A 61,149-nucleotide genomic window follows, 5' to 3' on the forward strand; every position below is an offset into this window, starting at 1 on the left:
TTATATCACTTACCATCATAATGATATACCGACCACTCGAATTAATTTAACAAAATAGACCCCTCGTTGCCTTTATTAGCTATCTATTTGGGATTCAACTATTGAATAAAAATTGAAGATAAATAAACAATTCCATCCTTGTCACGCGACCTAATATAAAATTATCGGTAGTTTAAAAAAAAGGCAAACATTTTTTCGCTGAGATCCTAATTTACCCGGTTAATAACATTACTTCCTACTCATCGTCGGGCGTCGAAACATAGCAACTTTCATTCTAAGTAAAAACGACCTCACATCATCTCTTAATTAATGTTGACGCCACCTACCTAATGTAGTCATAGATATCGCAGCGTCGGCTGATTGCCCTAAGGTTGTGGGATGTACTTTAACTGTCAGGGAACTGGCGCCGAACTGAAAAGGAACTTCCACCAAAACGCATTTTAAATCCAAACCGTTTGGATATGAGCTGTCTGGAACAAAGTAGAAAGCTCTAACTGTCATTGGTGGTGATCCAACATATATTCATGATTGTGCGATTAGATCCCATCCTGTCTAAAGGCAGGTGTTCAATCCAATTTGCATTTTTTTTTTCTTTCTATTTTCGCTCAACAAATTTTAAAGGCTACGGGTTGGTGGATAAATTTACGTGTCCAAAGATGTCCAGTACAAATTTGTCGTTCATTTTTTGATGTTTTCTCCAAAACACTGAACAAATCAAACAAATTGGTGAAGCTATTGGTACCGCTTGTATATTTATTAATGGCGTGTGAGAAAAATATGAATGCAATACCTGATAATAGTTTAGATATAGAAAATTGACTGCTAAAAAAGCGACATCTCCCTTCGGCGTTTTGGTGCAAATTTAAAGAGCCGGTGTTATCAGTACACGCAAAATTTCGTACAATTTCAGTTCATTATGGAACGCGATTTTGAAAAGTCGCTTTGTCTGGGTACGGGAATGTCCGTCGACCGCTTTGTGGCAGTTATTTTCCCTCACTTCTATCGCCGTAAAATCAAGCCTAGGACACTAGTGCTATGAAATGCAGCCATCGTTGTGTTTTCGTCGATCTTTGCCTTACTGCAACTTGCTGGCACTTCAGTAGATATCTACCGTTTAATAGATCAACATTTACACGCGACGTTTCCTCTTTCCACAATCACTTTGGCCTATCTGGGAATATTTTACTTTTTAAGGAAGCAATCGTGTGTTTCTCTTATGAACCAACCGACCTTGTCCAACAACGCAGCGCTTCACAGCAGGCGACGAGAAGCAATGGCCAAAAAGGAAAGAAAAATGGCTATAACTTCCTTTTTCATTTTACTGTTTCTTGTTATTTCTCTGGTCCCATATTTTGTGGCTATCATTATTGAAGTACACTGTCATAGCTGTGGTAAACAGAACTGGTTTTTCGCTTTGAGGGAGTCGTGTGTTGTGTTCCTGTTTTTCAATTCCACCGTCAACCCTTTCTTCATGGCATCACACATCAAGGATTTGAAGAAGTCAGTTAGGATTGTTCTTGGTTTGAGTCATAAAGGCAGCAAACCAAGCGCGGATGATTCCCACCTCCAGACAACTTCAATGAGAAACACTCGGCTTTTTCTATATGACCTATAATGAGGAGAAACCGTGGTGTAAAACTTTTCTGGTTTGACTCATCCTTCAGAGACAAAAAGAAAAAAACAGAAGCAAAACAAAGCGATACAATGAAATTTAATTCGACTTCTAATTCTAATCTGAATGTAACATTGGTTTTAATTCTAATGTGGAGCAGATAAAAACTGTTTCGTGACTTGCCTGATAATAAAAACAATTTGAATTTCACTTCGATGTTATCTGGTAAAGATGCACCGCAACGGACATTTGTGGTCAAAACTATATTCATGAAAGATTGGAAATCCGCAAAGTAAGGCAAGTAACACGCACATATTTTCAAGTGACATTTTCGTTGGCGTTGCCGTCGCGGTTACGCAAAGCTCCCAGTATTGTCCAATATTTCAGTTTCCAAGTTCACGGAAGTCATATAACTGAAATTCGATTTCCATGTTACAAGAAACTGCTCAGCCTTAAAGTATTTTTAACTGATTTGTTCTGTCTAAATTGGGTGTTAATTTTTAAAAAGAAAACGTGTATCATTGACCGTGAACATAACTGTGCTGTATTTTTAAACTGACATATGTTCCTCTGTGCCTTTTTATAAAAAAATAAGCACGGACGGTAACACACCCACGATGCCTTCAGGTTCAGTCGTGCGTCACCGGAACGCCTGTAATTGCCTTTTGTGCCTAGTAATGATGTTTGGGCTAAAAGTATTTGGATCGACAGAGAATTTCCGTTGCCAGGCTAAACGTTTTCTGTCGCAATCATCAAAAGCACTTACTTTTAATATATTCAAGACAAACCTAACTTTTTGCTTGCATTATCGGTCGTTTCTATAATACAGAAAATTTAAGATGCACAAACTGTTTATGGCTAAAAAAAAAAAAAGAAAAGAAAAAGAAAAAAAAAGACAGAAACATAAAATAGCGAAAATTAAAAGCACTTTTTTTTAAATAAAGTGCGACCAGTCACCATCTGTTTGTTAAATGACCCACTTGAAGTCCTGATGTATAATAAAAAGGCAACATGCAAATAGAGAAATTTAGAATCACGTTTTAGGCAAACCTGAGATTTGCGTTTATTTTTGCTTGACATAATTAGCACTCAGATTAGAACAGTGCAAATCATTCTGTCCTTTGATGCTAACGCAAAATTACGAAATTATACCGAGAAACTAAAAACAGGGAGCGTTTGGCGATATAGTGTAAACATGATCACGTGGTCATTTCTGCCATTTGCATTCTGTTTGCCATAAATCTCTCTAATATCACAGGAAGCAACATTAAAATAATCATGTTTTTTGTAATTTGAAAAATATCTAGAGTGAACTATAGCGTTCGATTTTATCAAAAAGAATGAAATTAACGAAAAAATTTCAAGGTGGATAGATTCATGATTGGAAAGATTATTTTTGAATGGCATCTCCAGTACAGTCCTTACAGTAGGTCCACTTTTTCGTAAGCTTGTGAAACACCACTGCACTCCAAACATAAACCATAAATGTTTAATGATATTGAGACTGGACTTTTTCCTATTATGTGTTAATATCCTTTTTTAGAGTTTCCATCTGTCTTCTCAAAGTAAATATTACAGAAAGCAATGAAAAAACCCTGCTGGTAATTGGCTCAACAAACAGTAAGCTCCATGTATGTCACACGATGAGGCAGCATTTTTACTTATTTATGGTTAGTTTTTAATTAAGTTTCAATGCGAAACAGTGTTTTTAACTGAGCAGACAAATAAACTCAGAACTGTCACAATCGGTTGCTCTGTGTGAATCCACGACTACGTTCATTAAAGAGATCACGTAAGTCGAAGAATCTAGATGGAGCACAAAGAATAAACTTCAAGGTGACCTAAAATTACGTTGTACATAATCTAGCAGTCATGGATGGAGGTTCTGAAAAATCGCTATGTTTAAGCAGTGGAATACCCTTTGCGTCTCTGTTTTTCATCATTGGGCTTCCAAATGCCTTCGTTCTGTTCGTGTTGTACAAAGACCCTCTCCACTGCTTCAGAAAAGCTTTCACCGTGTTTCTGTTTTTCGTTGCGATGGTGAACGTCTTCAATGGTGTCATTGTGTGCTCTGGAGAAACTGTGGTGCGGTTTCTGTGCGCTTTTGGCAGCTGGCGAATCCCGAAAGAAGGAGACATTATCACGGTGTTAGAATATATTGGAATTAACAGCTCCATTCTCCTAATGACAGCGATGTCCATTGATCGTCTTGTAGCTATTGCTTACCCACATTTCTATCTTGGCAAAATCAAGCCTCGGAGACTTGTGCTATTCAATGCCGCTATTTGTGTGTTTTCCTCAATTTTTGCCTCAGTACAAGTCACTCGGATTTCAATGGATGTTTACCGCTTCATAGATGTTTACTTGAATATTGCATTACCCATTGTGACAATGTTCCTAGTATATTTGAAAATGTTTTTAATTTTGAAGAAGAGATCTCGTGAAGACTTGAAGAAGCACGCGATAACGCCAGCTTCCAATCCAACACTTTACAATTTGAGACGACTAAGAATCGCAAAAAAGGAAAGAAAGTTCGCAATAACTACATTCCTTATTTTACTTGTTCTACTTCTCTCGCTTCTTCCTTATTTCGTTGCAAATTTTATCGAAGCCAAATGCCATGAATGTAGAGTCCCAACCTGGTTTTTCACGTTCAAGGAATCAGCCCTAGTATTTCTGTTTCTAAATTCGGCTGTCAGCCCTTTTATAACAGCATGGCGCATCAGTGAACTAAGACAATCCGTGAAAATTGTGTTGCGTTTAAGACAGCGAGTCGATCAGAGTGATTTCCACCTAAGAAGTCTTACACAAGAACGTAACAACAAAATAACAAGCCAAGCCAATGTTACCGAAGAAGAATTAAGAGAAAAAATAACAACATAACATCGTCGATGTTGTTTATCAGCTACAATAAAATGGCGTCTCTGTTTAAGCTATGTGCGCGCATATATGACGAGGCATAACTGGCTAGAATTTAAAATAATGAAGCTATAGAAATTAAAATAATAAAGTTTTTACGGTTTTACGTGGAATTATTCTTTTATTTTGTGTAAAAATGATGATATTGTATTTTCGTGATTGGACAGCGCAAGCTAGACTTTCTTAAAGTCGCCCGCTCGCTTCTCATTCTCTAAGCTCGACTTGTAAGCAAATCTAAGTGCTAGCCTGAAACGGTGTCAAGATATATCTGGAAATTGAAAGATACCTCTTGGAACCTCAGACTATTTTTTGGGCTGTCCAATCCCCCTCGGTTGCTTTAGCTTCTTTAATTTGCGTTTTCTGTCTTCTATTAGGAAATGTTAATAAGTAAAGGAAATTAAGAACAAATGAAACTCTGCACAGCATCTGGTGAGACTTTGTATAATTGATTTGTATAATAATTGAAATGGTGTCATGTTCAGTTGAATCATGGTTTGGAACAAAAAGATTATCGAAATTCTCGTCGTATTCTCTAACTTTATATTCCTTCACTGAGTTTGTTTAATTTGTTTTGAATCGTTAAGTACACTAACTTTTAAGTAGTGAATATATGAGAAAAAAGGACAGTTAATGCATCTTTTGTTTTGACTGAAATACAGAAATAATGGAGAAAAGAGACGCATATCTCTTTTTTGGTAAATGCACGCAGAACTGATTAACATCTACGAGCAAAGTTTTTAACGAAACCATATTAATGTTTTGGTTTCAACTGGTTTTTTTATCAATTATAACGTTTATATTTGTTCGTGGGCATTTCTTTGTTTGTAAACAGAATGAAACCAATTTTGTTGTTTTAACGCGTGAAAAATGGTCAAAAATCTATCGAGTTATTTTTTGTTCCTTTTGTTTCGTTTTGAGGGCTGAAAAAAAAAATGAACGCAGAAAATTAAATCGCATACAAAAGTTACAGCTCAGTTAATTCTTCCTACTCGCAGAATCCCACCTATTTCATTTCAACTCTTCTATTCTTGCACAACGCCATGGTAAAATCAGCCAAAGTTCAAAACTACGTCCTTACAAGTTTGACTTATCCAATTAAGTTTCACCTATTATAAGTTGATCAGCCATAAAATGAAGGATAAGTTAATTTGGACACCTCGATGCCCTGATGTTTACTGATGGCGAAATTCAACACGCTTTGACGTCCTCTGTGCGTTATCAGAGCACAGACACACGACAAAATGAAGTATATTTGTTTTATACAATAAACAAGATTTTTTACCATATTTCGTGAGCAAGCATCACGTTGACTAAGCCGAGTCCAAAACTTTCCAGCAAAATTGAGACCATCTCTACACAATACAACAACATTTTCAAAACTAACCTTTATTGAAGAAGGAATTTCTGTCTCAAAAATATTACAGCATGTCAGTCACTTCACAGTGATTTATAATTGATTACTCGCCATTTACCGGATTTCTATCGGCGACATAAGCTTATTTGGATAAATGCTTCCTTTCTTGTCACGTCACAACAAATATCCTGGTTGAGTTCACTTTCGACGGTCTTTGTCCAATTTTTCATCAGACAATTTTCTTTTCCTGCGAAAATTTGCCTCTGTTTGTCCGCTTCTCGCAAAAACAGTTTGCAAAACTTTGTTGATTAGTCGCTCTGGCTGGACTCTAGACTCTGATCACGTGTGCCGGTCACCCCACTCAATGTGGTCAACCGTGCGTCTATACTCTAATCACACTCTCCTCTAGACAAATCAAACGCTTTTACGCTTTTCATTGTATAATACGTTTTATTAGTAGTGATGACTTCCACCACCAGACATATTTCATTTATGTACAAAGGTTACTTAGGATTAAGACTAGGGTTTTCACTATAGTCAACGGGTTACACTCACGCGCCCCATCATACTATTTAATGATTGTACATAGCATACAGACGTTTCTACTGCTTCATAATAATAATAATAATAATAATAATCATCATCATCATCATCATCATCATCATCATCATCATCACCATCATCATAATAATAATAATAATAATAATAATAATAATAATAACAACAATAATAAGTATCAAATGGGAAATATCCATTTGAATCCCAGTTAGCTGAAGTTAGGCAAAATTCATAGTAAAGGCACAAATTATTGCAATGAACACCAGAAGTACTGAGATGGCCTTCTGACTTTCTGAAGCGATGATAAGCGGATTTCTGTACATCGCTAACAATAGAAGGCTATTTGGAATTGAAATAAGAAGTACCAGGAGCACAAAGAATCAGTTAATTAAGCGAGCCTCAAAGAGCAAAAAAGGGCAATTGCACAGCCAAGGAAGTGCTTAGTTTTCTTTTTCAGTACTATTACGACGTACTGATGGAACCTTAGTCCGTCATGAACTAACAAAAGAATCAAGGTTTAAGTAAGGTCATATGTGATTGACCAATAGACTAATTGAGTTAAATACATGAGTTCTGTTTTACTCAAAAACACAGTGTAAGCCTGAGTACCAAACATTTTCCGTTTATTATGCTGTTCAAAGTTGGATCGAGAATTTTGAACAGGGAAGAGGAAGTGCTTGTCACAAATTTTAAGAGTATATAGTATATAGTATATAGTATACTTTACATATGATTTTTAACAATTTGACTTTCAAGGGAATCAAGGACAATGACAAAGCGACGAAAACTTTTATTAGTTACGATGATAATATACTTAGTAGGCTACACATTATGTTTAATTTCTCTCTCAAGAGAATCTAGGACAATGGTAAAATGAAAACGCTTTCATAATTATTTGAATTTACAGTCGTAGAAAACGAGGGAAAAGCTGTATAAATTGTCGCTGGAACTAAAATTTCTCTTGAGTAAATTTTGACCCACTTCTAACTATCTGATGCTAGTAACTCAAAACTTAATAATTATATATATCATTTAAAAGAAACCTCATACAACCATTCAAAAAGCGCACAGAAATCGGTTCAGTCTTTCTCCATAACATATAACGGCCCCTGCTGACACGTATTTATAATTATCTCCAAACATAATTAAATATTTATCAGTCAAAAACTTATGGTAAAATGTGGTGATAATTTTTTTTTAATTAAAGGAAGCGAATCATAACACCTTAAGAAGAGAGAGTAAAGCTGTACAAATTGATATTTCTATAACTTTTTATCTTCACGTATCGAAAATTATCGTTTAAAAAGAACTTTCCGATTAAGGTTGAATTGGTTGTAATAAGCCGAGGGTACTGTATTATTTATCACTAACTTAAAGATATTACTTTCACACAAGTTCTGTCAGGAAGAAAGAAACGCTATCTTTCCGTGAGGCATATATTTTTGTAGGCGAAATTTGTTTCGCATTTTCCACGAACAACGAAATAGAAATGCCATGAAAAAAAAATCACCAAAATCTTTTATTATGTTTTATTTATGACACTGAATTACACACAATTCTGACAAATCCTATGGAACAAAATGTCAAACAGAAATAAAATTAATCTTTTTAAAAGATTCATGTTGCTATGACATTGGAAGGTCATTAATTACCAAGGAATTTTGCTGATTGCTGCAGTTACCTGAATGATTCAAATTTTCTTGACGACTCAAATGAAGAACAGCTCTTACTGACTGTTTTAACTCGTTAATGCGAAGAATTGTTAAGAGTGGATTAACAGCCGAATTAATAAACAGAAAAATAACACACGATTCCCTTAATATGAAAAACCAGGCCTGATCACCACAACTAAGACAATTCACTTCAATAATGATAGCTACAAAATATGGCACAAGGGACAAAATTATAAACAGGAGAATGAAAAATGAAGTAGATGCAAATTTTCTCTCCATTTGCGCAGTTCTTATCTTTCGCATTTCTTGGAGATCTGGATTGTTTGGCATTATCGTCTGCCTTTGAAAGCCGACTCGTGCACGCCTTTTCAGGACGAGGAATATTCCCAAATATGCAAGCGTCGTCAGAACAAGTGGAAAGGTGGTATGCAAATGTATGTCAACTGTAAGGTAAATATCCATAGGAACATGTTTGTCAAGTTGGATTAAAGAGAAAATCGCTGAAAAAACAACGATGGCTTTGTTGCTGAGCAGAATTTTTCGTGGCTTGACTTTGCGATGATAGAAATGTGGGCAAATAACAGCTAAGAAACGATCCACCGACATTGCTGTTACCGGGAGAATAGAGCTGTTGACTCCAAAGTATCCCAGAATTTTCACATTGTCACCGTCTCGGGGAACATTTTTCTCGCCAAAAGCACACCAAAAGCGCAACACTACTTCTCCAAAACATACCACAATTCCATTGAAGAGGTCCATTGCTGCAATAAAGATTAGGAACACGGAGAAGGACTTCCTGAAACAGCGCAGAGGGTTTCTGTAGTACACGATTAAGACAATACTATTTGGAACAGAAATAAGGAATATGAGACACACAAAGGGAATTCCACTGCCAAGGCAAAGCGATTGCTCAAAACTTCTTTCCATCATTGGTCGACGGACCCAAAACGAACCAGCCAGTTAGCGATGAAAATCTAACAACTCAGTTAAGTGATTGAGATGTGTCCGTGTATTTCCTCCCTTCAGAGAGTTTGTTAATAATTCAAAATTGAGCAAATATTCTGCCGTCAGAATCCAAATTTGATTAAACAGTGGCGTATCTTCTTCTTTTAACAATATACTCGACTCTAGAAATACCGCGCGCAATAGAACATGATACAATGATTGAGCTTTGCCTGCTTCGCGGTTCCCTTTAACTATTAATGATCCGCGTATCATTTCCACTTAGTGACCTGATACATTTTTAACAAACACATATATTGGATTTGAAAATTACCATCTTGCCACAAAAAAACACATTAACGCAGTAAGTCCAATGAAACAATCAACACCTGTCTCTATGTTATAAACGACCCAATACGCCACCTGAAAAAAGATAACTTGAATCGCACAATATAAATAATAATAATAATAATAATAATAATAATAATAATAATAATAATAATAATAATAATAATAAAACTGATCGTCATTAGCAGAAAGATAATGCCTAACATTTTCTAGAAGGGTTTGATGCTATTAATGGAAAGCGGAAAATTAAGCTTCACGTTGAAATATCGGATTTTATTCAAAAAGATTCTGATGTTCGTGTTGTTATAATTTTAATAACGTCATACGTTATATAAAAAAAAAAACGAAAAGGAAATGCAAAAATATAATTAATAATTATTCCACTCACACTTGTTGGACATGAGATGATAGATAGCCAACAAGGCTATAAACATCTCTTATCCAACAAGCGCGAGTGGAATAATTGTCTTATTAAAAACAATCAAGAAATATTGCTAGATTTTGCTGATTTCGCTTTGCAAGAACAACCACGGAAGAAAATTTAATAGTCGCTATTTCTCGGGCATGGTATATTACGGCTCAGATACCACGGCCGCTAAGCCAATCAAATCTCTGGAGTTGCTTCATACAATGATAGATTTAAAGGGATTTTGTGAGAAGCAGAGGTGACTAATGTTGGTGTGTGGAAATTGGAACTATGCCCGGCGGTGATCATTGTGCTGTATGGAGTTGTAATGGGGTTGTAATGGGGTTGACAGGCCTGCGCCACTCTCATGGCGTGTTTTAGCCTAAATGAACATTTTGCCCTCACGGGTATATCGTTTTGAGAACACCCTTTTCTCTATGAAATGAGCGGTGTCCCCTGTATTTTCTTTTTCATCTTATTAAATACCATTCATGGTTTGTAGGATTTGCGTGATGGTCGCTGGTTTGGTATTTTGATCTCAAAGGTCATTTCTCGGTTATGCGTTCTGTTTATTAGACCTGTCGTTCTTATGCCCTTTGGGGCATTTGGTTCAGGTTTGGTATCGCTCACTACAGAGCGCAGGGTGACACTAAAGCCTCCCTTTTCATCTCTGCAAAGATAGGATTTAACCGTGTAATAATCATTATCTTGCAGCTTTTATGTTGCCGGGCCGGGCCATTTTGCTTTTGTGGCAAGATGTTGTGTTTCTTAGCACGACTATTTGTCTTTTGATCCTTTCTTTGGCATTGTAGCTTCTTTGAAAGCTGTGCAATGCGTTCAATTCCGTACGGTTGTGTTTTTGTTATCGCTTCGCTCCACTCTGAAACTGTGAGGGTTGTGTTGCCATTACCCCATTACAACCTCATACAGCACAATGATCACCGCCGGGCATAGTTCCAATTATACTCGTTGTAAATATCAGCACACGTAATTACAACTAAAAAGGCTTTATTGAGTCAATCTCCTCAAATTTATACCTAAGTTTGTACTATTTCGAGACCATTACTTGATGTAGATTCAGTAGATTTCATACACCAGTCAACTTTACGCAAGAAAGAGTGTTTGTCGATAGATTTTATCGCATTATTCACACAAAAACTTACAATTTTCATGTACCAACATTAGTCACCTCCGTTTTTCAGAAAATCACGGCAAAAATGCGGGGTTTTTTGTCCAAAATCACTGCTTTTGGCGAAAAAGCAACTTTACGCCGTACATTGGCAATGTTTGCCCCTGGCGATCCCAGAATCATTTACGCGTAACATTGGTTTCTGATTACTGGCAATTCATTCATTCAAATTCAAATTATGATTATTAGAGCGTTAGTCAGTTTGCTTTCACCATTTTCAAGCAGATAATTATCGATGAAACGAACTATTGGTTAGGAATTAAAAAATCTTTATTCAACATAATAAGTCAGTCTGGTACCACAGCGGCAACTTTCGTGTAGCATGCGCCCTGAGCATCACTCTGTTTCGTAACGAAACTTTCGTGGAATATAACAAGAGGGCAGTTCATTGACAAAATGTACGACTTTTGCCGAGGTGCCGTGCACACCACATTGCGCTGACATACGCAGCAGAATTTTGCTTACCAGTATTAGATCATTTCGGTGCTCTACCTAGCCCTGGCCTAACAGTTGCAGACACATTTTTTTTCCATGAAATGTACGTAGTTGCGCTAACTCCCCAATACGGCAAGGGCCTTGATATACAGTATGCGATTACAAGTAAACTCTTAGCCCGGCATCTCTATACTGCGACCCTGGCTACCCGGGCTGCCCGCGCGCCCCGGTTGTCATGTAATAAAAACCCCGGATATTTGCTGTATTTAACCCTATCTATCGTGCTAATAAAGTCATGATTGCCAAATGGCGGCCATCTTGGATTTCTGGATTTACCCAAAACTTCAGGAAAGCACCGAAACTAGACAAAAAGTTATCAAAACCAATAAAGGAACACTAATATGAGCTAAAAACACAAAAGTTACAGTTAAAAAGGTTACTTTTCTTCATTTTACAAGAGAGTTTCCACTTTCTCAAAAAAAAACACTGCCTGTCAAAAATTAGGTGCCGCCCATGGCAACACAAAATTCTGTAAAAAGTCCATGGCGTTAGCGCAAATATCAAAAAAATATATATTTATGTTCAAAATCACCACGGGCAAAATTTTCCCCGCCCCCGGTCTAGCTAACTATAGGTATTACGTGTACTCCATTTAGTCCTAAGGGTGTTCGGTGTGAAGACACATCACGTGCTCTGCATGTTCACTTACCGTCTCATGTTAGTGTAGCATGATCCGATAAAAAAAAAAGTACAATTTTTAATTTTAGAGACATATTTCGGAAGTTTTATCTGCCATTGTCTGTTTAATATAACGCGTTAATTGCAGAGTTGGTTAAATACTAAGCAACAACAACAAAACAAAAATGCGACACCAAGAACGGCATGTAAACTTAAGTCCCTCATATCAATTGTTTTTGTACTCGGCTTTTGTATTTTATTCTCTAAGTATCCAATGTCTTTTCTTTGGCATTACATCCCTTGTTGTTGTAATTAGCTTTGGTGTTTAACCAACACTGTCATGCGAGTGAACATTCATTCATGTCTTTAAAATAAAAATGTTGTCCTTTTCATCAAACTGCTTGCAAGTCTGCTGCTTCTCAGACTGTTTGTGTAATACTAATTGACGCGTGTATTCACTAATGTTGAACAGGAATTGTAATGCGCAGCAAACCTCAAAAATTATGCAGTTTAAATTCAAAATCGAAACACTCTATACTTGAAAATCAGAATTAATTCGTAGTCGAACCACAAAACTCGAAAGTGAAGCAAACTAGAAAACGAACAAGCCAAAGCTGAAAAAAGCATCATCGGACAAAACTTCGCAAAGGAGGTATCGAGACACTCAAAAAGTAAAACAGCCTAAATCTGTAAAATGATCGGGAAGCACAGGGGAAGTTGAAAACGAATCATCGGCTATTAAAAATATCACGGGACTGGAACAAAAACGAAGCACTCTGACCAAAAACAGAACACATTAACTTGAAACGGAGACACCTTTAACTATAAGTCAGTGGTTATCGGACACGGATCGAAATGTTAGTGTCGACTAAAATACCCAGCGATTATCAACACCAAAACTACTCAAGTAAACTATATTAAGGCATAGAGCTATTTCGCCGAAACGTCGGGGGGAGGGGTGGGGTAATCTAATCTTAGGTTTTCACCCTAATATCGTAACCTTCTCAAATCGCAAGTTTTGTCATTTCGGAATATGTGACGTATGTACATTTGGCCACGCGAATCATCGGTCGTTGTGGCCAGAAAATGCTGGAAAACCTTTGAACCTGCTTTTAACTTTCCAATAGTAATTTAAGTTCGGTGCTCGGAAATTATTAAATTTTTAAATCTTCTGAAACTAAATTTTGGAAATTTTTTAACCTTAAATTTCAGTTAATTGAAAGTTGCCAAGCGTGAAAATTATGTAAGTAATATTCTTGACAGTAGAAAGCTTGTGGGAGCCAAGTGGAAGCCCCAAACAAGTGATAAAAATTGTTCTCATTTCTCTCTTAAAAATTTTAAATTCCAAAATAACCCTGAAATGTCACGTGACAACAGATGATCCCTCTAAACATTTCATTTTCTATAATTTTTTGCTACAAAGAAGATAGTAGATTTATTTAATGTTTTATAAAATGCCAATAAAGTTAGACCACACGCCATTTTATTTTTAAGAAAGGAATTTAGGCCCAGGCCTGAATTCACCTGTGTGTATTAAATCTGATCTGATATTCCCGAATTACCAATGAACGTTTTATTTTCGAGTCTCAGCTGCTTCTTTTTCGAGCATTTGATGTTCTTTTCAAATGTTTGGTCCTTTTGTTTTCGATCGTTAGCTTGTACAAAACAAAACGTTGTTTTTCCCGTTACTGTGTGGATTCCAGTCATTCCCGATTAAGAAGATTTGTAAAGTGTGAGAAGCACCGTGGTAAGTACAAAAATTTTCAAAGTATATTTTGTTGTATGCTTTTTGTATGTATCACCGGCTGCGGCGTTGACCTTTGCGTATGTAAAAAGCAAAGAAAATATGTTAATTTTTTGTTGACTGACTGACATGCGAATTTTACTGACGAGCTCCGAAATCAAGAAATGAACAGAAGATCTGGAGGACAAGGAACCTTTCTGTAACGAAAGTCTGATGGCGATAGAATACACTGACATAAAAAATAGAAAGAGGGCATAGTATGTTCAGTAAACTATATTATATATTCTTTTTTTTTTTTTCGTTAATAAAAAGAATATATTTCAGCCGCCCTTCAGACTGAAATGAAAAAAAAAAGGTGTCCAGGGCTTAGTATCCATAGACACTGCGGTACTGTGTCGGTGGGGAGTAGAGACGAATGTTTGGTTTATCAACAAAGTTGATAACTAAAGGTAAATTGGCCACCGTAAAGAGATTCGAGTGCTGAGGTTTCGAGCGTGAGCCCTTCGCCGTCGTGCGATTCGCTTTAATTCGATGAAGGGCTCACGCTCGAAACGTCAGCGTTCGAATTTTTTTACGGTGACCAATTTACCTTGAGAAGCAAAACCTGTGATCTGACTTTGCAGTTGATTCTGGGCTTTCATTTAACGCTTTGACGGCTGAAATTCGAGAAAAATACCGCAAATTCAAGCTCAAATTGCGTTTCTTGTACTTTGTCATGTCCAATTTCAACCAAACTACCAATAACATTACTTATGACTCTAACATTTACTTTTTCTTTATTATATATTGGAGTTCTTGTTCAGACACCCGCAGAAAGAAAACTTTCATTCGGCTGACTGAATCAAAATTTCTATCAAAATTCGCGCGCACAGAACACCGGAAGTGGAAATGTTGGAGCGTAAAATCGGAATAAAAGCTGCAACAAACATTTGTTTTTATTTTGAGATTCGCACGGTGACCTATCTAAATATTTTACATGTATGCAAAATTCAACATGCACCTTTTAATAGGAACGTGTAAGCGTGGAAATTCATCCTGTAGAATTTTGTGTAGGTGAAAAAAAAATACCTTTTTGATATAACACTTCTCAAACTCATTAATAATTCATGCAGTCAAAAGCCAATAAATGACCTCCATTTCGGTCAGGTGGATGAATCTTGATACCCCAATGAAACACCAGATGAAACACCACCAGGTTTTCATCTGAGATGAAACATGTTTTTCATCTGAGATCAAACATTTGCATTTTAATGAGATTAATTTCTTATTGTTTCATTTGAGAAGACATGTCAAAAACTCGGGCTTCGTGCTTTATCACGGGTTCCAAATACCTCGAAACAGATGAAAGCACTCGGCCTGCGGCCTCGTGCTTTCATCTGTTTCTCAGTATTTGGAACCCGTGATAAAGCACTCGCCCTCGTTTTGGACATATTACAAGATCTACTGAATAGCTTTGTGTCATATAACCAGAGGAGTTGAAAAATTAAAAAGAGAGCGAGATAATGAACAGCAACTGAAACGTAGATGTATTTTAGGAGTAAAAACAAGTGTTTCCAGTCTACTTAGGTCCCAGCTTGGACTACTTCGTTTTCAAGTTATATAATTACACGTCACCGCTAATTTGGTCTTGTTTCTTTTTTTAGCTACCTAACCAATAACAGACCTCTTTTTCGCCACTATTGTGTGTATTGCACATATTGACCTTAAGTGGAGTCGTTGTAAGGCTTGATGTTTTAGAACTTCATTGTCTTGTATGTACCCTTTATTTATACCAATTGAGTATAGAACTATGATTTATGCTCTACCGTACACAGTCGTATCAAAATCTATCACTTGTTTTTGCCGCAGGGGGCTGTTTGGCCGTATGATCTCGAAATTGGCCCTCGTTACGAAGAAAATCTTAAAGGTTAAATGTACAATAGATCAAACCGTCAAATTGTTAGTTAACTTTCTTAAATAATTCCATTATATTAAGTTGTTGGTTTTTAACTTCATGAAAAGAAAAAGGCATTCTTCTTCTTCTTCTACTTCTTCCTGTTTTTTTTTTTTTGTTTTTGTTTTTTCGGGGAGAAGGGAGGGGGGGGGGGGGTTGGGGGTAGTTATTAATAGGTATTAAGTGCTACCGTCGTGAAATAAAGTAATTAAATTACCAAATAATTTGATTAGAAACGATGAAATAGGTAGAAATGGTATGGAACTGCGTGGTTTTTTGAGGCTTTCATAGAGAAGAAATTTGTAAATCAGAAGTTGAAAATGTAATGTAGTTAACAACACTTTCGTAACGAAACTCGTGCCAATGGAATGGAACAGAATATTGGCGAAAGAAAAATGATGTTAAAAATATATGTAATTTCTTTTATTTATTTTTTCACTGAATTTAATTTTATATGCAATTTTGTAAATTCTACTCAAAGGACGGCAGACTCTGTCATTTCTTGCTCGTTTGCGCGTGTTTCCTTTAAAGAAAAAATCCCTTTTTTGGACGAAAGGTTCCTTTGATGATTAGTCGCAATGCTGGACTATTGTAAATACTGAGCCAAGGGTTCAGTTACAGACAAGAGGTCAACAACATCTTTTAATAACCAATTGTCACCTCATGTTTGTTGTACTGAAGTGTATTCGTCGTAGCTGCATGCTTCTGGAGCCTTCTAAAAGAGAAAGTTTTCCTCGCTCACAATATATAGACAAGCCAAGATAGAAACCATTCCTTAGTTGCCCAGATAAGTAAACCGTTTAACGTGTTGTAATAACTTAGCCGTGAATTGTTTTCTTCAGATCATAACTGTAATTAGAGTTATGTGTAAAATATGCAAGATATGAGTCAAACTATACCCGGTGTGGTCGATCTACCGCAACCTTGATCCCACTCTGAAGCCGTTTTCTGGTTTATGTTCGAGAGATTCAAGTCTACTGTTGGATCCAAGATATGCCTATTCTAATAATCCCGGTGATTTCTGCCGTATAGGTCCTGGCCTTTCCGCAGCTAGCGAGTATTCCCTAAAATTGAAAGGCATTTCCTAGAGACAAGAGAATCTTTTCCCGATATAGCCCAAAAACTTGTCGTCACAAATCCGCAGTTTGTCAACTGTGGGAAAAATCACTGCTTGTATGTAAAAATATCTTTTTTCCCTTTTTGATTTTCTTATAAATATTCTCTTATAACTCCAACGGGAGCACTCGGGATCTTTTTAAAAAAATGGTTATCACTCGGTATGGCTTTTATGAGGGATCAGTGGGTCAGCTAAAACAAGAACTTTTTGACAAAGAAGCCTTCAATGTAGGACATGCTTTGCTGGTGTTAGAACTACCGTCACCCCTCCCCCGAATCGGCAACTCAGATTTTGAATTCTGAGTAATACCATTTGTGAAATCATTCGTCAGAGATTCCCACTTTTTTGTGGACTAGTGCATCATGTGACCAGTTTCAACAACAACAACAAGCTTTATTTGCATGACTATAACAAATACAGTATTGCAAAAGCTATTCATAGCTAATTATTGATTCGTTAACTAATTCTTAAGATAACTTAAAATAAAATAAAATAAAATAAAGTAACTGAAGTCTTTGCTTATTTTAAACTTTTCATACAGTAGAAGTTATCATTCCGGAGAGAAGTTTATCTCTCAATTCGAAGCACGAGGAAACAAATGAAATTGATTGAGTGTTTATAAAATAGTCTGTTGAGTTCATTATATGCGATAGTAAAGTTTCTTTTACTAATAGTCGTGTTAATGGAAGGCTAGGTTCTATTTTAGAAAAGAACATATCTCTTAAAGAAGAGTAACTTGGGCAATCTAATAAAAAATGAATTTCGTCTTCAATGGTTTTACGGTTGCAAACATTACACACCCTTTCATTACGGGGTATGCTGTCGTATCTTCCTGTTTCAATCAAAAGCTTGTGGCTGCTTATTCTTAGTTTCACTAATGCTTTCCTAGAAGCGTTTTTCCTTGTGAGGTCTAGGTAAGCAGAGGGGCCAAAAGTTTTTTTGATTGTGTAATAAAAGCTGAGTTTTTGTGAGTGTTGAAGGGTTTGGTGCCAATAAGAGATATATTTCTTTTTCATAAGATCTATATATTGTTTGATGTTATTTTCATTCAATGTGTTATAATTAAAGTTGGGGAAATTATAGTATTCACTTATCTTCATGAGACTGGAGTAAAAGCTAGTTTGACCGTTATAATGAAGGTCAACAGATATTCTTAGGGTTTGTTTTGCTATAGAATGTTCATTCTTTCCTTGGAGGTAGTGTACGTAATTAAGTATCTTTTTATTTATGTCAACGATTAGAGGAAATCTGCCAAGTTCAGCTCCACATGCAACGTTGGATGACTTATTATGTACTTCTAAATAGCGTTTACAGAAATGTAAATGTGTTTTTTCAATTCTGGAGCCTTCCCACGACTTAAAATCTGATTTAACAAAGGCACCCCACACTTCACTATTGTAGGTTAGAATTGGCTGAATCATTGTGTCAAAAATTTTACATGCACGTGAAGGTTTCAGTGTACTAAAATCAGTGTGTCGTCTTAGACTAAAGAAAGCATGAAGAGCTTTTTGTCGAAGATGTTCAAGCGAAAGTGTGAAATTTCCGGAAGACGAAATGCGAGTTCCTACGTAAGTGTAGTCTTGTACTATATCTATTAATTCATCGCCTATGTGAAAGGTATAATCGCATTTTTTTTTTTTGTGCTTTTTTGAAAAATCATTATCTTGGTTTTCTTAAGGTTTATATTTAGCATCCATGAGTTGCAAAATGATGATAAACTGTTAAGGCAATTTTGTAATCCCAATTTTGATCGTGACAATATAATTAAGTCATCTGCATAAAATAATGAGCTGAGTTTGGTGCCATTTGGTAGTATAAACGGGTCAGACAAAATATTGTTGAACGAAAAGGCTAAATCATTAACATATAGATTAAAGAGCAGAGGACTTAAAATGCAGCCTTGACGCACACCTCTACTGTATTGAAAAGATCGCGTTTGACTATTTCCAATTCTAACAGAACACGTAGAATTCGAGAATAAACTTTTGATAATTTTATAAAAGCTTCCTCCGACATTGATTTGTAACAACTTGTACATAAGCCCATCGTGCCAGACAGAATCAAACGCTTTTCTAAATTCCACAAAACATGCATATACTTTTGTTTGGTGAGATTTGACATATTTATCTACTAGTGTTCGTAGTGTAAAGACATGGTCTGCTGTTCGATTTTTTGCTAAAAAAACAATTTGAGATTTATGAAGAATGTTATGCCACTGAACATGTTCGAGGAGTCTTTGATTGAGAATTGAGCAAAATAATTTACCAAGACAACTAGAAATACAGATTCCACGATAATTTGAGGGATCAGTTTTTTAATGACCTTAATTTTTAAACAGCGTTTTGCAGTTGTTAAAATAATATTTTCTACTGCATCGAGGGAGGTGTTGATGTTTCTGTCTGGCCCACTGTCAATAAGAAAATCGTGTATCAATCTCTGTATATCTCTTGATTGTAGCGCGGCTCTAAATTTTTGTGGTGAATTACTTTCCCAAATAAATTGTTTGGGTAAACGAGTTAGTGTATCGTTGGTATTTGTTGTGGCTAAGTGATTATCATTTGTGCCAATATTAAGCCATGCCATTATTGAACTGTGATATGATAAACTTGACGGCTCTCTAACAATGAATTTCGCCACATGGGGGAATAAATTTTGATCACATACTGCATAGTCAATAACACTGACTCCTGATTTTCCATGAAATGTGGATCTTCCTAATGAATCACCAGATATTCGACCATTCAGAATTCTTAGATCTGCACTCCGACAGATTTCTAAAAGCTTTTTCCCGTGGTTATTTAAATCGTTATCAAAGCTATTTCGCTGAAAGGCGTATTGTGAAGATTTAGATTGATCATTTACTATAATCGAGTTGCCATCTTGACAAACATTGTCTGGGTATTTACCTGTTCTTGAGTTGAAATCTCCCATGAGGAATATTGATCCGTGTGAGGAGAATTTTTCGATGTCATTTTCAAGTTCTTCAAATAGTTCAGGAGAGAAGTAAATGGAATTGTACGGTGGAATATAGGCGCCACACACATAGATGTCGTTATCAGTTTTCGTGAATTTCTTCAGAATTTTAAACCATAAAAAATTCGTCGATTGTTTTTCCACTGAGATCCAATCATGAAACTTTGGCTTATAAAGCAAAGCTAGGCCCCCCGAGTGGCGACCGCAGTTTCGTGTTTTTACGGCATTTGTAGTCACAACCTTGAAGCCTTCAACTTCAATATTCCCTTTTTTCCATGTTTCGGAAAGAATTGTGAAATCAGAATTTTTGATCATACTTAAAAAGTCACTATTTCGTAATTTGTCGCCTAATGTCTTTGAAAACAGACCATTGATATTCCAGGCAAAAAAGGAGAGCTTATTAGATTGATTTGATTCCGGCATATCGGTATCCGAAAAGAGAAAATAGAGCAAATTCACCGGATATCCCGGTAAATAGCCCCACTATGTCACTTAGAGGCAAAGGAAAGTCTATATTAGTTTATAAGGCATTAGAGTAGAGTCTTAATAAAACGCAGTAACGATACCAGTTCCTTGGGTACTTCCACTCCAGAGATCTTGCTATCACCAGACTGATCATTGTAAGGGAGAGATGAAGAGTTGGGCACTAGATGCTCATTCGCTTTTGCAGGCGGACCATTCTGTGCATGAACTAATTTTGACTGCTGCTGCGGAGTGTGGTAGGTCAGTCTGTTGGTTCCGCTGAGGGGACCATATTTTACAGCATTACTGTAGGAAGAATAACCTTCCAGGGAACTTGTATAGGGCTGGCGAAACGATGGTGGTGGATGATGTGTCTCTGCGTTTAGGTAGAATTTGTTCAGCTGATTGGTTGGGAATGCATGGATTTCCTCCGTCTTTGGATAAAGTGAACGCGTGGGTGAGGACGAAGAGCGGTTCGGTTGGCTTGGAACAGAACGAGGTGGTTGTTGAGCTCGGCCACGAATTGCTGCTACGAGGTTCGCGGCAAACAAGCCAAGGTGCCTTTTCTTAAGGTGTTTGTTGCCATGTAAGACATCTAGTCCTTTGGAGAAGATATTTTCATGACTCAACATGTGGACGTTTGGTAATGTAGAACAGCTGTCAAAAAGTTTCGCGTTTATTTTTGACAGATTGTGCAAGGAGATATCTGCTCGAGGTAGAAGAGTAGAATAGATAATTTTACTTTTTGGAAACATTGTGGATACTTGTGTAATAAAGACGGAGATTTCAGAGATGAAGTCGTCTATTAGTGTGGTCGGCGTTAGATCATTTGTTCCACTGTGGATGAGAATTAGTTTTGGGTGCTCCGGTTCTTTACTGATTTCGTCTTGTAGAATTGTGCGAGCGTGAGTGGTTGTGGGACATCTGAAAAAAGTAAAGTCCTGGCCAGAAGGGAAAAGCTTTTTCTTGTCGAGAAACTTTCCATTTGAGTCGCAAAGAAAAACACATTTGTCGACCACAGCAGGGAAGCTAGGTGGTTGAGTTGGGATACCATTGCCGCGCTGGTTAGGAGGATTGGTTTTTGGTGAAGTGGCAGCAGTGTTGTTTACCACATCAATATCCTGTCAACTGTTTGATGTGTTATCAGATTCACCATGATCTCGAAGTGGTATAAATCTGTTCTCTGTAGGGATATTCGGCGTTATTGACGGAGAACTTGTTTCCGTCGTCGAAGGTGTTGGGGTTCCAGGTCTTTTTTCGGAAGTGATGCTTGGCACAGATGAAGCGGAAGTTGTGTCTGGCTGATTTATCTCATCCGATGTATGTCTGGTGTTTTGCCAAAGCGCTGTTACTTGCTCTTTAAGAAAATTTATTTCCGCCTTTAGAGTATTTTCCGATTCTTGCAACACTTGATTTGTTTTTGTGATTTGCTGAGTTTTTTTGTGCAGAGATTGATTTTCATCTTGCAGTGTCCTAATAACTTTTGATTGTTGAGAAATCATTTCTTGGAGTGATTTAATTTGGGAAGATAGATCAGAGTATCGATCATCGAGTGTTTGCTTTTGTACTTTGATTAAGTGATCTTGTTTAGCGATTTTGTCCTTGATATTCTCGAGATCTCCAGAGCTAACAATTTGATGATGAGTAAAATCCACTTCTAGTTGTCCAAGGGTGTCTCTTATGGATGCAATTGTTTTTAAGTGGTTGGGTGAAACCGTGAGTGGTTCCAGATCTTCCGTTAATTCTGTCAATGTTCTATTTCGGGTGGCTGAGCCATTATCATCGTTTTCCCCGTTGTTTGAAGCGGGAATGTCTCCATCTCCAACAAAGTGAATAAATATTGTAAAGAAATTGTGAAGTAACGATCCAAATAGAGAAAAATCATTATAACGAGGGAGAGAAGTAAGAGGTTGGAGATCGGAAAGTGATTTTACAATGTTGAGGAGCACGGGAAACTCAAATTTGGTCCATTCCTCGAATTTCTTACCCTGAACTTGAATTCTTCCGGTTGTGCTAAAGACTGTTAGAGCGACCAATTGGTCTTCACCAGTGGATGTAAGTCCGACTAAATGAATAATGAGTTTGTCGCACTTTGATGTTGAACTAGGGCTGTCTTGTTCCTCCCATATGACCTTGTAGTCTGCTGCATTTCCGGTGAGCTCGTAGTAGCGATACTGGAACGCTGTTATCCACAGTAAGAGACGATCTTCTGAAGTTGAAAAGGCAACACATTTTGCTGAGGGCCTGTATATGGTAAGGTCGATGGATTCAAAAGGGGCATTCTGCGATTTAGCGGCTGGTAGATGAAAATTGTCGACAATGTATCTGTTCAAATCCTGGCTTGGTTGCGTAATTCGCATATGGGGTGATTTGATATCGCTTTTTCCACTAGTCACCAGTGTGGTTTCTTCTTCAAATTCGTGATTCTGTTTACCTTGTGCCATTAGCTAAATAGATAGCGGTAGCGCATTTACCAGGATACCAGAGAAAAGCCAAAAAAGTTATTTTTTGCCTTCCATGACGAAAAACACGTGCGTCCACAATCCCTGATACCTGATACCTGATACAACAAGTTGTAGGCAAACAAAAATACTAGGAAAGCGCAGCTCCTCGAACCGCATTAAAAACACCGCAAATTGAATAGAGGCGGAAGATTAATACACCCTTTAAGTCTACAGATTTGTACTCTGTTATGTTTTAATTTTGCCGGCTCTATAGCTGACATTCTCACGGCTGCTCATTTTTAGAAAACAGGGTTGCCGCTCAACGCTCATTTGCCGGTATAAAGAAGCCCTAGACTATTGCACTTTTCTTTTCTTTTCTTTTTTTTAGTTTACACCATCATGGAGAACACAGTCGAAATTTTGGGGACCGTCGTTATTGGCACACTTGTTGCCAACTTTCTTCTCAACAGCAGTCGAGTTCTACAAGCTATTAAGTTGTGCCGGGAATGTTTGATTATCCTGAACAACACAGCCCAGAAAGAAGAAGTACAATTAGCTAACACATGGCTATACATTCTGATGACTAAGGCATACCACCTTCTTAACGATCACACAAGTGGGGTAGAATGCGGTAAAAAAAGTCTGGACTTTGTTCGCCGCCTTGGCTTAAGAGACGAAGAATGCACCGTAACCTCTCACCTGGCAAACAGATATAAACTTCAAGGAATATATAAAAAAGCAGAGGTTCTTTTTAAGAAATCACTGGGCTTCGCGATAGAAACAGGCAGTAGGAAGGAAGAAGCCTCGTGTTATGGAAATCTTGGTACTATCTATCAGTCTCTCGGTCAATATGGAAAAGCTGAAGAATATCAAAGGAAAGCACTTGCAATAGCAAAAGAAATTGGCGAAAAACACGGAGAAGCCGCGTGTTATGTAAACCTGGGAGCTGTGTATCAATCTCTCGGTGAATATGGAAAAGCTGAAGAATATCAAAGGAAAGCACTTGCAATAGCAAAAGAAACTGGCGACAAACAAAGAGAAACCGAGTGTCATGGAAACCTGGGAGCTGTGTATCGATCTCTCGGTGAATATGGAAAAGCTGAAGAATATCTAAGGAAAGCACTCGCAATAGCAAAAGAAACTGGCGACAAACAACGAGAAGCCGCGTGTTATGGAAACCTGGGAGCTGTGTATATATATCTCGGTGAATATGGAAAAGGTGAAGAATATCTAAGGAAAGATCTTGTAATAGCAAAAGAAATTGGCCAAAAACGAGAAGAAGCCATTTGTTATGGAAACCTGGGATCTTTGTTTCGTATACTTGGTAAACATTCTAATGCTAAAGATCACCACGAAAAAGCACTTGCCATGAGCAGAGATCGGTGACATAAGTTCAGAGGCTATGTGGCACCTTGATCTTGCATACGACATTCTGTCAACAGGAGATGAATGTTTACAACATGAAATCGTTCCGAATCTCCGTGCAAGCATTGACAAGTGCGAGAAAATGCGAAGCTTTCTTGGAAGCAATGACCAATTTAAGATATCCCTTTCGGACCTGCACAGTTCATCCTATCATTTCCTCAGTGCAATGTTTTGCGTTAGTGGAAATGCGATAGAAGCTCTTTCTGTTCTAGAACTTGGACGAGCCAGAGCTCTGGCAGACTTAATCTCAGCTCTATATTCTGCGCAACAACAAACATCAGACAATCCGCCGTCATGGGCTGATATTGAAAGGGTCGTGAAGAAAGAATGCAATTGTAGTTGTTTGTACATTTCATATTTTGAACAAAATATGTTCTTGTGGGTCCTTAAAAGAAACAAACAAGTACATTTTCGTGAAATAGACGTCAACGAATGCTTTGTCACCAAGGGATTGGAAAGAACTGTTGATCAAGTATTTAGTGAGGAAAGCTATAAAGAATTTAATGTTCTCCCTGAAGAGCAATGTGAAGATCGATCACTGGCGTTTTTGAAAGCCAGCGACTCCACATGTGAACCAGCCGAGGAAGAAAGCTTGGCAGCTTACCGCCTTGTAGAGGAGGAAGAAGAAGAAAACCTACAACCCCTTCCCACCCGAGCCGACCGTTACAGAATGATCATCGTTCCCGTGGCTGACTTTCTTGACCAACCTGAACTCATCATTGTTCCTGATCCCGCCTTGTACAAAGTCCCATTTGCAGCTTTAGAAAATGAAAGTGGAAATTATTTATCAGACGAATACAGGATCCGAATTATTCCTTCTTCGACAACTCTGGGGCTCATTCAAGACAGTCCAGCAGATTATCACAGTCAGACCGAAGCACTGATAGTGGGAGAACCAGACGTTAGGGACGTGTCCTACAAGGGAAGCCTTGGGGTCCTTTGCCGTTTGCCCTCTGCAAAAGAGGAAGCGGAGATGATAGGAGAACTGATCGGAGCTGTGCCTTTGTTAGGGAGGCAAGCAACAAAGCAAGCGGTTCTTCAGCGCATACCTTCTGTAAGTCTGATTCATTTTGCTGCTCATGGTGATGCCGAAAGAGGAGAAATTGCTCTTGCTCCTCAATACCCCATTAACGGGATTCCAACCGAGAAAGACTATCTGTTGACAATGGCTGATATTTCACAAGTTAAACTGCGAGCAAAACTTGTAGTACTCAGCTGTTGTCACAGCGCACAAGGACATGTAAAAGCTGAGGGAGTTATTGGAATCGCCCGAGCTTTCTTAGGATCTGGTGCACGCTCAGTATTGGTGGCCTTGTGGGCCATACAAGACGAAGCAACAAAGAAATTAATGAGTCGTTTCTATGAGCATCTTGTTCGTGGGGAAAGTGCCAGTGAATCTCTTCACCAGGCCATGAAGTGGATGAGAAATAACGGTTATCCTGATGTGAGAGACTGGGCTCCTTTCATGCTGATTGGAGATAACGTGACCTTTGATTTTGAAAAGTAAAGGTTAGCTTTACCATTGAGTTATATTATTAAGGGTTCTGAATGCATTATTCAACGACAAAACTTTCCAATCCTGTTGGAAACGCTCTGATAGTTCTGTGAAAGGAGACTAAAGGTAAATTCTTATTGTACTATTCTTATTCCGATTTATGAACATCATATATTATACGATGAACGACTATTGAAAAATAGCGCAATGTTTCATTTATTTGTGCTTTTGAAAGCAGAATCAAAATAATGATGTACTGATTTGGCTTATTCCAACAACGGGATAAAAAACAAAATAACATGATTAGTGTATTTTCATAATACGCATTTATCAGAATGGATCCAAAACCATTTTTTTTCTGAACAATGCGTGTGGGAGACCTTCAGGCTTTCCAGTCCAGTTGCTTACGTTCCTCTGCAGTCTTACTCATCTCTCAGCCCGCTACATGAGCTGTTAGCTGTGTTCTATGTTTTAATTTACACTGACAACAATCAGGATTGATTTGCTAAAAACCAAAATTGACTAGTTCAATACGTTTGTGTTGTTGTTATCAGACCAACAGTTCGATAAAAAAAAACTGATCCCTTAAATCTTTATTCCTTCCACTTTAGTTCGTCATGCACAAGGGTGTAGAATTACATTTATAAAAGCGGATTATAAAACTGACTCTCAAAGTCTAAAATTTAAATTTTGCTTTACAGTTGCAGGATCTCACCTTGTCTGAGGAATGCCTGGCAAATTGGAACTTGAAAATTGGACGTCAGAACATTTAACAGCCTTGAGTAGCCACAGCGGACTTTGAACACTCAATCACTTGGACTGTAGGCATAACTGAACTTATCAGATTCCTATTACTTAGAATCAGTTAAGTTAACGTGCTTTCCGTTTTCTGCTGGGAAAGTGATCTGCATCAAAAGTGAGCAACAAGCAACTTTAGTTTGGCCAGCACAAAATAGATAATAGTCCCTTCACATTCAAGACAGATTACTTTACTATCTCCTGTTGAGTTGATGCAAATTATACACCAAACGATTGAAACACCGTGGAGAAATATTCTTGGAATGCAGGCCGTTAAGGGGTCAAGATTGCAGTTTTAATTTGGTACCTCTAGCATTTTGAGTTCTCAAAATTTGAGCAGGGGAAGTTATTGTTTTATAATCTTACAAGGTATAAATAAGGTAGAGACAGTACGTTTTCAAACTTACACAAGTGAATGTGTTTGTTAATCGTTAATCATGCGAAGCAAAAGGAGATGCTAGTCCCTTTTATTTCTTTCGCTCCATTTTTAAATTTCCGACAGTTTGTCATGAGTTGATTTGTATTTTTACCTTAAATTTAGATTACGATTGAGTTTGTAAAAATCGAGTATTACAGTTTTCATCTTACAAAGAGGGCAAATAAGTGTATATTTTCAGTGTAGTCGATATGGGTTACTTTTAGCCTCCTCTTTCAGTAAACCGAAAGTATATCGCCTGCCAATATTAGATACAGGAAGTATATAAGTATTTTGTATGTAATATTATCAAGTTTGATTTGATCTTTGATTTTTGTTCGAATTCTTCCTTTGGAATTCCGACGTTGGCAGTCATCTTCAAACTAGAGTTGTCTCAGACGACATATTCAGTTGGACAATAGTAGATTTGTAGGTTCTGTAATAGTTTGCTAAGATTTTGTTGTAAATATCCAATACTGCAGTTTTTATTTCAATAAGAAGACAAACTAATGTAGACTTTGTAGCACATGCAGGGTTTAGTTTTCATTAAACTTTCTAAAAAGGAAGGGTGTCTCTCTCTTCTGTATGCAACAGGGAGCACAAAAGCATATATGTCAAGTTGCTAAATAAACTGTCATCTGGAAACAGAGATACCTCGTTAACGTTCCTTATAATGCTGTTTCCTTTAGGTCCGTATTCCCTCTATTTAGTGCTCTCCCATGAATAAACGACTATATAGATGTTGTATAAGCGCCTCTCAAAACGAAAAGACAGTCCGGAAAGGTGGCATGAAGCAAGTGTAGGCCGTCACCAAAGTCTATATTCCAAAAGAATTGTTATCGTCTTTTTAAGGTTTTATCATTAAATCTCTCAGTTAGTACGCGCGGTGTGATTGGTCAATTTTGGGGACGTGTTCCGCTGTACGGCCCGGTAAATTTGAAAGTTTCTTTTCCCGCGCGCCGGATTAACCTCAGAGATATAATAAATATCTTACTAACCTCGTTTTCTCGGTCGGTATCGTAAGTTACGAACCCTCGTTTTTTTTCCCCGCTGATTTATGGCCCGCGAGCATAAGTCAACGGGCAAAAACTCGGTCCGTAACTTTTGGTGCTGACATCGAACACAGTTAGTAAGAGGAATTTAAACCCTAGCCCTTTCATTCTCAACAGCGCGTCACTATTTCTATTTCTAACGGATATTTTAAACTGACAACTTGCACTAGGCAAAGTACAGGCCACCAAAGCGTAATATAGGACTTGTATGGTCTTAAACACGATCGAAAATTAAACAACAGTTTTCCATCAAAGACCTACAATAATAACAGTTAAGGCCTAAAAAATTCTTACCTGTTTTCGTGCTGTGTTTCCATGGCTTCTCGGAGAGTTCGAAAACAGTTTTAAGCGACTTATCTTTCAGCGGCTGGTCCACGTGCAGCATATCATACGAAGTTATAGAGTACAAAAGTTTGACGTCACAAAAAGTTGAATTTTAAAATTTATGGCATTTAATAAGATGTTCTGAAAGAGCGTGAGTATGATGAAGAATGTCGACATGTCAAAAATCGGCAACAGTGTTGTAACTTGGGGGTTCGATATTCGTACTGTCATCGAGTCCGATGACTCATAAGAGCCTTTCTAATTTTCACTCATCTCGAAATTAAAACTGAGGCCAAATTATAGAAGGATTTTTCAAATAGAAGAAAGATCCTCGCAGTTACTACGCAACTAAACAGTTGCGAAAAGAATGCCTGACTTTTTTTTTTAAGGCTTGAACGGGATTCGAACCCATGACCTCTGCGATGCTGGTGCAATGCTCTACCAACTGAGCTATCAAGCCAACTGGGAGCTGGTCATATTGTGAGTTTCGTAAAATACCCGTGAAGGATGAATAAATAAATGTAGGGTTTCAAGCTTTCTTTTCGCAACTGCTTAAGCTGCATAGTAACTGCGAGGATCTTTCTCCTATTTGATCTTTTATCCGCAGTTCAAAATATGTTTCACATATTTACATTCAGAAAGATTTTTATGGAGTCATCGAAGCATAACATTGCTGTCTCACCCTCCTCCCCCCCCCCCCCCCCACCGAAAAAAAAATGCATTTAGATGTTTATTTTTGGCAAGTAGGCCTTTTTCAAAATGCTCTATTTTGAATATCCCAGCGCATCATATAACGTGAAATATATTTTAGTGGCGTCTTCACTTTAATACTCTATTGGAAAATGTGGAAAACTTGAAGTCAAATCTGACACGTCCATTAAGGAGGGCACTGCCAAAACCTCGCTAAAAGTCGCTTGAAACTCAAGAAGAGTCCTACACGACTCACAATATGTAGTCTTCCTTCTCTCCTTAAAAACGACTGCGTGGAAGGCTACACAACATGTCGAGAAGGCTGGGATAATGTGCGGTCTTTTCTGAGCAGCTTATTCCCGGAGAGCTTCGGAGATATGGGACCAAATAAGACAGCGGGAGAATACCCACCCGAATCCAGACCAGGTCAACTCTGTGGCAACATGAACTGGCAACTTTACTTTACATACTCCAGCTTCAAAATTATGGGAAACCGTATCAGCAAATTTGAAACACTTCTTTAGCTCTTCTAACAGTTTTAGAAATAAATCTGACATTTCAAAGCTGATCTCTTTCAGTGTCGGTTTTAGACTCTTTCTTATTACGTTACTTTCTACCCAGTACCTAAGTTCCTTTATCATAAGACACTAAATGAATTACCTGGATAGCATAGTGGATAATAATTGTATTGAAGTTGTATTTTGTCTCTAGTTTTTGTTACAGTAACTAGTTGCTCAAGAATTGCTTCATTCATGTAATGTTTAAAACACGAGCAGCAGTGTTTTATCGGGATTTAAAACCACAAGGCGCAGCCGAGTGGTTTTAGACCCGATAAAACACGTGCTGCGAGTTTTTTGAACGACTTCAAAAACATTCCTGGAAAAGCGTGTGTCAAGAGAGTTAATAACAATTATACTTTTGTAAGCGTTGGAAATAAGCATACAAGAAAAACACCGCATGCTAATAAGGAGGAGGTTTTATCGGGTTTTAAAACCACTGCACGTGATGTATTATCGACCAATTGATAGGTCAATGGGCCTATGAATTATAAATGAGTTTTTGAAGTGCAAATAAACAGAAGCCAGCTCGAAAGCTCAGCTACTTTGTTTGCTGCACACTGATTTCAATGTCTATATTAATTAGTTATATAACCTGTATCTATGTTTATTGTATTTTTCTCCCCTGTTGTAGTGTGAAATAAAATGATTTCATTTGACAGTTTGTCCATATTATTATACAAGAGCCGCTAAACAAGGTAACAAAAACAAGACCAAACCAAAGAATAGTGTTTGTGTTTCTTCCTCGTCTCTGTGCTGCTAAGATATTCATGCTACTTTCTAATATATATTTTCAGCGCATGGTTGCGTCAGTTATTAGAACATTACTTCACCTGACCTATTTCTAAGTTTACTCAGGGTAGCCCATCATCCTGGGCTCTGCGTTTTCTAAATTAAATTGCAAATAAAAAACATTCTACATATCCAGCCTTAACCAACAAATCAACTTGTCTGTGTAAGTGTCTCTTATTATTTGATTTTCGGTTCTCTTCTTACATTCTTGTTCTATTTTGTCGTTGTTTAGTTGACACTTTTTCTTTTACTAATTCTTATTGTTCTAATTAGTATTATGTTTGTGATTTTTATTGTCAAACTGTTAATGGTAGTCAACAGTTACTTCTCACATATCTTCGTGACTGGAAATATGGTTCTTTTCAGTCAGGTTGCTTCCAAATCTACGACTTTTTAGACCTTCCTTCTCTTAATTAATCTGCCAAACAATTAAACCGGAGATATCTCATTGTTTTTGGGTCGTCCCTTTGAATTTCATTTGAATCTCCCGTGTATGGATTAAGGTACTCCCAGGCTAAGAAGTCACATGACCCACGTCCCCTTAAATAATGAGGTTGCATCCCGGTAATACTAGAAACACAAGAAGCACATCAAAGTTGATGCGGACAACAGATTTTACAATGAAATCGTTAATGGGAGAATATTTACGGTTCTTTTAGTTTTCAACAATTCTAAGGATTTGTTTGGCCGCCATGTTGGACGGCATGACTTGGCCTTTTAAAAGGGCGGTCAGAACTTCAACTTACTGTTGTCTTGCTAAATATTTTTCAATTGTACCAAAATATTCTTGTCAACAATACCAAAACATATTTTTTAATGTGCCATTAACAATCTTTAACAAAATTTGTTTTCATAGGTTTGTGTGTTCTTTTCTAATGATTTGAGTGTTACAACACTTCTTGTACCACAAGGTTACATGACTTGGTAATTGGAAATCTGCAGTCATTTGTTAATCACTATAGAAATATTCTTCTTTTGTCCGCGGTATCCAAGTTTGCAGCAATCTCCCGTCAGACGCTGTTAATGTCCAATCCTTTTTGTCACTAACCATCAAACGGGCATTGCCCGGACAGCATGAATTAATTTAACAAAATAGGCTGCTCATTGCCTGTATTAACTTCCCATTTGGGGTTCAACTCTTGAATAAAAATTGAATATTTACAAAGAGTTCAATCTTCGTCACGTGACCTAATATAAAATTACCGGTATTTCGCAAGAGGTAAACATTTTCGCTATAAATTTAGATCCTAATTTATTCGGTTAATAACATTACTTCCTACTCATGTTCTGGTGTCGAAACATAGCAACTTCCGTTCTAAGTAAAAACGATCTCACATCATTTCTTAATTAATGTTGATGCCACCTACTTAATGTAGTCATAGATATCGCAGCGTCGGGTAATGGCCCTAAGAGTCGTAGGATGTACTTTAACTGCCAGGAAACTGACGCCGAACTAAAAAGGAACTTCCACCAAAAGGCATTTTAAATCCAAACCGTTTTGATATGAGCTGTCTGGAACAAAGTAGAAAGCTTTAAATGTCATTGGTGGTAATTCAACATATATTCATGATTGTGCGATTAGATCACATCATGTCTAAAGGCAGGTGTTCAATGCCATTTGCATTTGTAATTTTGCTTTTTTTATTAGTGCCCAATAACTTTTAAAAACATTATTTTCTCTTTTAAGGATTGGCGGATAAATGTACGTGTCCAAAGAAGTTCAGTACAAATTTGTCGTTCATTTTTTTATGTTTTCTCCAAAACACTGAACAAGACAAACGAATTAGTGAAGCTATTGGTTCCGCTTCTTTATTTATTAATGGTGTGTGAGAAGAATATGAATGCGAAACGTGATAATAGTCTACTTGATATAGACAATTGAAAGCTAAAAAAGCGACATCTCCCTTCGGCGTTTTGGTGCAAATTTAAAGAGCCGGTCTAATCAGTACCGCAAAATTTCCTACAATTTCAGTTCATTATGGAACGCAATTTTGAAAAGTCGCTTTGTCTGGGTACGGGAATATCCTTTCTGTTTCTTTTATTTCTAATTTCAGTCCCAAATGGTTTCATCTTGACTGTGCTGTACAGAAACCCTTTGCGATGCTTCAGGAAACCGTTTTCCGTGTTTTTGGTGTTCATTTGTGCAGTGGATCTCTTTATCGGCATTGTGGTATGTTCTGGGGAAACACTGATGCGATTTCTTTGCGCTTTTGGCGATCAAAACGTTCCCCGGGAGAGCGACATTGTCCGCATCCTGGGCTACACTGGAGTTAACAGCTCTGTTTTACTGGTAACAGCAATGTCCGTCGACCGCTTTGTTGCTGTTATTTCCCCCCACTTCTATCGCCGTAAAATCAAGCCTAGGACACTAGTGCTATGCAATGCAGCCATCGTTGTGTTTTCGTCCATCTTCGCCTCACTACAATTTTCTGGCATTTCAGTAGATATCTACCGATTAATAGACCAACATTTACACGCGACGTTTCCTCTTTCCATAAATAGTTTGGCCTATCTGGGAATATTTTACTTTTTGAGGAAGCAATCGCGAGTTTCTCTTCAGAACCAACCGACCTTGTCCAACAACACAGCGCTTCACAGCAGTCGACGAGAAGCATTGGCCAAAAAAGAAAGAAAGTTGGCTCTAACTTCCTTTTTCATTTTACTGTTTCTTGTTCTTTCTCTGGTCCCATATTTTGTGGCTATCATTATTGAAGTAAACTGTCATAGCTGTGGCAAACAGAACTGGTTTTTCTCGTTGAGAGAATCCTGTGTTGTGTTCCTGTTTTTCAATTCCACCGTCAATCCTTTCTTGACGGCATTTCGTATCAAGGATTTGAAGAACTCAGTTAGGCTTTTACTTGGTTTGAGTCATCAAGGCAACGAACTAAGCCTGCGGACGATTCCCACCCCCCGACAACTTCAACGAGAAACACGTCTTGCTCTATATGACCGATAATCAGGAAAAACCGTGATGAACTTTACTGGTTTGACTCATCTTTTAGGCACGAAAAGAAAAAAATAAAAGCGAAACGAAGCATTACAATGAAATTTAATTCGATTTAAAATTGTGATTTGTTGGCACCGCATGCAACATCGCCTTTAATTCTAATAAGGAACAGGTGAAAACTGTTTCGCGACTTCCCTTATAATAAAAACAATTCGAATTTTATTTGCATTTGGGTCTTCCACGTGAATGTAAATAACGTATGTTTTATTAGAAAAATATGGGAGCTTACGCATGCCTTGTCTGTTCAAAAGTTTCAAGAAGGTAAACAAGGAAAATACATCAAACAACAGGAAAATGATAACAACGTGGCGGTCCTGAGGCCTCTACTCTAGGAACTTATTGACTGAGAGCTCGTTTAAATAGTTGTTTTGTTGGTTTTTGACGAATAGATATAGGAATATCATTCCAGTAAGAGCATCCAATAATTGTTGTGCAAAATTTTCTTGATATTTATTCTGAAAGGACTAGGATTCAGATGTTGTAGGGAGGCAATTCGAGTTGCGTTATTATGTTGCTCAGGTACTAGGGTAAGGATGAAATTAGAAGGCTTTCCATCTACAATATAATCATAAAAAAGTTAGAAGGTATTAAATTTAACGATGTCAGAAAGCTTGATAAGACCAAGATTTACATAATGAGCGGTGATATGATCACGAAGCGGGACGTTATTAATGATTCTCACTGCTTTGTTGTGTAACTTTACCAGTTGTGCTAAGAGTACCTCACAGTTATTCCCCACAATACTTAACCAAAGGTTAGATAGGGATTTACAAGTGCATAATAGATACTTAATAAGTGACTGGTTTGTAACATGACGTTTAAGTTTTGTGATAATATTTACACTTTTGCTAATTTTGCTACTTATATAATCAATGTGGTCTTGCCAAGACAATATGATCATGTGGAGTAAATAAAAAAAAAATTATTGACTAAAAATAAACTAGGGTTAAAGTCTAAATAAAGCGACAAGGTCTTAATTTCAGCTGTATGTTTGACGTTACACTCAACTGTCCGTCAAATAATAATAAATAAAACTGTAAAGCCAGAGGGTAATTCCCAGGCCTGCGCGACCTTATCGAGTTAAGGTGAGTTTTATTTCGGAGGCGTGGGGCCAAATAAGATAGCGGAAGAGTACCTACCCGAATCCAGACCAGGTTAACAATGCGGCAACATGAACTGACAACTTTATTTCACATACTCCTACTCCATAGGAAACCGTATCAGCAATTTGAAACACTTCTTTAGCTCTTCTAACAGTTTTAGACTTTACACTTCAAAATTAATATCCTTTAGTGTCGGTTATAGTGTTTTTTTTTGTTATTCTGCTTTTTCAATAACATTACTTTCTACACAGTGTCTACCCACCTTTATCATAAGAAACTAATGAATTACCTGGATGGCATAGTGTATAATAATTTTTTTGAAGTCGTGTTTTGCCTTAAGTTTTTGTTACAGTTACTAGTTAGTAGCCATTTTTTAATTAATGTTTAATGATTGCTGAAATGTCTTTCCTTTATGTGTAAATAAGCAGCGGCCAACTCAAAAGTTCTGCTACTTTGCCTGCTGCACACTGATTTCAATGTAAATATTTATTAGTTATTTAACCTTTTGTCTATGTTTACTGTATTTTTCTTCCTTCTTGTATTTCTAACCAAATATTGTAAAATAAAATGATCTGATTTGACAGTTTAATAATGATGATAATAAATAATTTTTAAGGAGGAAGCGCCCGTGACATAAAAACGTGGTTTTGAGGGAGGTCCTCCATTAAAGTAAAAATATTAAAATCAGGACGAAAAAAAAAAAACATGCACTAGCCTAAAAACTATTTACAAATGATTATCTATAAACAATAAGGCGTTTATCTAGAAATGTTTATCCATTAAAAGCCTTGTAATGTTTTTCTTAAAAATTTTACAAAGCATTGGTTTCCTTAAAATTGCTGGGAGAGACATCCAGTCATTAGTTTGTCCATATTGTTATACGAGAGCCGCTAGACAAGGCAGCAAAGATAAGACAGTAGTTAGATATATGAGGGTATCAACCCACTTTTCAAAAAATGATAAAAAATCCCATACAAATCCTTATAAATCCAATATTTTTTCTAAACCCCATAAACCACACATTATCTCACCCCAATAACTACATAAAATACTATTTCAGCCTTTGAATTCAGCCCTAAACCTAAAAACCTAAATCCTCGGTTTCTCAAAACTCCTGCAACGGAGACGCTAAATTTTTATCCTCGGTTTTTCAAAACTCCTGCAACGGAGACGCTAAATTTAGGTTTTTCATAAATGACACCAACTCACAAACAATCATCGATTAAATCCAACCAACTCATCAATCGCTGATTTGAATGATGAATAAAAAAACCGATTATAACCGGTTTCGAAAAATTATGTAATCTAATTTATATGAACAACCAATTTGATCACAATGATAAAACATATTTTATTCATCCAACATTTGAAAATTACGGAGCCTCAGTTGATGGTTATATAATCAATCGAAAAAGATTAGAACCTAGAAAAGGATACTTATCTGAAAATGGTTATTATATAATTTCTCCGGGACGTAACAATACATGCCCCGCTCATCGATTTGTCTATGAGGCCGTAAATCAGACACATATTTCTCCTGGATTGCAAATAAATCACATTGATTCCAATCGCCAGAACAATTCAATTGTAAATTTGCAATTGGTTACAGCCTCTGAAAATATGAAACACATGCACAAAGCCAGAAAAGAATTTTTGAACAGTTCATATTCAGATGATGAACTACAAACAGTCAATAGATTAATGGAATTTCCACCAATGGAAGACAATGATTGCGAGTTTACACGCACAGAAAATAAAATAATCAATAAGATGTATTACAGAATGTGTAACGATTTGGATGACATTAATTTTCCACTTTACAATGATTAATCATCAATGAATACAAGGGTTGTTTGGCTATGTTTTTAACTCGATGATGGTTGATGTATTTTTGGAGGGTAATTTGGACATGAATTTGAAAACCAAAATGGCTTAAAGACAAAACGAGTACCGAAGGGTGTCCGAAATGAGTGGAACAAAAAAATTAGACAACGCAAACATGAATTTTTCAGCTGGTGAAAATTCATCAACACAAATTCCAGCAGCAAAGACTTTTATTCATAATGAAAAAACATATTATGTACATCCATTATACGCAAATTATGCTGCCTCAAAAGATGGATACATCATTAATCGCAAAAGATTAAAAGCGAGGAAAGGTCAAATGATGGCTTCTGGTTATTTTAATTTAAATATGAATAACAAAAAATGCTACACATCTCACAGATTTGTTTATGAAGCTGTAAATCAATTAATAATTCCACCTGGAATGCAAATAAATCACATTAATTCTAACCGCCAAGACAATAGAAGTGAAAATCTTGAATTAGTAACTCCTTCAGAAAATATGAAACATAATTGGCAATATAAAAAAATTAAAGAATCAGATGATGAATTTACTGATGAAGAAATGACAATTATCAATAGATTGTATAATAAAATGACAAACAAAATCAAAAATGGTAACTTTCCATTTAAGAAACAATTACAGGAACATTTTCCAGACGTTGAATATTGGTGATTTTTTGACGTCCGAAGTATCCAATTTGTTGGGTATTTCGGTCGTATGGCCAGAACAAAAGAAACACGAAATAGGAGTAAGATTGGTGCTCCGAACACGCAAATTCCAATCGTAGTTGAACAAGTTGGTGTTCAATCTACTATGCAAAACCCAACATCGCAAAACACAATCCACACACAAAATAACCGCACTTTCAAAAATAATATAACATATAATATTATGAACAAAAATAATTTATTAAAATTAACGAAAAATCAATTAATTGAATTATTAATCGCTAAACAAAAACCGGTTCCAATGCCGAGAACCAAGAAAGTGAAACCAATACCCTATCCACGAAAATCAGTCAAACAAATGGTAAAAGAGTACGAGAATACAATCATCAAGCCGCCAATGCAATTCAGAGATCGACCAATTGTTCAACCAAGAAACAACATTATTCCTCCTCCAAAACCATTTGCTGATACACCAGTCCCGAAGCCAAGGATGAAGAAAATGGCTCCAGTTCCAACACAAAGAACTCAAATCACAGAAGTTGCAAGAGCATTCAAGGGATATAACAAATCTTATGAAGTTGGAATTAAAAATGAAACAGATCCTTTGATTCAAATGAGTTCAACCAGATTAGCGATAGCTCATTTTATGAAACAATTATTAACTCAAATGAAAGGAATTAAATTTATTGAAAATTTGACAATTTATTTTGAACAACAAAAAGGAAACCAAACTGTCTCCAGAATTGGATATTTTAATAGTAAACCAAAAACAATAACTAATGCCAATGATTTTCAAGAATCTTTGGATGTTAATGTTGAACAAATTATGAATGATATTCACAAATGGATTAGTGAAGGTTCAGCTTGGATAATTAAATCAATCAATGGACATTACATCAATATTATCAAATATGAGCCTCTTACTGGAAGTTCTTACATTAAACTTCCAACTGAACTTCAACATCACAAAAGTGGATTGATAAATCTCAAGAATAAAGACAATGAATGCTTTCGATGGTGTCACATCAGACATTTGAATCCACGAGAAAATAATCCACAACGAATCAAAAAAACTGACAAAGCATTTGTCAAACAATTGAATTATGATAACATTGAATTTCCAGTTTCCATCAAACAATACAACAAAATTGAAACACAAAATAATATTAACATCAACGTATTCGGTTATGAAAACAAACAAACTTATCCAATTTATGTTTCAAAAGAAAAGTTTGATGATGTATTGAATTTGCTGTTAATCTCAGATGATGAAAATAAACATTATGTTTATATTAAAAATTTTAATAGATTTATGTATGGAAAAACAAGAAATAAAAATAAAAAACATTTTTGTATGCATTGCCTTCAATGTTTCTCCAAGGAAGAAATATTGTTGAAACACAAGGAAGTATGTATTGAAATCAATGGTGTACAATCAATCAAAATGCCCGAAGTTGGTTCCAAAATAGAATTCAAAAATTTTAATAAACAAATGCAAGCGCCATTCGTGATATACGCAGATTTTGAAGCAATCACTGAACCAATTCATGGTTGTAATCAATCTAACCAACAATCTTTTACTGAAGCTTATCAAAAACACACTGATTGTGGTTATGGATACAAAGTTGTTTGCTGCTATGATGACAAATATTCCAAACCAATAAAATATTATCGTGGAGAAAAAGCTGTTTACAAATTTATGCAAGCAATGCTTGATGAAGTCAAATATTGCAGACAAACTATTAAATACAAATTCAATAAACCATTAGTTATGTCTCCAGAAGATGAATCCAATTTTCGGAAAGCAACATCTTGCCACATTTGTTGCAAACAATTCACAAAAAATGATAGACGTGTCAGAGACCATTGCCATATTACTGGAAAATTCCGTGGCTCAGCCCATAATCAATGTAACAGGGATTTTACAATAACTAACAAAATCCCTGTAATATTTCATAATTTGAAAGGATATGATAGTCATTTTATAATGCAAGAAATTGGTAAAATTATTGAGACCAATACTTATGTGGATAGAAAAGGTGAAACCAGACAACACAAAATTAATGTAATCCCAAATAACATGGAGAAATACATGGCCTTCATGTTGGGTTATAATTTAGTATTTATCGACAGTCTTCAGTTTATGAATCAATCATTGGCAAATCTTGTAAAGAATCTACCAGAAGATGCCTTCAAATATACCAGTGAAGTTTTCAAAGGTCGTAAATTACAATTAATGAAACAAAAAGGAGTTTATCCGTATGATTATATGAGGAATTTTGATAAATTCAATGATACTCAATTACCAACCAAAGATGAATTTTACAGTCAAATGAATAATACACATATTACTGATGAAGAATACAGTCATGCACAAAATGTTTGGAATACATTTCAATTGAAAACCATGGGCGAATACCATGATTTATATCTCAAATCTGATGTATTATTGCTGGCTGATGTTTTTGAAAATTTCAGGAAAACATGTTTGGAATACTATAGATTGGATCCTTGTCATTATTTCACATCTCCAGGATTGAGTTGGGATGCAATGTTGAAAATGACTGAAGTCAAACTTGAATTAATCACGGATATTGGTATGTATCAATTTGTTGAAAAGGGCATGCGTGGAGGAATCAGTTACATAGCCAATAGATACGGCAAAGCAAACAACAAATACATGCAAAATTGGAATCCAAATGAACCCAGTAAACATATCATGTATTTGGATGCAAACAATCTATATGGATGGGCTATGTCACAACATCTTCCAACTGGGAATTTCAAATGGTTGAATAAACAGCAAATAAAAAACATTAATTGGAAAACGATTCCCAAAGATAATAAGACTGGATATTTATTGGAAGTTGATTTGGAATATCCTCATGAATTACATGACCTGCATAATGATTATCCATGTGGCGCTGAACAAATCAAAGTGGCACCAAATATGCTGTCAGAATATTGCCAAAGAATTGCAGAAAAATTTGGAATAACAAGTGGACAAGTCAAAAAACTGATTCCAACATTGGCAAACAAATCAAAATATGTATTACATTATCGTAATCTGCAATTGTATCGTGAATTGGGTTTGAAATTGACTAAAATATACCGTGTATTATCCTTTAATCAAAGTCCTTGGTTGAAGACATACATTGATTTCAATACACATCAAAGAACTAATGCAAAGAATGCTTTTGAGAAAGATTTTTTCAAACTGATGAACAATAGTGTCTTCGGTAAAACAATGGAGAATATCAGAAAACGGGAAGACATTAAACTGGTGACTAATGAGAAACAATTATTGAAAATGACTTCCAAACCAACATTCATCAATAGCAAAATCTTTAATGAAAACTTGGTTGCAGTCCATAAAATAAAGGAATCGTTGACACTCAACAGACCAGCATACGTTGGTATGTGTATCCTTGATTTGAGCAAAACATTGATGTACGATTTCCATTACAATTTCGTTAAAAACAAATATGGTAACAAAGCTAAGTTACTGTTTACGGATACAGACAGTTTGACATATGAAATTGAAGCCGAAGATGTGTATCAAGATTTTTGGAATAAAAAAGAAATGTTTGATAACTCGGATTATCCATCAAATCATCAATTTTATGACTCCACAAACAAGAAAGTTATTGGAAAATTCAAAGATGAAGCCGCTGGTGTACCCATTACTGAATTTGTGGGATTGAGATCCAAAATGTATTCATATATCAAAGATAACAACAATGGTGGAAAAACAGCCAAAGGAATCAAAAAGAATGTCATCAAAAATGATATTCAACATTTTGATTACAAAGATGTGTTGTTCAATGAGAAACAATTATTTCACCAAATGAAAACAATCAGAAGTAACCATCATGAACTTGGTAGTTACACCATCAACAAGACATCGTTGTCATGTTTTGATGATAAACGATATTTGTATCCTGATGGAATACACTCATTGGCCTATGGTCATTATGCTATCCAATGATAGTATCAACTTGTGATCAAAACATTGCAACAAAAACTTGTGACAAAACTTGGTTTTTATTTGTTTTTTGATAAATATTTGATTTGAACACTATGACTCATCTTTTGTGATGAGATATTTAATTTTAATGTTTTTGGAGAAAATTTGGTTTCAATATCTTTACAATTATTTGGTTTGTTTTTTGTCAAATATTTGATTTCGAGACTTTGCATCATCTTTTGTGGTTTCAATATTTTCGAAAACATTTTTGTGTAATTATATTATATACTATATTTATACAAAAATGAAATCCAAAATATTGAAAAAACCAAAAGATGTTTCCAAGCAGGTGGAATCATCTCTGTGCCAATTCCTGCATTGCAAAGATGAATGTGAATTTTGTGGATATCATGATGAATCCAAAGTTGAAACACAACCATCAATGCCTGATTGTTGTGGATCACAGAATTTGAAAAACATGGAATGTCAATTAACGTGTGTTGCTTGTGGACAGGTTGTTGGTGAAGAATACAAAACAGAATACATCAATTTTCATGTCAATTTGTTCAAAATATACAAGAAAACAGTGTATAATAGAAAATACCATTTGTCGCATACATTAGATAAAATTATTTTGAAAAACAAAGTTGAAATCAGTTGTTCAACCAATTTCAAAATTCATAAAATATTCGTTGAAATAAACAAAATACTGCCACAAATCAATGGTAAAAGAAAGAGAATAATCAGTTTGAAATATCTTTTGCATAGAATATTGCAATTGATGAAAATTGATTCTTCCCAAATTGAGTTGACAAAATCCAAAAAAACAATGAAATTATACAATGTTTATTGGGATAAAATTATGGACATTATTGGACCTGAAATAATACGTATAATCAATCAAACATAAGTGAATATCTGATATTTTTTATCATATTTGTTACCCCATTTATCGACAATCGGCGAATTATCCAAAATGAAATCATCATTTTGAGTAAGCTTGTTTGTCAAATCATCTCTATCAAAATGTCCATTTCTCATTATTTCTTTTATTTCATTTAATAAATGTCCGTAAGTTTGAAAAGCATATTGGCATTGATAAAGTTTGATTTCAACTTTTTTATGCTTCATATAAGCTTGAATTATGACAGACACTGATGATATTGCCAATAATGAAGCTCCACTGGTTGCAACCGATGATGCAATACCACCAGTTGCAAATACAATGGATGAAATATTACCAGCGAATTCCCATTTTTTGAATCTTTTGTATGCACTTTTGTACATCCACATATTTTTGTGATATGACATGTAATAAGCTTTCAATTCATCAATTTCTTCTGTTGATAATCGATTTGAAATATGATTGAAATCAATTATTAATTTCTCCTTTTGCATATATTATATGGTTATCTTATTTTTGATGCAATAATAGAGACCAGTTATTTGACCCAAAAACATGAATTTTTTCATCCAATTGAATGTTTCTTTCTCATTAATGGTGTACATGTATCCTTTGTCACGATGATATCTGTTGTAAAATTGGCCATAAGCATCATGTAATATTCCATGTGATCTGATATATGGTTGCCAACCAAATAATCGATGGAGAATAGCTGTTAACCATCCATCTCCAGGCCCAATTAATCCGATTCCATCATGAATTAACTCTTTGTAAACTTCATCAGGTAAACCTGTGTTGTAATGTTTTTCATACAAATATGTGAATATTACGATACTTTTTATCATGCATTCCTGTCTGGGTAATATTGGAAGACTCAATTTACGGTGAAAATCTATCATCGATGTTCGAATGTGTTCTTGCAATTCTGACAATTCTTTCATTATACAATTTGATTACAATATTTTTATAAAATAAAGTAACGGAGTCCACGACCTAGTGGACATTATTGTCAGGTAATTGTATCCTAATATATTCAACAAAATACTTCATTGTCCAATCAGATGGATGATTGTTGAAGTAGCAATAATAGTTTTCAAATGACACATCAAAGAAGAATTCCAATTGATCAAATGATGATGACACCAAATCGGATTTGGAATGATGATATCTGTCATTTCTCCTGATATATGTGTTTGTCACAATAATCTCTTGCAATGTATTGATTCCTGCAATGTCATCTTTACTCAATAATTTTATCCATGTGTAATTTGTTTTTGGTATTGTACCACTTTTTCTTCCTATTCTCATTGCAACTTGATTGTTGAGAAACGTTACAGCTTCCTGAGCTTGTTGAGCTTTAAACTGAGCCAGAGCTTGTTGTATTTGTGTTTCAACATATGGTTTGATGATGTCCTCATTGTTGTTTATTAATTGTTGGAGTGAAATTGCATGATTTGAATTAACTCCATCTTTTATCACCAAATGTCTGTTTTCTGTATCCAAATGACCATCATCATTCAGATGTATTGGTTCTCTATATTTGAATCCATCTGGTAAGTTGTCATAAGTTACTGTGTATTCTATTTTATTTCCATTTTCATCAAGAATATGGTTTCCATTTTCATCTTCAATGTATGGCATATCTATTATATATATAATGTTGATAATTCAAATTGATATTTACCTTGAAAATTACTCACTACACGTCGTCCATCATTTTTATCAATAATGACAGCCATTTCTATACTATGTAATTTTGCATTAGTTGTCATACTATTAATTCCTGATTTAATTGACATTGAAAAAGTATGATGTGCACCCCCTTCTCGCGTCACAATGGATACAGCAGCATTTGTTACTGTTGAAGTTGTTGAAATAACAATTCTTTTTAATCTTATTTGTTCATAAACAATCATATTTGTCCCCACAAAATTTTTAAAAAAACCAAATTTTATTTCACCTTCAATTGTATAATGACATTCAGAATTAACCAACACACGTCTATTAATTGCATCTTGATCAAGTAATGCATCACCAACATTTATGATACGATTATTGTTTACATTAACTATTTTATTAAAATTTGCATGATATCTTTCAAAATAATTAGAGTATAATATTTTCAATTCAAAAGTTCCATTAACAGCAGTTCCTGCTCCAATATTATCCAATATTGACATAGAATCAATACTGACAAATTTTCTTGATTTAGGCAAAGCGAATGTATTGCTTCCACTTATTATGTTTCCAATTCTGTGGTATGTGTCAGTGTTGGTTGTTTCACCTTGTTTTTTCCCATTTATCAAAATTTGTGCATTTGCAACTTGTTGATTGCTTTGGAAAACAACGGAGTATAGATTGAAAAAGTTATTTCCATCAGCAGCGATTTGAAAATTATTTGTTGGATTTGTTCTTTGGAAAACACCACTGGCAATAGTTCCAGTGTATTTCGTTTTGAATAAGTTGGTAAAATAACCCAAATTCATTGCTTCAGAATCAAATATCGGATTTAATAAACCAGAAATAATCTTATTATTCATATCCATATTGACTTTCATATCCATATCTCCATTTTTATATTCAAACATGACATTGTCCAAGCCGTCATACACTCCTGGATAAACGCTATCTGACCAATCTTTTACCCCATAAACAACCAGATGACATTGTACTGGAGTCGCTGTGGCAGTTCCATGCATCGTCAAATAGATGTAATTTGGAGTTTGTTTGCTGTTGTTATTGAATTGAACCAATAGCTTGCTATAAGCAGTGAAATCACGCTGTACAGCTTTGTGGATGTATGCTTCAGAAGCTGTACATGATAATTGAATATTAGTCATTTCTGGTGGGTAGAATTCAAACACAATTGTGTATGTTCCAATAGCAAGAGTATAAATATTGAAACCTATCCTTGATCTGTAATCATTACTTCCACTGTCTTTAATCAATGTGATATCATAAGCTTTTTTATTCTGATGGGGGGATTGATTGAAAGCAGCTATTCCATACACTGTGATATTGTATTCTGAACTGCTTTCATCGGTATCTGTAAGATATTTGAATTCATTTGTTTTATGGCTGCTGACAAGATGACTTTGCTCCAATTTGTCATCAAAATATTTTTTGGTAGTAGCATCATTATCATCAGTTGGTTGAGCCATATCTTTTATTTGTTTATTATTCATATCAAGGTTTCCAGTCATTGCAACACTTCCATCTTTTTTCAAATATACACTCAAATCACTTCCAACAGATGGTATTTTAGCTATTTCTGTATCAACATATGCTTTAGTGGAAGCATCATTGGGATTGGAAGGATTTCCAAGAACGATTATTTTATGACCTCTCATATCTAATTCACCACCAAGAGCATTGGATGTTAACCTGTTGAGAAAGTTATGATCAACGTAGTGTTTATTAACAGCATCGTTATCATCAGTTGGTTGAGCCATATCTTTGATTTTATGATTGTCCATATCGAGGTCACTATTGGAGACTTTTTGTAAATATTTAGTATCACAGAAACCTAAATTAACAACATCATATGTATTTTGTATATTGGCTCCAAGATTAGTAATTTGTTGATTACCCATATCCAGATTTCCAGTCATTTCAACAGTGCCATCTTTTTTCAAATATGTAGACAAATCAGGTGATGGTATTTTTTTAATCTCATCATCGACATATTTTTTATTCGCCGCTTGATCGTTATTATCGGGTTTTAAAACACTAATATCAAAAAATGTTTTCCGTCCAGTAATATGTTGTTCTGTTGATGTAACCATTATTTCACTTTTAGCTCGTCCACCATGGCCATCAAAGTTTTTCAAATCTGGTATATTAAGATGAATGTTTTCATAAGACTGATGCTCAGTCAATAATCGAACATCATTGGAGCTGCCAGCACCGTCTGGCGTGTCTTGTAGATAAATACTATTGGTATGAACACTTCCACTGTTGCTGTAAATTACTGCTTTATTAGCTCGCACATCACCAGGAGCATTATCCAACAATTGTATTTGGCTCTTTGTGACAACATCATTGGGATCAGCTCCTTGTTTAACATTAACAAGTTTTTTGTTTTGTATATCATAATTTCCATTTGGGGTTAATTTAAACCCTATTCCTTGAGGCCCAGCGGCTCCTTGAAGAGGAACCGTTGTGAAAGAAGACGATGAACTATGTTCGTTGAATATTCCCATTTATATCATTTGGTTATATTGTTCCATAAAAATTCCTGTTAATTCTCTTCATGGGCTTATCAACATATAGAAATGAAAATGGCTCTTTGGTTGCTTTAATGTATTTATCCTTTTCGACACCCAACTCACGGGATATCAGACCTCTTTCATTGCTGCTAGGAAAGTCATAGACACAGAAATGAGAGCAATTGAGTCGAATATCTTTTGGTGTTTTGTAGAACGATTGGCTCAGATCAATAACAGAGCAGTTCTTGTGTCTGCCACGAATGAAATAATCAATCAATGGTTTCTGGTTTTTTTCACAAATAAAGTCATCAAATATGACTATCTTCTGGGCATCTTCATCCTTCAATTCCTCCACTGGAATTATATCATCATTGCTACAAACAAGGACATTATACCCGACACTATTTGATATATCAGTCAATGTTTGTAGCATATCCTTGTATTTTTGTTGCTCCAAATTTTTGGCATACAAATGTATTCTATCATAATACAAAAGTGGTTTCATCAGCATATGGTACAATAAATTTGTCTTTCCAGATCCTGAATTACCACATATTAACATCCGAAACGTGTCACTTGGCATGTAACCATACAATCTTTTGAAATTAGTGTTTTTATCATGTCTATCATAATTTGGGATTTCCATGTATATCAATACATTATATAAGTTAATAATATAATGGATCTACAAAGATTAAAACAACTATCTGAAGCCAAGATTAAGGCTGGAACAATAACCAAACAAGTTAGAGATACATTGAAGGAGTACAAGCATGATAAACAAGATTTACAACAAGGTTTATCAGAAACTTTCAAACCAATTATTAAAGCTCAAGAGGAAACAAAACAAACAATTGATGAAAAACAAGACAAACTGATTGAACAATTGGAGAAAAACCAAAAAGCGTTGACTTCAGGTTTGGAAGACATTGCTATGTTAACTTATCAACCAGAAACAAAACCACCAGAAGCAAAGCTACCAATTGGCTATAAACCATTAATGATGTCACCTGATGTTGAATCAAATTTGGATGCTGGTTTTGATATTGATGAAATCCAAAAATTGATGCAATACGATCTTGCACCTCCGAGTTCTGTTCTCCAAGCTTCTATGCAAGGAGATATTGACATCAAGGATTACGATGCTAATATTAGCAAAATGTTGAAAAAACTTGGAACAAAGAAGGGTCCTTTATCCAAGGGCCAAGGAAAGACCAAGAATAAAGACAAAATTGATAAAATAGATGAAGATATAAAATTATTGCAAAAATACAGAGGGCGCATTAAAATAATCCCAGAAGGAATGAAAACCATCAAAAAAGGTTCTGGTTATACTCAACCAAAGAGAAATGCATACAAAATATCATCTTCTGGGAAATATGGTGGACTGATGATTGATATTCCAAAATTAATGGGACAACTCAGACTTGTGGCAACAAAAGATAAACGCAAAGTTATGGACAAAAAGGTTGATTTCGATACAATCGATTTATTGACCAAGAGATTTAATTCAAAGAAGAAATACAGTGATATTGCCAAAATGGTATTTGATGAATTGAACCAACTCAGTGAGATTCCAATCCATAAATCCAGCAAAAAATTCAAGAAATTGGGCTCTGGTGTTGTTTATTTCAATGATGCTAATGATTTGATTGACAGAATGGAATTGCTTGGTGGATCCATTTTGGCTGGCAATAATGGAGTCAAAGAGGAATTTTCACAAATAGCCCATAAATTGAATCAACTTGGCTTGATAAACAACAAACAACTCATTGATTTATTGCAACAATATATAATTCGCTAGGTCGCGTAATCAGTTACATAATTAATTATATAACTGAAGTATATATGCAAGAAAGGGCGATACATATTTCATCTGTTAACCGACAAAAAATAGGTCGAAGTCGGCCTGAAGACTTTATTATCAAATTTGATCCACCATTGAAGCTTGACACAACAATGAGACATGAGCTAGCTGTTGATCGAGTTTCAATGACATACTCGTGGCATAATGTCAATGCAGGATACAACAATAATACAATAAAATACAGCCCAGATAATGGTACAAATTGGAAGACAATCACATTTGTTGATGGAATGTATTCATATGATGATCTTGATGATTATATCACTCAATCAATAATTCAAAATGGAGATAAACCATCTTCCAGCAAGGGCATCAATCTATATTTTGTGCTTTCATCATATAGAGTTGTCATTGAGCTGGACAACCAATGGAAGCTTGATATTAGAAACTCTAATTTTGGAGCACTTATTGGATTTGAACCAAAGTTAATTAGCCAAACTGAACATGGGACAAAATTGCCAAATATTACCAATGATATTGACGTTTTGGACATTAATTGTGATATAATAACTGATAGCCTCAGTGATGGACGATTCACAAATACACTGATAATGATACCCACTGACAATTTAACAAGGAGTTATCCCTTTACTTTTGAGCCAAAAAGAGCATTATACAGCCCAGTTTCCAAGTCAATTATTTCAGAAATGGGGATAACAGTGACTGACGCTTTGGGTCGGCCAATTGACTTGAATGGCATTGACTGGTTCATGAGCTTGATTCTCAGGTCTAGTTTAATATAATATATCAATATATGGTACGACAAAGTGAATTTAAGCCACGTTTTGACCCAGAATTGGGTCGTTATGCGATGAAACATATACATGGTGAAGGAATTATGGATGTTTTCAGATCAGTTGGATCAAAACTTTTCGGAAAAACAGCAAAAGAATTAGCTAAGAAAGGAGCCAAAACTGCAGCTGAAAAAGCAGTCACCAAAACTGGTGAGTTTGCTGGTAATAAAGCAGGTGATAAAATAATTCAATTATTGAGCAAAAAACAACCTTCCAAAACAAAATCAGTGACAATGAGCCAACCAAAAATGGAGCAGCCACTGACTGATTTTCAAATAGCTGAGAGAGTTAATAGGATGATATCTGGTGGAAAACTCAAAAGAAGGAGGAAATGAAAATAATGTAACATATCTGTATAAATGAAATCATTCAGAAATCCAAAATACATTGAGAGATACGAAGATGTCTTCTTCCAATTGGAGACACCATTGAATACTGGTAATCCAGGAAATAATAGGTCACAAAAGAAAGATGGTTATCGTTTTGTTGTTGACAACACAGGAGAAGTGACCCCATTTGATTGGTATAATGCAAGAATATCAGTTGGTTTTAAAGTCCAAACAATGCAGAATGCAAATATAGCAGCTGAAGACCATAATGGTATTGTTAATGGTTCACACAGTCTTATACATGATTTCGATGTAAGATTGAATGGTAAAATGGTATATGATTGTAATGATGCAAATCATTGTGTTAATATCAAGAATCTATTGGAATATAGTCCAGGATATGCTCAATCGACAGCAACAAATGAGTTTTTCTATCTGGATACAAACCGACACGCTGAAGAACGATCGGCTGAAGATAACTACAATAAAGGATTTGCTGTAAGAAAAGCACTTTTGGGTCTATCAGTGGTTGTCAATACAGAAATACCATTGAATCGATACTCATTCTTTGAAGCATTGATGGATGAGTTATTGCCATCAACAAGATTGGAATTAAATTTGCAGATTGAATCTGATACTATTCTAATATGGCAAGCTGGGGCTGATTGTCGTGTAATTATTACCAGAATGGAGTTGATTGTACCAAGAATCACTTTCAATTCAGAGGGGCAATCACTGTATATGAGTCAGTTTTTGAAGCCACATAAATGGGTTTATTTGCGAGAAAATATTGAGAGAAGTAATTCTTCAACACAAAGAAGTGGTCATTTTCAGATAACAAGTGGGATTTCAAAACCAAGGCATGTATTTGTTTTCATTATCAATGATGCAAATCTTGCTGCACAAACAGTAAATCCATTTTTGTACAATACATTTAGTGTATCAACAGATCCCAGAACATTGCTAAATTGTCATTTATCTGTGGCTAATGGCAATGAATATCCTGATGTACATTACACTCCAGAGGCTGATTTGACTCGAGTTTACAGAGATGTCCTCAAATATGTGCATGCAAATAATGAATACAGTCAGGGGACTTTGTTGAATATCAATAACTTCAAAACACTATTTCCATTCTTGTATTTCGATTTAACAAAACAAAAAATGGATATCAAAGATGGTACCACAAAGCTGACATTCCACTATGAATTATCTGGTACAACTGCAACTGCATATTCAGTTTATGCATTGACATTATACGAGCAAGACGCTGAGCTCATTCAAAAAGATGGTAAAATATTGTTTCGATAAATGGAATAAATTTTTAATGTAACGTTAGTTATATAAAAGATATGACAACTTATCATTCACATGGAGTAAACCTATCAATTGGGCAAAAAGATAGACTAGCAAAAGCATTAAAAAACAATTCAGCAATAACAATAAGATTATCAAATTCTGAATTAACTGGACCGGATCAGCTGATGTTAACCAAAACACAAATAAATAGGCTGAAAAAGGCAATGCAAAACAAAACTGGAGCAGATATTAAAATAAGCAAAACACAGATACGAAAAGCTGTACAACAAGGAGGCAGTCTTTGGTCATCATTATTCAAAATTGGCACAAAATTACTACCAATGGCAACGAAAGCAGTTGGACCATTAGCTACTGGAGCACTTTCTGGGCTTGCAAATGTGGGAGTCAATAAAATATTTGGTAGAGGACAAGCTGGTGGTTTCCTCATTCCTCAAAATAAAATTGATCAATTAATAAAATACAAAGATTGGCTTACTGAAGCACAAAAGAAGCAAATTGTCAATGCAATACATACTGGTGGACAGATTGTAATTAAACCAACTAAGACACAATCAGGAGGTTTTTTGGGTACTTTACTGGCTTCAATTGGCATTCCAATGGTTTTGAATGCATTAATGGGTAAAGGCTTGCAGGTGGATAGAAGTAGATCCAGAAGATCGGTCCCAGTTTTTGTTCCAAACACAACCAAAAAAGATGGTGGTTTGGTCCTACCAGTTAATTATCGACCGCCTCCATTTTTCGGTACATGGGATCAGTATGGTAAAGGGAAAAAAAAACCAAAAAAGGAAAAGGTCTGTTGTTAGGCAAAAACAGTCCATTCAAGGGGATTCCATTAATCGGAGACATTCTATGAAATTCATAAATAAACCACTCAGTAACTTTGAACTCATTGATTGGGTCAAAAAACTCAAAATAAAACACTTTAGAGGCATTTACAGCAGAGATAATCTACCACAAAAGATGAAAAAAGATGAAGTTGGTATCATTAACCTGGATTCACAGATTGGACCAGGTACACATTGGGTTGCGTATCGAAACGGAGACAAATATGTAGAATATTTTGATAGTTTTGGGTTAATTATGCCAAAAGAAATTATGCAATTCATGTCAACAAGTGGCAAACGATTAATGTATTCAGGTGATGAAATCCAGGAAAGAGATTCAGTATTATGTGGCTATTGGTGTTTGTATTATTTATTTGAGAGACAAAAGGGTACAAGTATATTGAAAACAATCCACAATGCACATTTTGACATGAACAATCAAAGTGTCAATCATAATTTTATAATCCAATATTTTAAAAAATTATCTAATTAATTTGTATAATGGTTGATATAAGATATTGTGAAGAGTGTGATGAGTACACAGAATTTTCAGGAAAATTATGTTTATGGTGTACATTGGTAACAGATTCTGAGTCAGACTCTGATGATAATTAATCTAATATAGTGATATAAAATGGTCAAATCATATTGTGTTAAACAAAAGAAAGAAACTGAATGTGTTCAGCCTTCAGGTTACAAGCAAGCCAAAAATGGTCGGCTTATGTTCTTCTGTACCTGTGCCGAATGTGGTATAACTAAAACCAAATTTGTTAAAAAACAGGGAAACTAAATAGCCCCTCTGAAGGGGGGGGCATAATGGATACTTTAGCATCAACTGGTGCTGATATCTTAATTCAACATGCATTACCATGGATGGGAAAAAAAGCAGTTGAAATGGGTCGATATTATGGGTCTGAAGCACTTAGAAACCCTAAATTGCAAAAAAAAGCTATTGATTATGCTATCTCTAAAGCAACTCCTTTTGTTCAAAAGACTGGATCAGAGATGTTTGATAAATTATCAACCAAAGTAAGGCCAAAAAAAAGGTACAAAACTGACCGAAAAGAACTTGATGGTGGTAATTTAGATACAATTTTAGAACAATTTGGCACACCAGGTAAGGTTGCATCGAAGTCGATGGATGTTGTTGGAACATTAATTCCATCAACAAAGGAAGTCTTTGATAGATACAAATCCGGTGACATTGCCAAAAGTGCATTTAGCACAGACACTGGCATATTATCGAGTCAATTTTGGTCTGGCAAGGCTGGGAAAAATACATTAGAAAAATACAAAAATTATCCATGTGAAAGCATGGTAAAAATTGGGAGCAAATTTCACAACACACCGAAATGCTCAAGCTATGATTCAATTGGTTGGCACCCACCAAATTGGGGTGAATATGAAAAGGGAATCAAAGGACGACCCAAAAGCGGTGGCTCAATTGATATACACAAAATGATTGGTAAGCTCCCAAAACCCAAAGCTGGGTGGGTATTACCTGGTCATAAATACACTGGTCCATACAATGATTTGGAAAATCAAGTCAAATATAACCCCAAAACAGGGCAAATATTGGAAATATACGATAAACCAACAGCCAAAACAGATGCAATAGCCATGCAACATGATGTTGATTATTCAGTCTGCAAAGATGACAAAAAATGTAAATTGAAAGCTGACAAAAAGATGGTAAAGTCATTGGATGCTGTTCCATATTCCGAACGACAATGGGGACATTGGTTGGCAAGAAATGCAATAAATACAAAACAGAAACTGGGTCTTGGGGTTCCAAAAAACGTCAAAAGCCGTCGGGTAAAGAGGAAAACTGGCAAGAAGAATTAGCTAATGAGCTGCATAAATCCATAAGACGTAACTTTACTCGGCGGCGTGTTATTGTAAATAATATTGATGAAATATGGGCTGCTGATCTTGTTGAAATGCAACAATTCAGTAAATGGAATAAAGGTAATAGGTATCTTCTCATGACTATAGATGTTTTCAGTAAATACGGATGGATTGTTCCATTAAAAGATAAAAAAGGTGAGACCATAACGAAAGCATTTCAAAGCATATTCAAAGAGGGTCGAAAACCAAAGTATCTGTGGACTGATAAAGGCTCAGAGTTCTACAACAAACATTTCAAAGACTTGCTCAAAAAACATAACATTACACTGTATTCGACTGAAAATGAAGAGAAGTCATCAGTTGTTGAGCGCTGGAATCGAACGATTAAAAATAAAATGTGGAAACGATTCACTGCTCAAGGCAATACAATGTATCTGGATATTTTGCCTAAAATATTGAAGCAGTATAATAACACTAAACACAGTTCAATAAAAATGACACCGACAGAAGCATCTAAGAAAAAGAATGTAGGAACTGTTTACTTCAATCTATTTGGCAATTTGAAGCAATTATCATCTTTGCCAAAATTTAAAGTCGGTGAAAAGGTTAGAATATCAAAGTATAAAAGAAAGTTGTTTGATCGAGGTTATACAGAAAACTGGTCAGAAGAGGTCTTCATTATCGATAAAATACAATACACGAATCCGATCACATATAAACTGAAAGATCTCAATAATGAAGAAATTACAGGGAGTTTTTATGAACCAGAATTATTGAAAGCTAATCAGGAGATATTCAGAATCGATAAAGTTATCAGGAGAGATTACAAGAAGAAACAAGCTTTGGTAAAGTGGAAAGGATACAATGATACCTTTAATACTTGGATCCCAATCAAGGATTTAGTCGATGTGTAAAATCATTTCACGGTTTCACGAGTATTCGATAGCGAGTCGATTCAATAAAAAAATCTATTGTTGTGTGCAAGATAAATGATATTCTTACCTCAAAAAGCGTCTACAAACATCAGAACGATGAAAGTGGAGAAATAAATGTTCAAAAATCCCAAAACAGGAGCCATAAACATGACTTCGCAAAATGGCAACAAAATGGCCGACACGTGTGTTAACGAACTAGTGTCCAGTCCGCTTTGGGTTGTGTGCATGAAAGCGCATGCGTGTTAATCCAAATCAAGCAATATTACGCAATATACAGAAAAATAGCACCACAAGTGTAAAAATTTCAGAACTGAATGTAATATATAGGTAATCGGGCCATTGTTATATTAGTTCACAAACTCTGGTGAAGCTTTAGGGTGGTGTCAGCTGGCCCCTGACTGAAACCTGTTTAACGGCTTGTGCAGATGGTGAATTACTGAGTAGTGTGGGATGTCTTCCAGTAGACGGTACCTCCAGGGTGAGCCCGCTCAGGCCCTACTGGTTTACAGCGGGGTGCTCAGAGTTCGTCCCAGGACTCAACCTCGGTCCCAGAGGTAAACTGGGAAAGGGACAGCCGCCTTGTCAGCGGCGGGAAAAAGACCTGGCTGGGGCCAGGCAAGTAAACAGCCAACCGAGCACCCCACGTTCAGGGTTTTGTCCATTTTCGTGGCAAGTCACACAACGTCACGCGTGACAGTAACGGCATCCAGTCACACAACATCCATAATGATTATTTTTTTATCCAAATTAATGTTCAAAAATATTGTATTTATCATTCAAATCAGCGATTGATGAGTTGGTTGGATTTAATCGATGATTGTTTGTGAGTTGGTGTCATTTATGAAAAACCTAAATTTAGCGTCTCCGTTGCAGGAGTTTTGAAAAACCGAGGATAAAAATTTAGCTTCTCCGTTGCAGGAGTTTTGAGAAACCGAGGATTTAGGTTTTTAGGTTTAGGGCTGAATTCAAAGGCTGAAATAGTATTTTATGTAGTTATTGGGGTGAGATAATGTGTGGTTTATGGGGTTTAGAAAAAATATTGGATTTATAAGGATTTGTATGGGATTTTTTATCATTTTTTGAAAAGTGGGTTGATACCCTCATATATCTAACTACTTAAGACCAAACCGAACAATGGTGTTTCTTTCTCGTCTCTGTGCTGCTAAGCTATCAATGTTTCTTTCTCATATTAATTTTCACCACATGGTTGCGTCAGTTATTAAAATGTTACTTTTCCTGACCTATTTCTAACTTTACTCAGGGTAGCCCATCATCCTGGGCTCTGCGTCTTTTCAATTAAATTTCAAATAAAAAACATCCTACTTATCCAGACTTAAACCAGCAAATCAACTTGTCTGTTTAAGGATCTCTTATTACCTCATTTTTATTTTTCCTTATTTAGTTGACAATTTTTTTCGTTTATTGTTATTTCTCTAATTAGTATCATCTCAGTGTGATGTTAATTGTCAAACTGTTAATGGTATAGTCATTGGTTACTTCTGGCATATCTTCGTGACTGAAAATGGGCTTCTTTTCAGTCAGATTGCTTGCAAGTCCACCACTTTTTAGACCTATCTTCTCTTAATTAATCTGCCAAACAATTAAACCAGAGATATCACATTGTTTTTAATTCAATCCAATTCAATTCAATTTCATTCACAGTTATTACAACGAAATACAATATAAGGGAAGAAAAAAATTAAACGTGCAGAGCAATTTATTTAGTGATTTCACATTCTACGGAAGAGGTGTGTGTAGTGGCCAAAGGAGCAAGGCTTTCGTGTTGGCCACTACCTCAGTGCAGTTAAATGAAATAGGGGGAAAAGAATTTATAATACTGGTTGAAGAGCTCTGCTAGTTAAATTAGGCTTAGGGGAGGAAAATACAACAGTAAGAAAAAAAGTGTTTACAGCAAATATACAAGTACATAGTATAAGTTAATTTTTTACATTATTTATGTTTGGCTATAGAAAAAGTTTGCATTTCTAGAAAATGGTCTGTACAGGTTTTGACTAGTGGCAAATTTTCGGGAAGTCTCTTTGAATTCCATTTGAATCTCCCGTGTGTGGATTAAGGTACCCCCGGGCTAAGAAGTCACATGACCCACGTCCCCTCAAATAATGAGGTTGCATCCCGATAATACTAGAAACACAAAAGCACATCAAAGTTGATGCGGACAACAGATTTTACAGTGAAATCGTTAATGGGAGAAGGTTTGCGGTTTTTAGAGTTTTCAACAATTCTAAGGAATTGTTTGGCCACCATGTTGGATCGGTCAGAACTTCATGCCACTTACTGTTCTGTTGCTAAATATTTCTCAATTGTACCATATTTTTCAATCTGCCATTGTCCCGTGCCCTGAACCAAAATTACCGGTATTTCAAAAAAAGTATACATTTTTGCTAAAAAGATCCTAATTTATTCGGTTAATATAACATTACTTCCTACACATCTTCGGGTGTTGAAACATAGGAACTTTCGTTCTAAGTAAAACGACCTAACACTACCTCTTAATTAAAGCTGATGCCACCTACTTCATGTAGTCATGGTGTCGCCGCTAAGGCTAGTAATTTAATTGCCTTAAGAGTAGTGGATGTACTTTAACTACCAAGAAGCTGACGCCGAACTGAAAAGGAACTTCCACCAAAAGGCATTTTAAATCCAAGCCGTTTTAATATCAGCCGTCTGGAACACAGTAGAAAGCTAAAGCTCTAAATGTCATATGTTGGTGATCTAACATATATTGATGATTGTGCAATTGGATCTTATCCTATCTAAAGGCAGGTGTTCAATCCCATTTGCATTTTTTTTTCTATTAGTGCTCAATAACTTTTAAAAACATTATACAGGATGCATTTACGTGTCGAAAGATGTTCAGTATAAATTCGCCGTTCATTTTGGTATGTTTTCTCACAAACACTGAACAAGACAAACAAATTAGTGAAGCTATTGCTTCCGCTCCATTATTTATTAATAGCCTGTGAGAAGAATATGAATGGGAAGCGTGATAATAGTTTAGATATAGACATCTCCCTTCGGCGTATTGGTGCAAATTAAATCCGTCGGTGTTATCAGTACACGCAAAATTTCCTACAGTTTCAGTTCATTATGGAACACGATTTTAAAAAGTCGCTTTGTCTGAGTACGGGAATGTCCTATCTGTTTCTTTTATGTCTAATTTCAGTTCCAAATGGTTTCATCTTGATTGTGCTGTACAGAAACCCTTTGCGATGCTTCAGGAAAGCGTTTTCCGTGTTTTTGGTGTTCATTTGTGCAGTGGATCTCTTTATCGGCGTTGTAGTATGTTCTGGGGAAACCCTGATTCGAATTTTTTCCGCTTTTGGCGATCAAAACATTCCCCAAGAGGGCGATATTCTACGGATTCTGGGCTACATTGGAGTTAACAGCTCTATTTTACTGGTAACAGCAATGTCAGTCGACTGCTTTGTGGCAGTTATTTTCCCCCACTTCTATCGCCGTAAAACCAAGCCTAGGACACTAGTGATGTGCAATGCAGCCATCTTTGCGTTTTCGTCGATCTTTGCCTTACTGCAACTTTCTGGCATTTCTGTAGATGTCTACCGTTTAATAGATCAACATTTACACGCGACGTTTCCTCTTTCCACAACTTCTTTGGCCTATCTGGGAATGTTTTACTTTTTAAGGAAGCAATCGCGAGTTTCTCTTCTTAATCAACCGACCTTGTCCAACAACACAGCGCTTCACAGCAGGCGACGAGAAGCAATGGCCATAAATGAAAGAAAGTTGGCTCTAACTTCCTTTTTCATTTTACTGTTTCTTGTTCTTTCTCTGGTCCCATATTTTGTGGCTGTCATAATTGAAGTAAACTGTCATAGCTGTGGCAAACAGAACTAGTTTTTCGCGTTGAGAGAATCGTGTGTTGTGTTCCTGTTTCTCAATTCCATCGCCAATCCTCCATCGCCAATCCTTTACTTTCGCATCAACGATTTGAAGAAGTCAGTTAAGATTAATCTTGGTTTGAGTCATCAAGGCAGCGAACCAAGAGAGGATGATTCCCACCTCCTGACAACTTCAATGAGGAACAATAGGCTTGTTTTTTTGACCTATAATCAGGAAAAACCGTGATGTAAATTTTTGATGGTTTGTCTCATCTTTTAAAAACAAAAAGATAAAACAGAAGCACAACAAACCAATACAATTAAAAAATTCTGATTCTTTGGCACTGCATGCAAAATTGGTTTTAATTCTAATGTGGTGTAGATTTAACTGTTTCGCGACTTGCCTGATAACAAAAACAATTGGAATGTTATTTGCATTTGGGTCTTCCACCTGAATGTAAATTGCGTCTGTTTAATTAGAAAAATATGGCCACTTACGCATGCATTGTGTGTTCAAAAGTTTCAAGAAGGTAAACAAGGAAAATACATCAAGCAACAGGAAAATGATAACAACATGGCAGTTCTGAGGTCTCTACTCTAGGAACTTATTGATTAAAAGTAAACTTGGGTTAAAAGCTAAATATAGCGAAAAGATCTTAATTTCAGCGCCGTGTTTCACGTTACACTCAACTGTCCGTCAAATAATAATACGAAAAAACTGAAAAGCCAGAGGGTAATTCCCAGGCCAACGCCACCTTATCGAGTTTAGATGAGTTTTATATCGGAGGCATGGGGCCAAATAAGATAGCTGGAGAGTACCTACCCGATTCTAGACCAGGTCAACAATGTGGCAACATGAACTGGTAACAGTTTTAGAAATAAATCTATTATTTCAAAACACATCTTCTTCAGTGTCGGTTATGCAGCATTTCTTTTTCTGCTTATTCAATAACATTTATTTCTACCCATTGCCTACCCACCCTTATCACAAGAAAATTAAACCTTCATCATAAGAAAATTAATGAATTACCTGGATTGCATACTTTATAAAAATTTATTGAAGTTGTATCTTTCCTCTTAATTGTTTTTGTTACAGTAACTAGTTACTTACCATGTTATAATTATTTTTTTATAATTGCTCAATATTTCTTTCCTTTATGTATAAATAAACAACAGCCAACACGAAAGCTTTGCTACTTTTCCTGCTGCACAATTATTTTAATGTATGTATGTACTAGTTATATAACCTTTATCTATGCTTGCTGTGTTTTTTCTTCCATGTTGTATTTCTAAACAAATAGCGCGAAATAAAATGATTTCATTTGAGAGTTTGTCCATATACAACAGCCGCTAAACAAGGCTACAAAGATAAGGCCAAACCAAAGAATGGCGTTTCTTTCCAACATGGTGGTCAGAACTTCAACTTACTGTCGTCTTGCTTGGTATTTCTAAATTATACCAAAATGTTCTTGTAAAAAAAAAATAGATAATATTTTTAATGTTCCATTAACAATTTTTAGCAAAATTTTCATGGAGATGACATATTCAAAAGTTTGTCTGTTCCTTCCGAGTAATTTAACTGTTACTACCGTTTGTACCACAAACTTACATAACTTGGCATTTGGACTGATGATCGTCAGTCATTTGTCAACCCTTACAGAAATATTCTTCTCTTGTCCGCGGTATTCCAGCTCAGGTAAATTAAGGCATGGGTCCCAAATTAATCACTCAAAAAGTGGAGGGGGTGATCTATCTTAGAACACTCTGGCAGTGGAAGGTTGAAACTTTGCCAGATACATATATTGACAAGTTGTGTCAATTTGGTGGTTTGTAATTATATAAATGCTGTCACGTGACTTTGCGCGGCCACAATTTATTAAAAATAATGAAAGCAAAAATGACAACACTTTTCGTTGTGAAATATTTAACCTGGTTGGTACAGTAAAACACGCATACAAGAACATGTGGCTTAAGGACACTCGGGCTGAAATTTGGTAAAAAAAAAAAAAAAGAGCATATATATAAGAACACATTCAGCCTGAAAATTGAAAATTGTTCTTATATATAAAAACTCTTCTTTCAGTTTACTAGAACAAACAGTGTCTGTAGCTTTACTGTGGTATTGCACTTAGATCTCGGTATAAATGCTTGTAATTTAACTTGCTGTGTATAGCAAATGTAAAAAAACTGTATTTGGAATTAAAAGTCTGATAATAACATGAAAAATATGCAATAAAATGAATGTCATCATTTGTCAAAGTGTCAGTCACATCCTTCATTTTCAAAAGACAGGGCAATGACAAGGAGAAAACACAAAAAAATGCTTTATGCCAGTCGAAAGCTCGGTTCTGCAATTTATTTTCTAGTGTTGTGTGTCTCAAGTTTAATTTTCTCTCAAAGTTATGTATTTCATCATAGATAGTAAATCTCTTACATTTTTCTAGAAGTAAAAAATTAAGAACACATAAGAACACTTTCAGGCTGGATTTTACCTAAAATAACCGATATATAAGAACCCAATCAACCTGAACCCCGAAAATAGGTGTTCTTGTATTCGGGTTTTTACTGTACAAGACAACTTGCAATAAATGCATCTACAAGACTGTGCCTGGAACCTAGTGAATTTTTAAATAATTTTTAAAATACACAGAATTTTGATTAGTACCCAGTTCCCCGATGCAATTATCCCCCTACGTTAGGCCTTTGCTTAGAAAAATCTTAAGAAGGCCAAGCACAGAAGTGATATATAGAACGCCCTTATTAAAATGATAAATAAATTAAGGACACAAGAAAAAGTTTTGCCATTTTAAGATAAAGCTTTTTCAGCTGATGGAAGTCACGTGGTCTAATTTGCATAATTTAAAAGTACCAAATTATTAATAATGTATGTATCTGTCAAAGTTCCATCTGTCTACATGAAAAGTGTTTAGAGATATATAACCCCTACACTTTTTGAGAGAACAATTTTAGGCCCATGCCTTAATTCACGCGAGAGTTTCCGACAGCATCCCGTCAGACGCTGTTAATGCCCAATCCTTATATCAATTACCATCATACTGATATACCGACCACATGAATTAATTTAAGAAAATAGACCGCTCTTGTCTGTATTAGCTTGCTATTTGGGGATTCAACTTTTAAATAAAAAGTGAAGATTAACAAAGAACTCCATCTTTGTCACGTGACCTAATACAAAATAACCGGTAATTCAAAAAAGGTTGACATTTTAGCTACAAAGATCCTAATTTATTCGGTTAATAACATTACTTTCTACTCATCTTTGGGTTTCGAAACATAGAAACTTTCTTTCTAAGTAAAAACGACCTGACAT

The 61,149-nt window shown here is 35.8% G+C and overlaps 5 protein-coding genes, 1 non-coding gene and 1 pseudogene across 6 annotated transcripts; 5 read left to right on the top strand and 2 right to left on the bottom strand.

Annotated features, from left to right (window-relative positions):
• The first annotated feature begins 3,484 nt into the window (after positions 1-3,484).
• LOC146480724 (adenosine receptor A1-like) lies at positions 3,485-4,495 on the top strand. Its single transcript, XM_085109061.1, has one exon. The coding sequence runs from the start codon at positions 3,485-3,487 to the stop codon at positions 4,493-4,495; it is 1,011 nt and encodes a 336-aa protein (XP_084965187.1).
• A 3,367-nt stretch (positions 4,496-7,862) lies between these two features.
• Positions 7,863-9,055, bottom strand: LOC146480725 (uncharacterized). Its single transcript, XM_085109035.1, has one exon. It carries the CDS (start codon positions 9,044-9,046, stop codon positions 8,069-8,071), a length of 978 nt encoding a protein of 325 aa, XP_084965161.1. The 5' UTR covers positions 9,047-9,055; the 3' UTR covers positions 7,863-8,068.
• A 4,719-nt stretch (positions 9,056-13,774) lies between these two features.
• On the top strand, positions 13,775-24,173 carry LOC146480726 (uncharacterized). Its single transcript, XM_085109062.1, has 2 exons — positions 13,775-13,861; positions 23,176-24,173. The coding sequence occupies exon 2, from the start codon at positions 23,187-23,189 to the stop codon at positions 24,171-24,173; it is 987 nt and encodes a 328-aa protein (XP_084965188.1). The 5' UTR covers positions 13,775-13,861; positions 23,176-23,186.
• A 77-nt stretch (positions 24,174-24,250) lies between these two features.
• Positions 24,251-27,569, top strand: LOC146480727 (tetratricopeptide repeat protein 28-like). Its single transcript, XM_085109036.1, has 2 exons — positions 24,251-25,721; positions 26,409-27,569. Exon 1 carries the CDS (start codon positions 24,295-24,297, stop codon positions 25,717-25,719), a length of 1,425 nt encoding a protein of 474 aa, XP_084965162.1. The 5' UTR covers positions 24,251-24,294; the 3' UTR covers positions 25,720-25,721; positions 26,409-27,569.
• A 1,114-nt stretch (positions 27,570-28,683) lies between these two features.
• Positions 28,684-28,756, bottom strand: Trnaa-agc (transfer RNA alanine (anticodon AGC)). The gene has a single exon. It is a non-coding gene; the product is annotated as a tRNA-Ala (tRNA).
• Positions 28,757-32,059: 3,303 nt separating this feature from the next.
• Positions 32,060-34,068, top strand: LOC146480729 (adenosine receptor A1-like). Its single transcript, XM_085109037.1, has one exon. It carries the CDS (start codon positions 32,314-32,316, stop codon positions 33,289-33,291), a length of 978 nt encoding a protein of 325 aa, XP_084965163.1. The 5' UTR covers positions 32,060-32,313; the 3' UTR covers positions 33,292-34,068.
• A 22,302-nt stretch (positions 34,069-56,370) lies between these two features.
• Positions 56,371-58,065, top strand: LOC146480730 (uncharacterized; annotated as a pseudogene).
• The last annotated feature ends 3,084 nt before the right edge of the window (positions 58,066-61,149 follow it).

The sequence above is a fragment of the Pavona decussata genome, unplaced genomic scaffold, assembly GCF_977016875.1.
Source record: "Pavona decussata unplaced genomic scaffold, jaPavDecu1.1 SCAFFOLD_52, whole genome shotgun sequence".
Taxonomy (NCBI): domain Eukaryota; kingdom Metazoa; phylum Cnidaria; class Anthozoa; order Scleractinia; family Agariciidae; genus Pavona; species Pavona decussata.

Coding starts and splice junctions, on each gene's coding strand:
- LOC146480727 (XM_085109036.1), top strand. CDS start 24,295: ATGCGAAGCTTTCTTGGAAGCAATGACCAATTTAAGATATCCCTTTCG.
- LOC146480726 (XM_085109062.1), top strand. CDS start 23,187: ATGGAGAACACAGTCGAAATTTTGGGGACCGTCGTTATTGGCACACTT.
- LOC146480729 (XM_085109037.1), top strand. CDS start 32,314: ATGGAACGCAATTTTGAAAAGTCGCTTTGTCTGGGTACGGGAATATCC.
- LOC146480724 (XM_085109061.1), top strand. CDS start 3,485: ATGGATGGAGGTTCTGAAAAATCGCTATGTTTAAGCAGTGGAATACCC.
- LOC146480725 (XM_085109035.1), bottom strand. CDS start 9,046: ATGATGGAAAGAAGTTTTGAGCAATCGCTTTGCCTTGGCAGTGGAATT.